The 72,089-nt window shown below is 36.0% G+C and overlaps 1 pseudogene; it reads left to right on the top strand.

Moving 5' to 3' along the window:
* Positions 1-45,627: 45,627 nt before the first annotated feature.
* LOC117063408 lies at positions 45,628-46,628 on the top strand (annotated as a pseudogene).
* Positions 46,629-72,089: the final 25,461 nt, after the last annotated feature.

Genomic DNA, 72,089 nt, shown 5'->3' with positions numbered 1-72,089 from the left:
TTACTCAGACTGATGAAAAAGAGAGAATTTTAAGATATGCATATATAACTTCATGAAATATGACAGACCCTGGAACAATGCAAGTGTTAGGAGCACTGACTGCCCCATGCAGTTGAAACTCTGTGTATAAATTTTGACTCCTTGAAAACTTAACTACTAATAATCTACTGTTGACTGGAAACCTTATTGATAACAAAACAGTCAATTAACACATATTTTTATGTTATATGTTTTAAATACAGTATTCTTACAATAAAAGATCAAGGAAAATATTATTAAGAAAATCATAAAGAAGTAAAAATACATTTACTCTTCATTAAGTGAAAATGTATCATCATAAAGACCTTCACCCTCATTGTCTTCACACTGAGTAGACAAAGAAAAAGGAGAAAGAGGAGAAATGGTCTTGCTGTCTCAGGGGTGGCAGAGATGGCAGAGGTGGAGGTTGTGGAAGGGGAGGCAGGAGGGGTAGGTGCCTAACTTTAATTTTATGGAAATACATTGTAATTCCTGTCTTTTTACTTTTTTCTTTAAAAATGTTTTTATGCAGTATCAATCCTTTTTAACCATTTGCATTAGCCTAAAACATGTGCATCTTAGAAGGGCCCATGTTGTAAAAAAGTCAAAAGCAATCCTGAATAATTGAAATAATTACTCAGTTATTGTTGTAAAAAGTCAAAAGCAATTCTGAATAATTGAACAATGAGATTATCTAATGTCAATTCGTTTACATATTCCTTTTCATTGTCAAGAACTAGGTTGGAAGCACGCCTCTCCATCAGGTCATCTTCTGTTAATTGCTCTGTTGTGCCTACAAGCTCTAGAATGTCTACAAGATCCACATCTTAAAACCCCTCACCTTTTATGCCATATTCATAATGTCTTTCATGTTTTTCTTAATCAGCTCTTTCATAAACTCTGTGAAGTCATGCGCAACATCTGGACATAGTTTTCTAGAGCATAAATCTGTTGCTTCAAGCTTGATGACTCTCACAGTTTTTTTTCTGTAAGAACAATGACCTCTTAAATGGTGTAAACCTTCCAGACTTTTACTCTTACATAGTAAAACAATCATTTCCATAGAATATGTGGGTAATGAGATTCAAAGGTTATTAGGCCATTGATCTGGAGGTAGAATTAGAGACATTGTGTTTGGGGGCAAGTAGACCACTTTGATAACTTCCAGGTTGAACTCCTGAGGTTCTGGAGGGCCAGGGACTTTGTCTACTATCAAAAGAACTTTAAAAGAAAGTCGCTTACTGGGAAAATACTTCCTGATTTCAGCGACAAAGCATATATGGAAGGAAGGAAAGAAGGAAGGAAAGAAGGCAGGAAGGAAAAAAGAAAGAAAGTCTTCATTGTCCAGGCCTTTTTGTTGTACAACTTAAAGACTGACTGCTGGCATTTATGTTTTTCTTTGCAGGCTTTAGAATTAGCAGCTTTATAAATAAGGGCAGCTCTGATTGTAAACTCAATCTCATTTGTTTAAAACAGTGAAATTCACCTACTCTTCATACTTTAAATCCTCATGCTCATGTCCCTTTCTTACTAAAAATGTCCTTTGTGGCTTCTCTGTTTTTTCCAAAATAGAATACTCTTATCTGCATTAAAAATTTATTCAGGCAAATATTCTTTCTTTTAATGACTTTCTTAACGCCATTTGTGAATTTGTCTGCTGCTTCTTGGCCAGGAGAAGCTGCTTCTCCTGTTATTTGGCTACTTTTTAAGCCAAACCTCTTTCTAAAAGTATCAGACTGTCCCGTCCTTTGCTGGCATTAAATTCTCCAGCTTTAGATTTGTCATCTTTCTTTTGCTTTGAGTTGTCATATGATGACTTTACTTTTTCTCAATTCATATTAGTTTGTAGTCATGCCTATCTTATAGCAATTCCATATCCACATAACTTCATTTTCAGTACAAGATAAAAAGGCATTTCACAAAAAGTGCAAGGTTTTCATGCCTGCTGGCATGCATAGCTGCAGTAATGACTTCATTAATGTCCTTTTTCTTATATACCTTAAGTTCTAGGATACATATGCAGAACGAGCAGGTTTGTTATATAGGTATACACGTGCCATGGTGGTTTGTTGCATCCATCAACCCCTCATCTACATTAGATATTTTGCCTAATGCTATGCCTCCCCTAGCCCTCCACCCCCCAACAGGCCGATGTTCTCCTCCCTGTATCCATGTGTTCTCATTATTCAGTTCCCACTTATGAGTGAGAACATGTGATGTTTGGTTTTCTGTTCCTGTGTTAGTTTGCTGAGAATGATGGTTTCCAGCTTCATCCAGGACCCTGCAAAAGACATGCACTCATCCTTTTTTATGGCTGCACAGTATTCCATGGTGTGTATGTATCACATTTTTTTTTTTTACCCAGTCTATGACTGATGGACTTTTGGGTTGTTTCCAAGTCTTTGTGAATGGTGCTGCAACAAACATGTGTGCATGTGTCTTTATAGTAGAATGATTTATAATCCTTTGGGTATATTCCCAGTAATAGGATTGCTGGGTCAAATGGTATTTCTGGATCTAGATCCTTGAGGAATTGCCACAGTGTCTTCAACAATGGTTGAACTAATTTACACTCCCACCAACAGTGTAAAAGTGTTCCTGTTTCTCCACATCATCTCCAGCACCTGTTGTTTCCTGACTTTTTTTTTCTTTTTCTGAGATGGAGTCTCACTCTGTCACTCAGGCTAGACTGCAGGAATGCAGTGACCCGGTCTCAGCTCACTGCAACCTCGGCCTCCCAGGTTCAAGCAATTCTTCTGTCTCAGCCTCCCAAGTAGCTGGGATTACAGGCATGTGCCACCATGCCTGGCTAATTTTGTATTTTTAGTATAGACAGTGTTTTCCCATGTTGGCCAGGCTGGTCTTAAACTCCTAACACCATAAACCTCCCGCCTCAGCCTCCCCAAGTGCTGGGATTACAGGCATGAGCCACAGCACCCTCCCGTTTCCTGACTTTTTAATGATCGCCATTCTAATTGGCATGAGATGGTATCTCATTGTGGTTTTGATTTGCATTTCTCTAACGACCAGTGATGACGAGCTTTTTTTCCATATGTTTGTTGGCCTAATAAGTGTCTTATTTTCAAAAGTGTCTGTTCATATCGTTTGCCCACTTTTTGATGGTGTTGTTTGTCTTTTTTTTCTTGTTAATTTGCTGTAGATTCTGGATTTTAGCCCTTTGTCAGATGGAAAGATTGCAAAAATCTTTTCCCATTCTGTAGGTTGCCTGTTCACTCCAATGATAGTTTCTTTTGCTGTGCAGAAGTTCATTTAAAAATTATAATAATGGCCTTTACACTGGATTTTTTTTTATCTTCAAATGGTGGGAGACTGGAGCTGCAGATCTCAATTAATGATAGAAATAAAGCAATTCAACTTTTCATTTTAATGTTATGACTTCTCTGCTTCTTAGAAGCACTTTCAGCATCATTAGTGGCACTTCATAAGGTCCCATGGTGTTATTTAAGGTTTATGATATTGCACTAAACAGGAAAAGAAATATGAGAGAACTACAACAGATCACCTTTTCCTGCTATACACAATTTACTGGAGAGATGAACAGCTCATGTGGAGATGAATAGTGTCACACAGTGTTTTAAATTGTACTCACAACACTTGAGCTCAATGCAACAGCAACACGTGGTGGCTACAGAAATTCTTACAGTATTCTGGTGTGTACCATAGTTAATTTTATGCAGTTATGATTTAATATTGCATCTTTATATTTGTTTATATTTTTCTCAACTGCAAATGGTAACATATGTACTCTGTATTTGTGTGCATAAGTTTTGATACATTTTAAATTTTTATAATAGGTTTATGCATGTTTTTATTTTATTTTATAGTAGTAAATGAGAAAATAGATTGGTATCTGCATATATTTCATGCATTCATAACATGCTTAACTTTTTTATTTTTTGGTATTTGTAGGCTACATGATTTGTCCATGAGTTTATCAAGTTGTTACAAATCTCAAAAAGATTTCTGTATATGAGTGGTTCTGTATAGTTCAAGTTTGAGTTTTTCAATGGTCAGCTGTACTTAAAACTTTTCTAAGCTTTAATAGTTCTAACTTTATTTTGAATATTAAACTCTAAACACTATGATAAATATTTGTGTTTTAGCTATGATATGTGTGTGATTTTCTACACATGCTTTGGAAGATGACATCTTGAGCATTCAATTTGATGTATATCAAATATAGTTAACTCATTGTAATTACGATGTTATTAAACTAATTTTATGGAGTGTTTACTTATCATTGAAGTCATTTTGTTTTAGATATGTATTTTCTATAGCCAGAAATAGTCATTTGTTTTTGCTTTTCCAAGTTATACATCATGGTGTACAAGCATAAAGAGCAATCTATTATTACAAAGACAAAATTGTGGTTTTTCTTCTCTTAGCAATGCAACTCACAGTGGCACTAAAGTAAATTTAAATAGTTATGAGAAAGAAATTTCAAATGTGAAAAAGTTACTAAAAACATACAGGTAAAAAATAGGGACTGGAGTCAAGCATCCATGGAAATGAATTAGTTTAAGGTAAATTTGGATAACGTAATGAAACACATCTCACATAATAGATTAATGTAATGGTAAATTTTAGAATACATCAAGAATCCATGGGAGCTTAATTTAAAATAATGGTCCTTGGATGCTTCCAATATTTAATGCAGTGCAGGTGTTTTGGGAGTCATGTATCTGCATTTTAAACTGTTACCAAGGTGTTTTCCATTCAGTTTGTCCATTGTCCTCACATTTGAAATGACACTACGTTTTTAAACTTAAAAAGCTATAAGTATGTTTTGGTTAAAAAAAATTTACCCTTGTCTGATTTCAAAACTTTCTGTTGTTTCCCTGTCTATAAACTAGAGTGGTAAAAACAGCATCTATTCTACAGAGTTTCCATAAGAAATAAATATTCATAAATCACTTTAGGATAGTATCTAATACATAGTAAACTCAATAAATGTTAGGTGTATACTGTGTCATGCAAAATGGTGTGTTACCTAATAAGGCAGATGTAAACTCCAGTGGCTTACTTTGGATCACTGTTGAGTATGAGAAGTAGAAAGTCATTATAAAGTGGCATGCACCTGTAGTCCCAGCTACTTGGAGAGGCTAAAGGCAGAAGGATTGCTTGAACTCAGGAGTTTGAGGCCAGCCTGGGCAACATAGCAGGACCATATCTTTGAAAAAAAAGGGAAAAAAAACCTGACAGTGTTTTCTAAATGGTTTTGAAAAAAACATTTTTACCATATACTACATAAAATGTCCTTAAAATTATCTATATGGGATGTAATAATAAAAGATTGAAAACATAGGATTTTGATGTCATGTATTCTCATAGTGAATATTAGACCCTGTTGTAATTGTCTTATCTCAAAGATCCACAATGAATGTGTTACATTAAATATGATGCAGTGTACAACTTTTACTTGTCATATTGTTATACAATCTTAACTACCACAGACTCTAATAGTAAAATAGTTTCAGCATGCATTCAATAATATTTTATATGGTAATTCACTTTCATTACTTTTTTAATAAGAAAATCTCAAATCAGGTTACAAACAAAAAAATTGCCTAATAAATTCTCTGCAGACAGATAGATGAATAGATGATACAGATTAATTGATCAGTCAATCAATAGATAGCGAGATAGGTATTCCACATTCTTATATTCTACTTCTCACAGCTTGCCTTCATACACACTACATTGGGAACAGAAGAAAATAAAAACTTCTTTTTTAAAAAATTATTTCCAAGATTGATTATAACATTGGCTTCTACCCTAATATAACTTATATTTAGAATTTTAAAATTTGGCACAGGCAATTAATTGAACAATGTACAAATGTCACGATAGGACATTTTAAAACTGATTTAAACACCAACATTTCTTTATCAAAAGGTGAAATTATCAGTGTTTGGAAAGAAATATGAGCAATATTTATAAAAAATTGCATCGTATTTAGGAATTATTCCAAAATGAATAGAAGAATATACACTAAAGTATTAAATAATTCAAGTCACTCATACAAAAGAGACATATCATCACTGAAGAGATATATCATCACTGAAGTAGTAACTGCGTCTTGTAGAATATCCTTTAACATATTTTGTGTATCTATAACAATAATTTGGAGAAAATCTTAAGTATAACAATATTTTCTGCTCAAATCTGGAGCCTCTTGATACGATATGGGACTTCCCCAAATCAAACATTTTTGATAATAATAAACTATACCTACAGTATGTTGTTAACCAATTAGCCAATTAAAGTGGTTAAAAATCATATTTTAAAATATATGCATTTAATCCTTCAAGAAAAAAGACAGAATTAAAAATACTTCTGAAAATATTTAACTTCATAAAGAAGCTAGAGGTTAAAAATAATTATCTCAACTGGATTTCATGTATAGTTTGATGTTTGGGAACATTATTCATTGACAAATGTCTTTTCAAATAAACAATTATGCTACACTTTTGTAAGATAAATGCAGATCATCTTTAACTAGAATTTACAGAAGCTTTTCAATCTCAAAATTCCCTATCTGTTCAGCATAATAGGCTTTCAAGTAGAAAATATGTCATCGTTAGTACATTACAAGATCTTTGAAGTTTGTTTTGAAGAGGGTCTATTATTTTGTTCATTTTTCTATGTTGTATATATGTTAATTTATTTTTGTTCTCTGAAAATAAAGAAAACAGGCATAGGAATGATAAAACTCCACCAGACTCACCTATTATGCACTGCAGTGCTCTAACCAGCATGCTATGTATCTTGATCTGTTGATGACTATAAAGACTCTGGTTAAAAACACGTTTAATGAGCACCACCTACAAGTTTTGTTTGAAATTTCTCACTTGGAACTTTCAGAAATAATTAGTGCCATTGAAACATTTGGAATAGAATCAGACCTCTAGTTACATTATGAATAAGAAATCAGTTATTAAGATATTCAAAAAGAGAATAAAACACCTATAAATTCCTAGGGCATTTTTATCGCCAATTACTCATTTTAGAACATTTCTTGATATGGGATACTCAGGTACAAAGAGAACTATTGCCTGTGGCCCTGAAGAGATTGTTCTCAAGCCCCAGGTTCCTACATATCTCTTTATTCCATTAATCATAGTAACCACCTGTTTCTTCTGTTTGTACATATTTTGGACTGTGTTGCCATTTTTGTCTAGTTGGCTACCACTCATGTTATTCTACCTTTGACACTAACAGGAAACTGGTAACATGTCTAATGGTCAACTTTTTAAGATAATATTTAATATAAGAGATATTTTGTTCAAAAATACATTTTTAAAAATTTTGTTTTGTTTTGTCATTTATTCTTGGAGAGTAGGAAAAAGGGAAGAAGTTAAAAGATACTCAGACATACTAAAATAGGTTTATGTATATCCATGTTATTGTGAATTACCACAGTCACTAACCAAGAGATATCATTTTCCATCTATTTCTAGGTCAACTGTGTATTAGTAGGCATCTCCTCAAACTTTTAGGTATCATTAAACCCAAAAGCAAGATCAAAAGTACTTGAGATTTTTAATCCCGAACTGGATGATAGAGAACAAAACTGCATTTTTCTGGTGTAATTTTAACACCTATGTCACAAGAGCTTGTCCTGTCTCATTATATTAAATTGGATCTTAGTCTCCTCAACCTAATATTTAATATTTGTTACAACCTATAAAATTATCATTTTACTGGGTAGGGAAATAATCACATGTCCTGAAGTAAGTGGAATGACAATAATGTCTATGATTACAAATTACCTGAATTGTCCTTCCTATCTGAGCAAATTAAAGCAAAAACTATGTTTTGTAAACCCCAGGCTACTGTTATTTTCTGTGTGTGTGTGTGTGTGTGTGTGCGTGCGTGTGTATGTGCATGTGTGTGAATGTGTATGTGTGTGTGTCATAATAGGAAACGTCTGCTTCTAATGTCTTAGTTAATTGATTATTACAGTATTTGATTGTTTGTTTTAAGGACAATAACATATGGAAAGTAACAAGAACATCAGCCTTTCAGAAGACCACTAAGGAAACCTGTTGACGGACCAAAGCTAAGTTTACTAGGTAACATTTGTATGGGAGACACATCTGAGCATGTACTTAGTGGATGTCAAAATGCTGAGAACTTGGGAAAGATGTATAGAATTTTAGGGTTTGGGATGTTTATTAAATAATAACTTTATAATGGTGAGCAAAGTGAGACTAGTGACCCTTTATGGGAAACCTGTAACTTTTATATGAAAGACATTTAATTAACTCACAGACATTTTCCAGGAGCAAGTATGCTCTATTACAGTTCGCTAAATTTTTATTTCTCACTTTTGGTATTATTTTACATAGGGACATATATAAATTTTTGGTCCAAGACCATGACATATTAACACAAAAGCAGGAAAGCTTGTTTCTTCATCGTATTATTTAACATAGAGACAGAAGAAACAGCCATTTTAAGCAAAAATAAAACAAAATGACCACAACAATGAACAAAACAAAACCACCACAACCATTTTGAAAAGCAAACAAACATAATGTTTTTAGTTTGTGTGTGTGTGTCTGTGTGTGTGTCTGTGTGTGTGTTTAGCTCTTAAAAAGCTTTTAAAAAGTTGCATAGAAAGGTTTTTAATGTAATAAAAATACATAATATAACAGTTTCCATCTTTGTTTTTGTTCTAACCTCTTTTTTGCTCTATAGAATGGTTAAATATTTTACTAAATGTAGGAAAACTGAAATTTTGTATTGTTGCTGAGTCAAAAATTACAATACCTGCCTGCAGTTACTACTGGATCATATGCATCTAGAGAGTAGAGACAAAACTTATCTCAGTCTCCTTTTATGGAACTAATGACTTCACTTCTGATAAATAGAAAGTGACAAAAGTGGCAGGATAACACTTCAGAGATTAGGTTATAAAAGATGGTAACTCTGTCTGGCTGCTTCTCTCTCTTGATTTTTTACTTGCTTTCTCTGATGAAGCAAGCTACTGTTTTCTGGGGCTGCTTACATGTCTCAGTGGCAAGTAATTGAGAGCATCCTCCAGCCGACAACCCACAAGGAACTGAATCATGCCAAGAACCACCCAAGTGAGCTTAAAAGCAGACTCTCCCTCTGTTGAGCCTTTTGAAGACAGCTACAACCACCCAATACCTTAATTGAAGCCTTTATGAGACACTGAGAGACAGATGATTCAGATAAGGCACACCTGCCTTTCTGACCCACGGAAGCTGACATAATATTATTTGTTGCTTCAAGTTGCATAATTTTAAGGTAATTTGTTATTCATCAGGAAAATGAGAAAAGAGATATTTGGGGAACATCAAGAAGTCTCTGCCACAGGCATAGAACACTTAAGACAGAGGGTAAAATATTTTAAAGAATATCTAAATATCATTACTATTTAGGATATGGTAATGTATATATTCAAATTATACCTGATTTTAATTATACTCTATTACAATGAAGAAAGCATATAAATTTTTGAGACTAAAAATATGGCAATTATTTTCTTTGTAAGCATGTGATGGATTTTGTTTCTTAATAATATACTGGTTTTTTTAATTTGGTGCTATTAAATAATAAAACAACAGTTACCTTAGTTACTAAAATCACTTATGTGTTCACCCCTAAATTACATAAATTACCTTTGCTACTTTTCAAATTCATATGAATAAAATTATGCTGAATGGTTCTTGAACCTTCTTTCTTTAGCTAATATTATGTTTGAAAAGTTGGTCCGTTGTTGCAAGTAACCCATTTGTCTTCATAGAATTTTATTATATTATTCTATAAATAGTGTATGTATTCTATTGTTGATATGAACTTAGGGTGTTTCCATTTTTAGATACAATTAATAATCCCTGTTTGAAAATGTTAGTACATATAATAAACATGTGTACAATTCTTTTACCATATATTATATGGAATGGAATACTGAATCCTAGATATTGGTATCTTAAAAACGATTTGATGATGCTGAACTATTTTCCATAGTCATGAGATTACTTTGCATTTTTATCAGTAATTTATGAATTTTATTGTTCTACATCTTCTAAACACTTGTTCTGATTATCTCTTGTACACAACACATTTTCCCAAAACATGGTAGGTAAAACAAAAAGTATTTAACTATTCTGTAAGACAGTTCTAGCAGTTGGTAGGTCTTGGCTAGGCATTTGTCATGTGAGTTATCCCACGCAATTGCAGTCAGGCTGTGATTGAGGAGTTATTTTGAAGGCCAATTCACCCAAATACTTGGGAGTTGATGGTAAATTTCTGATGGGCTCACACCTGGGAATATCAGACAGAACACATACATAAGGATGCTGGAAGTGCTGTGGATTTTCTCATGACATGGTGCTTGGGTCTTAAAAGGGAGTCCCCCATGATGACAAGACACAACACATTTTACCTTTTATGAACTAAGCTTGGAGATCACATAACATACTTTCTGAAATAGTTGGATTCCTACACAGATTCAAGGACAGGAAACATATTCATCCAATTTTCAATGACAGAAATACAGCAGGCTGTAGAAAAAGGATGTGCCATGGAAAATCTTGCTGCAGCCATTTTCTAAGACACAATAATTTATGGTTTGTTGTTGTTGTTGTTGTATAGAATTTTCAGTATGTCTGATGTTTGTGTGGTGATATCTTACTTTGGGTTTAATTTGAATTACACTGATTACTTGAAAAACTTTTGTTAAACAGATATATAAATATTTCAAGTGGAAAACGGTTTTTAGTATCTATTTGCCAAAAACTAAAACTCTCTCAGAATTATGACGATATCTTTCCATATTACCCTTCTTTCTAAAAAAACTTTAAAAATAGCCTTTATGTATTTCACCATAAAGTTCACCACAAAATATGCTTTGCCTATGATCCATTTGTAAGCTATCACATGAAGTAGCACCATTGCTAAATACATAAATAGACATTATTAAGAATGAGGGCATTTCTCTACATAATTTAATATCTCATTATTAAAATAACATTGATAATGATATATATTATTCAAACTCCATGTAAAATTTGCTGTATCCAAATATCTATATCAGCCTGGGCAAAGTGGCTCCTGCCTGTAGTCCCAGTTACTTGGGAGGCTGAGAGTAGAGGACCCCTCAAGCTGAGACGTTTGAGGCTGCAATGAGCTGTGATTATGCCACTGCACTCTAGCCTCAGTGACAGAGCAAGCCCCATCTCTAAAAACAAAAACAAACTGAAAAAATATATCTATGACTTATAACAACCTTGCCAAATTCTGCAAATATAATTCAGGCATTGATCGTGATTGCCCTAATGCATATGGCAATTTTGTTGTAATCGTTAATGTACAATATTTTTTCTCCAGTCCATGATATCTAAGACCTTGTCTTCTGAACCATTAATGTCAATAGAGATACCAATTTTTACAAAAGTATTCTTGTTTTAATGTTCACATTGATATAAATAATGCAGCTGATGTGGTGATTAAGAAATAGTATAGTGTTAGAAACTAGGTGAAGCATCTGGTATTTTTATACAATGCTGTTGTTATGTAATTTGGCACAACACATTTGGACAAAATATTTGGTGGTTTCTACTAGGGCTGAAATATATTACCGAGTGGTTGCACTCCTAGGTACATATTTCCACAAAAACATTTCTATATGCTTACAAAAGACATGTACAATAGTATTAGTAGCATAACTAGTCCTAATAGCCTTCTTAAAGATTGGAAAAAAAAGTGGTTTCTTTCCTACTCTCTACTGTTACACAGTGACCCAATGCTTTTGACACTAGATATATGGGTATCCCCCACTACACTCCAACAAACCAAGCAATTCTCCAGAAGATTTTCCAGTGGACACAAACTGGGTGTCCTTGAATTAAATTCTGAGACAATTTACCTGGAGACAGCATCAGATCCTGCCGGTAAAGGGTTCAGTTTCACAAGACTGCCTCTCCTCTGCAAACACAGGTGGTGACCCATGCTTCCTACTGACTGACTAGACTGATTATAAATCAGAGTTCCCACAACCCTCTCCTTGGATTTGATTAATTTGCTAGCATGGCTCACCAGAGCTCAGGGAAATACTCTCCTTATATTTATCAGTTTATTAGTAAGATATACATAAAGGACACATATAAGCAGCAAGGTGAAGAGACATATAGGACAAGATATATGGGAAAAGACACAGAGTTTCCACGCCTGCTCTGCTACCCTAAGGAACCTCCACATGTTCATCTATTTGGAAGGCCATTTGGACTCTATTCCTTTGCGTTTTTATGGAGGCTTCATTACATAGACATGATTGATTACATCACTGTCCATTGATTATAAACTCAACTTTTAGCCCATTTTTTTTTTTTTTCTCTCTGGAGTTCAGGAGGTGGGGCTAAAAGTTCCAACCCTCTAGTCACATGTTCCCCTGTCAACTGTTCCCAGCCTGAGGCTTTTCAAGAGCCCAGCAAGAGTTGCCTCACTACAAGAGATGTTCCAATCGCCCAGAAAATTCCAAGGAATTTAGAAGTTTTGTATCAGGAATCAGGGTGAAGGAGCACATATTAGAACAAAACATTCTCTGAGCACCTCTACCTACAATGGTATTGGGAGCTCAATACCTGGGGCAGAGACCAAATATTAAAACAGAAGATTCTTCTAGCACTGCTGTAGCTCAGGAAATTACAAAGTTTTAGGAGCTCTGTGTTAACTACTCAGGACAGAGACCAATATGTATATTTCTTGTTATTTCACAAGCCCCAATATGTATATTTCTTATTTCACAATATGTACATTTCTTGTTATTTCACAATATTCACAAAATATTCTCCAATGTTTGAATGATTAAATTGTGTGTTATTATGCAACTTTGAGGATCAACAAAGTAATACTACAAGCAATACCACAGGTCAATTTCAAAAACTTAATATTGAGCCAAAGAATACTGACATGAAAGAGATTATATTGTAGGTTGGTGTGGGGAAAAAAGGACAGAAACAATTGATAACATTAGAAATCAGGATAATAATATTATCTATGAAGGAAATTTCGACTGACCTAAAGTTTGTGGTCTTCCAAAATTCACAGGTTGAAGTCTGAATCCCTAGTGTGTGAAGTATTCTGAGGTGGTAACTTTGAGAGATAATTAGGTCTTGAAGTTGGAGCCCTTGTGAATGAGATTAGAGCTTTTATAAGTGAAGAGAGCAGAGCTTGCTCTTTTTGTGTGTCATGTGAGGATACAAAGAGAATACAGCCATCTATAAAGACAGAGTAAGGCCTTCACTAAGAATCCAACTACACTGACAACCTGATCTCAGATTTCCAGTCACAGGAACTGTGAGAAATAATTTTTGTTTTTTTTAAAGACAGAATCTTGCTCTGTCACCCAGGCTGGAGTGCAATGGTATAGTCTTGGCTAACTGCAACTTCCTCATCCTGGGTTCAAGTGATTCTCCTGCCTCAGCCTCCTGAGTAGCTGGGACTATAGGCACGTGCCACCATGGCCGGCTAATTTTGGTATTTTTAGTAGAGACGGGGTTTCACTATGTTGACTAGGCTGGTCTCGAACTCCTGATCTCATAGTCTGGCCACCTCAGCCTCCCAAAGTGCTAGAGTTACAGGTGTGAGCCACTGCTCCCTGCCGTGAAATAATTTTTGTTGTTGTTGTTGAAGCACCCAATCTATGGTAATCTTAGAAAATGAGAAATGTTTGTGGATTGATATATATGAAAGAAACCAATTTTCCCCAAATTTATCTAAAGGTATATTATATCACTGCAATATTCTACAGAAGTTTTAGTTTGTTTCTAATCTTTATAAACTCAAAAATGACTTCCCTTTTGAGACATAGATCTTGGCTGGCCACTGGGACTTAGAAACTAAATGCTTGACTATGGGCCATCAAGTTACCAGACAGCCTGAGCTGTCCATCATGAATTGGGTGATATCTGACCTACTGAGCCATAATTGGGAATGCACACACACACACACACACACACAAAAACAGAAATAGTATATGTGTAGCCATGTCTAAGTAGGTCCTGAAGGCAAAAATTACATAAAGTGGCTCAAATGCCCGTGGTCCCCACTCCTGCTATACTGTCTTTTCTTTCCCAAAGCAGAAAGGTCTGCGTCAGTAACCTTGTGGAGAGTTCTTTACATTCAATTGACAAACAAAGAGAAGACTAAAGCCTGATTTACAAATGACTGTGCATAATATTCAGGCTGTCCTCAAAGTGGACAGCAACAGCAGGACAACCCCTTTCTGAGCAATCCTTGAAGGACAGTGATGAAAAAACTCCTCCCAGTGGGGATAACTTTGGGCAGTGCACCTGGTGATGCACTATACTTGCAAGGAGATATGGCCAGATATGTGATTATATATTAAATCACAGGTTGTAGTCAGTGTTTTAGCTGGATGATGGAGTAGTTGAAAGGAACACCACTGGAAAATTGATGACAAAGACAAACAAGATAGAGGTATGTGGATAGGCCTTTGTAAATGGGCAAAGAACATGAATATATTTGTGTGTCATGTGAATGTTCACCAAAGTGTGACTTCAGTAGATGGGGATTTTAATAATCAAGTGGATAGGATGATTTGTTCTGCAGATACCAGTCAGCCTCTTTCCCCAAAGACCACTGTTAGCCAATAGGCTCATGAACAAAGTGGCCACGGTGTCATGAATAGAGGTTATCCATCGTCACAGTAGCATGAACTAAATTCTCACAAAGGCCAACGTGGCTATGGCCACCATTAAGCACCCAGAAGCAGAGACCAACACTGAGAGAGAACATCATTTCCTATGTGATCAGTCAAGTTACCTGGTGGTAGCTTGATTACACTGAACTGCATCCATTGTGGAATGGGTAGTGTGATGGTTAATATTAAATGTCTACTTGATTGGATTGAAGGATGCAAAGTATTCTTCCTGGGTGTGTCTGTGAGAGTGTTAACAAAGGATATTAACATTTGAGTCAGTGGGAGAGGCAGAGCCACCCTCAATCTAGTTGAGTACCATCTAATCAGCTGCCATCACAGCTAGAATAAAAGCAGTGAGAAGAATATGGAAGGACTTGACTTGTTGAGTATTCCGGCCTTCATCTTCCTCTCATCCTGGATGCTTCCCACCCTCAAACATCAGACTCCAAGTTCCTCAGCTTTTGGACACTTGGACTTACAACAGTGGTTTGCCAGGGTCTCTCAGATCTTTGGTCACAAACTGAAGACTGCACTGTCGGCTTCCTCACTTTTGAGATTTGGGGACCCACACTGGCTTCCTTGCTCCTGAGCTTGCAGATGGCCTATTGTGGGAATTTGCCTTGTGATAGGGTGAGTCAATATTCCTTAATAGACTCCCCTTCATATGTACATCTATGCTATGAGTTCTGTCACTCTAGAGAACTTTAATATGGATAGTGTTTGCTGTTACTGGAATAGATACACTTTCTCTGGATATGTACTTGCCTTCCCTGTACATATTGCTTCTGCTAAACCTACCATTCATAGACTAAGAGAATACCTTATCCATCATTATGCTATTCCACACAGCATAGCTCCTAGCAATGAACTCACTTCACAGTCAAAGAAGTGCAGCATTGTGCCCATGCTCACCATTGAATTCACTGGGCTCACCATGTTCACCATCCTGAAATATTTGACTTGATTAAATGGTGGAATGTCCTTCAGAAGACTCGGTTACAGCACCAGTTAGGTAGCAATAACTTGCAGAATGGAAACTGGATTCAAAGTTATATATGCCCTGAATTTGTGTCTAATATTTGGTGCTGTTTTTTGATAGCCAGAACTCATGGATCCAAGAAAAATGGGGTGAAAATGGGAGTAGCATCATTTATTGTAACCTCTAGCAACCCACCAGCAATTTTTTTTTTTTTTTTGCCTTCTGTTTCCACTACAGTATGCTCTGCTGGCCTGAAGGGCTTAGTTCCAGAGAGAGAGAAATGATTACTCCAAGAGACACAACAGTTCAGCTTCAGTTGAACTGGATGTTAAGAATTACAATCAGTCATTTTGAGCTCCTGATGATTCTGAATCAACAAGGAAAGAAGAGAGTTTTGATGTTGATTGGGGTGACTGATTCTGACTCTAAGGGGAAATTGGACTATTGGCTATGCTTTGAATACGTTTTCCAAAGTTTATGTGTTAGAAAATTAATCCCCAATGCAGTGGTATTGAAAAGTAGGACCTTTAAAAGGTGATTAGATAATGAGGGCTCTACTCTCATGAACTACGCTAATGTTGTTATCAAGGGAGTGGGTTAGTCAGCATGAAAGTGGTTTCCTGATAAAAGGATGAGTTCAACTCCCTTCTCCCTCCTCTGTCGTTCTTGAACATGTGCTCTCTTGCACTTATACCTTCCACTAGGACATGACTCAGCAAAAGGGCCCTCATCAGATGCTGAGCAGACCCAAGCACCATGCTCTTTTGGACTTCTCAGGCTCCAGAACCATGATCCAAATAAACTTCTATTGTTTATTATCAAATCTGTGGTATTATTATAGCAACACAAAATGGACTAAGATATTATTACTTCACAGTGGAGGTAAGGAACGGTATATCTGACATATAGTATCAGATATATCTTAGAGCATCTCTTAGTATTATCAAGCTAAGTGATTAAAGTTAGTGAAAAACTGCAACAAAGCAATCCAGAAAGGACTATTAATAGCCTGGAGTTTTCAGGAATGAAGGTTTTTTTTTCTTTTTTCTATCACACTGGTAAAGAATCATGACCAGCTGAGGTGCTTAATGAACACAAAATGAATATAGACTAGGTATTAGACAAATGTAGTTATAAATCCTATGTTTCTGCACAGCTACAACTATGTAACTGGCTTCAGAAATAGTTTATCATTAAACGTTCTCCTTATTTTGTTATGAATATGTTTGTGTGTATATGTATTAATACATGTATTAATCAAATATCTTTTTTTGGTCTTATTCACTTACCATGTAACACAACATATTAGCTTTATATCAGTATGTAAGTACAGTAGTGCAATGCTTAACCATGAATATATGTTATGATAAATGTGTCCTTAGGTGATTTCTTTGCTGTATGCACATGATAGAATGTACTTAAAGAAACCTACTACTACACACCAAGGCTTTATGGTATAGCCTATCACTCCTAGGCTATAAGCCTGTGCAACATGTTACTGTACTAAATACTGTAAGCAATTGTAGCACAATGGTATTTGTGTATCTAAATATGTTTAAACATAGAAAAGCAGTAAAAATAGAGTATAAAGGTATAAACTAAAAAGCATCTGAAACAAGTCTCAATCAATTTAGGCTGTTTATTTTGCCTGGGTTAAAGACCTGCCTGTGGCACAGCCTCAGTAGGTCCTGACAACATGTACCCAAAGTTGTCAGGGTACAGCTTGCTTTTTACATTTTAGAGAGCCATAATACATCAATCAATACACATATAATATTTACATTGGTTTGATACAGAAGGGTGAAGCAGCTGAAAGTGGGGGCTTCCAGGTCATAGGTAGATTTAAACATATTCTGATTAGTAATTGATTGAAAGAGTTATTACCAGTAGAAAGAAGTGTCTGGGTTAAAATAAGGGATTTTGGAGACCTTGGTTTTATTAAGCACAAGCAGCCTCCAAGTAGCAGGCTTTAGAGAGAATAGACTGTTAATTAAATCTTTCTTATTAGGTTTAAGGTCTGTGTTGATGTTAATGATGGATGGGGTATAATAAGGCCTGTCTGACCCCTACTTTCTGTCATGGCCTGAACCAGTCTTTCAGGCTAAATTTTAGAGTGCCCTGGCCAAGGAGAGAGACCACATAGAACAGTTTGGTGGTCTTCAAATTTTATTTTTAGTTTACAAAAGATAAAAAATGATACACCTGTATAGGACACTTTTGAATGTAGCTTGCAAGACTGGAAGTTGCTCTGGGTGAGTGACTGAGTAATAAGTGAATGTGAAGGCCTAGAACATTGCTATACATTATCATAGACTTTATAAACACTTACACCAAGGCTAAACTAAACTTATTTAAACATTTTTCTTTCTTCTTTAATAAATTGACCTCCGCTTACCATAACAATTTGATTCCATAAGCTTTTTAATTTTTCAAACTTTTCAACTCTCATAATAACATTTAGCTTAAAACATAAACATATTGTACAGCTATAAAAACCTATTTTTGATATTCTTATTCTATAAGCATTTTTCTATTTTTATAAATTTTTTTCTTCTCTTTTAACATTGTTAGTAAAAACTAAGACAGAAGCACACACAATAGTCTGAGCCTACACACTGTTAGGATTATCAATATTTTCACCTCCACTTTTTGTCCCATGGGAAGGTCTTTATGAGCGATAACATACATGGAGCCGGCATCTCCTATAGTAACAATGCCTTCTTCTAGAATACTTGCTGAAGGAACTGCCTGAGATTGTTTTGCAGTTGTCAAAAGAAAAATTTCAGCCAAATTAAATTTAAAAGAGCTTAACTGAGCAAAGAATGATTCATGAATCAGGCATCCTCCCGAGCCAGATGAGGCTCAGGAACTCCATGCAGTCATAAGGTGGACAAGAATTTATGGACAGAAAAAGGAAAGCAAAGCACAGAAAACGGAAGTGAGGTACCCAAACAGCTGGACTGGCTATAGTTCAGTGTTTGTCTTACTGGAACACCATTTGAACAGTTGGTCACATTGGATTGGCTAACACTCAGCGATTGGCACAAGAGTAGATTACAGTCTATTTACATTCCATTTAGGCTGTACTTCAAGATCTACAGAGAAATCTTTTTTTTTTTTTTTTTTTTTTTTTTTTTTTTTTTTTTTTTGAGACGGAGTCTCGCTCTGTCTCCCGGACTGGAGTGCAGTGGCCGGATCTCAGCTCACTGCAAGCTCCGCCTCCCGGGTTCACACCATTCTCCTGCCTCAGCCTCCCGAGTAGCTGGGACTACAGGCGCCCGCCACCTCGCCCGGCTAGTTTTTTGTATTTTTTAGTAGAGACGGGGTTTCACCGTGTAGAGAAATCTTTAAGCTGAACTTAAAATATATAAGGAGCCAGCTTTAAGCTAAACCTGATTTAACACAGTTAAGTTTTTTCATTAGTAAAAGGCACACAATTTAAAATCATGATATAAAGACTGCTATAGTAAATACATAAACCAGTAACATGGTCGTTTACTATAATTATCAAGTATTAGGCACAGTACATAATCGTACATGTTATACCTTTTACTGCTGGCAAGACAGAAGATTTGTTTATACCAGCATCACTACGAACATGTGGGTAATACATTGTGCTTGAAGTTACTATGGCTACAATGGCACTAGGCAATCAGAAATGTTTAGTTCCATTATGAAGTTATGAGATCATGACTCTACACCTGGTTTGTTGATCAAAACATTATTATATGGTGTAAGACTGCAATAGTATATAAATGATAACAACGTATGTTAAAAAAAAAACCTCTTTTAATGAAGTAAAGATAATATCAAAATACATTTAAAATAATAATGCAGAAAGTTTATGAGTTGTTGGTGGATCAGTGGAAGCATTATGTAAAAGAGGTCAATTTTCTCCAAATTTATTTAAAGAGATGTTATCTCAATAAAATTATCTGTAGGTATTCTTGTTTATATTTTTGTGAATGGTGAAAACTGAAAACCATAAATAAATATACGTAAATTAAAATTCCATATATTAAAATATATGTAAATTAAAATTCCATATATATTAAATATATGTAAATATATGCAAAATTAAATAAAAAGCCAGGGAACTCTTGAAGGACAACTCAAGAGCACTTAGTTGCTCTAGCAGGTATAATAAAGTATAACGAAAACTATAGCAATTAAGCCAAGGCACTGTTATAGACCAGAGGGGTAAATTAAGGTCAGAAACAATCTCACATGTATACTGTTAGGAAAATATATTTAAACTGAAATCTTCTTCTAACCCAGAAACTCTCCATAAAGGTAAAAAAGAAAGAACATAATTTTAATACTAATTAACCATTAAACTATAATGTGATGTACATCATAGGCAATCCACTAAGAGAAGGCAAAGACAGAAATAAAAATCTCATCTTTACATAACCAAACAGACGCAACCCACTTGTGATAAGTAACTTAATGTATCAACTTGACTGAGCCAAAAGGTTCCCAGACATTTGGTAAAACATTATTTTAGCTGTGTCCGTGAGGGAGTCTCCGGATGAGATTAACATTTGAATTAGTAGATTTAGTAAATCAGCTTGCCCTCCCTAATGCATGTAGGTCCCATCAAACCAGTAAGGCTTTAATATAATGAACCAGTAAGGCTTTAATATAACAAACCAGAATATAATGAAAAGGTTGACCCTCACACAAGTAAGAGGAAATTCCTCCTGCTTCACTGCCTTTAACCTGGTGCATAATTTTTGTTTGTTTCTCCCACATTCTGACTGGAACTAAAATATCAGCTCTTCCTGGAGCCTGAGCCTGCCAGCATTCAGACTGGAACTAGATCATCAATTCTCTTGGTTTTCCAGCCTTCAGTCTTAGGCTATAGCTACAACAGCATCTCTCCTGGGTCTTCAACTTGCCCGATACAGATCTTGGGACTTGTTACCTCACATATCACATGAGCCAATTCCTTATAACAAGTCTTTTCATATATTGATTCTATTTCTGTGAGGAACTCTGGCTAATCCACCATGATTTACATATTCTTAAGATAAACAATAACTCTTCTTCAGTAAGATAACTTGACAGCACCATTTGTCACACATAGTTTTTTTCTAAACTCATTTAGTTGTTGGAGTGCCCATCTATGTTAGTTCTTCGGCTTTATGCAGAGGAAAATAAACTTCTCGTATTATTTTATGACAAGTTAGTAGTTTTGCCATGTGGAGTGAGTTGCCAGCTGAAGTTATGCTCTTACCCTCCAACGGAAACTTGGAGATAAGGACACTGTCTTACTTGATGTTTCTATATCAAAGAGATGGTTCCTGGGCCTTTGAGAAAAACAGTCAAGCATCTTAAAGCTGCAATAGGTTTATTTAGCTGTTGAAAAAAATTTACATATACTTCAAACAGACAAGGAAAAAGCTTAAAACTACAAATGTTTACAGGAAATGCTCTAAGAACAGGGATGGGTGAAAGTATCTTCTCTGACTTTGAAGAAGAAAGATTAAGCCTTTATTTTTTATTTGTATTTGCCCTTACAATCTCCTTCCTGTGTCATCACAGAATGATGATGGTACAATTTTCTAACTGTTTCTACCTTTTGGGGTGACAGTTGCAGTAGTCTAGATACACAGTAAGTCCATAGTAAAATAGAAAAGCAATTATCACAATTATGATAGAATAACAGAATTGCTATTTTTTAAGTCAGCACATTATTTACATTAGAGAGAAAACTTTTGAATTTACCATACCAAAAAACCCAACAAATCATAATCTTAGCAATGCATAAAATGTTTTTGTCAAATATTAATTTGTCATGATTGTATTGTTTAAATTTTAAATAATTAGCAATCTAAATCTTATTGCTAGTTTTACATAAATCCTTACTCAATCCAAGCCTAAACAGGATCTGAAATTCTGGAGGCCTATGACCTTTAATAAAGAGTTTTACTTGCAAGGCCTAAAGAACGTCTCCTGAGTGTTAGTCAATCACATATTACATCAGCATGACAATTTAAGCCCTTTAGTAATTGGTCTTTTTAAGTAATTTTGCCCAGCTGTGAAATGCCAGACATCCTGGCAGGCATCCAGTATCAAAGTCTTATAATAAAACACCCATTGAAAGGTACCAATTGAACTTTTGATGTTTAATGCATATAGCTCTAATTGTTTTAAGTCTGGAAGACACATCTGCCTTTGATCTCTATTGTATGATATTGTATGGCATGACATCGTAGTGTAGTGTAGCACAGTGTAGTGTAGTGTTGTGTTGTGCAGTGTGTTTACATTGGGACTAAATATATAATTACACCATTAAAACAGTTAAAAGTTTTGTGAATAACGAGCATCCACCTCTGTTTATCTACCTATACTGAGACAGGAGAGAATTTGGGTCCCAAAGCTCTTTGAACAAGATAAGACCTGTCTTATACTCTATATATTGTAGAGACTACAGGAAAACCTCCCCTTAACTATCTAATGATTCACTGAAAAATCAACTGACAAAAGGCAGATTAATAAAAGGGAAGACATATAAAGACAAGGTGGGGAGGGATCACAGAATGATTACCACAACCCCTCAAAGGGGATGCAGAAATTTACACAATCTTGAGGTTACAGAAAGATGAGAGTTTACCTCATGACAAAACAGATTATGGGAAGGGGAGAAAGATGTGACCTGGCTGGAAAAGTTAGTCTTTTAATGTCAATGAAACCTCTCTGATGGCAGCCCTCAGAGACAATAGATGGTCAATGGTTTTTCAGACCTTTAGAAGTGTGAGACTCTCAGTTAATATTCCTAAATTCAGACAAAGGAATACCTGGCTACATCAATCAGATTTTCACTACAGATGCAAATCTACCCCACAAAATACAGGTTTTTAGCTATTCTTATATTTCCAGCCAATATGAATAACTATCTTAAACTATGTCAAGAAAATAATATATTTCGTGATAAAATATTTTTGTTTCTTTCACTTAATTAGCAGATTTCTACTTGTCTATTACCCATATTTATGTCTTTTTTTTTCCACACAAGTCTTCCAATCAAACCAGTTACCAAATATTTTTGTATCAAATTTAGGGCTTGAGTGCCTAATGCATATCAATTACTTTTACTTTATTATCAAATGTAACAATGGAGATGGTTCCTACTTTTACTCTGTGGATAATCAGAATTTTTAAGTTGTTAAAATATGCCCCTGGCCAGCAGACAAAATGGACTCCCCAAGTGTATCAGCCCATTCTCTCATTGTTATAAAGAAATAACTGAGACTCACAAGTCTACAGACTGCACAGAAAGCATAGCAGCTTCTTCTGGAGAGGCCTCAGGAAACTTATAATCATGGCAGAAGATGAAGAAGAAGCAGGCATGTCTTACATGGGCAGAGCAGAAGAAAGAAAGAGATGGGGGAGGTGCCACACACTTTTAAACAACCAGATCTCATGAGAACTCACTCATTTTGCTGGGGTGGTGGTGCTAAATCATTCATGAAAACTCCACCCCAAGGCAGGGACAAGATGGCTGACTAGAAGCTGTGGTGCTCTGAGGATCCCATGGTAAAGATCCAAAATAGTGTGCCAATCCTACACCAACAACGGAGGTATCCAGGTTCTGTCATCAGGACTGACTAGGTGGCTAGTGTAACCCAGGGAGAGGAAAGAAGATCAGTGTAGTGCAGCAGCCCACCTGAGAGCCATACGGGGCAGGGGAGCCCCAGCCTGCAGCCAAAGGAGGCGGTACGTGAGTGTGCTACCCAGCCTGGGAACCTATGCTTTTCCCAAGGAACTGTGCAACCCATGAATCAGAAGAAGACACTCATGGGCCTATGCCACTGGTGCTTTGGGTTTCCACCATGGAGCTGTGCAGATTCTCATTCAGCTAGAATTGGCCTAAGCGGGCAGAGTTCCCAGAAGGGATGGCCATCACCACTGCAGTAGCTGCCTGCTGTCTAAGCCAGCTGAGTTCCTTGTGGGAAGGGCAGAAGCCAACAGTGCCGCTGCAGGGCCTCCTTGCAGGAATTCCACCTCCAGCCAGGGACTCAGGGACAGAACTCTGATCGTCCTGGGCCTGAGCCCCTATGGGGAAGTGTGGTTGGAGTCTCTGTGAACCAGCAGACTTAGTCTTTCCTTTTGCTAGCTCTGAGGAATGTAGGAAGCCAAGGCAAGTGGGTTCCCCTTAGTGGTGCATACCCCTCCACTGAATACAGCCACAGTGTTTCATTAAATGGGTCCTTCTTCCCATGTCAGCCATCTAGGTGAGACCCTCCAACAGGGCTTGTCAGACATCCTATACAGAAGCTTTCTTACTGGCATCAGGTTTGTGTCCCTTGAGGTAAGAGATCCCAGAGGAAGGAGCAGGCACCTATCTTTGCTGTTCTTGACATCTCCAGGTGCAGGAGGAAACCAGTTGAATAGGACATGAAGGAAACCTCCAGCAAACTGCAGCAGTTCTGCAGAAGAGGGACCTGACTATTCGAAGAAAAATAAACAAACAGGAAGCAACAACAACAACAACAAAATGTCCCCACAAAGACCTCATCCAAGGGTCAGCAGCCTCAAAAATCAAAACTAAGCCTCAAAAATCAAAACTAGACAAACCCATGAAGATGAGACAGAATTAATGAAAAAAATAACACTGAAAATCCAAAAGGCCAGAGTGCTTCTTATTCTCCAAATGATTGTAACATCTCTCCAACAAGAGCACAGACTGGATAGAGGATGAAACGGATAAATTCACAGAAGTAGGTTTTAGGAGGTAGGTAATAACAAACTTCACTGAAGTAAAGGAGCATGTTCTAACCCAATGCAAAGAAGCTAAGAACCTTGATAAAAGGTTAGAGGACCTGCTAACTAGAATAACCAGTTTAGAGAGAAACACAAATGACCTCAGGGAGCTGAAAAACACAGCATAAAACTTCATGAAGCATACACAAGTATCAATATCTGAATCAATCAAGTGGAAGAAAGAATATAAGAGATGGAAGACTATCTTGCTGAAATAAGGCAGGCAGACAAGATTAGAGAAAAAAGAATGGAAAGGAATGAACAAAACCTCTGAGAAATATGGGACTACATAAAAAGACCAAACCTATGACTGATTGGAGTACCTGAAAGAGACAGGGAGAATGGAAACAAGTTAGAAAATGCACTTCAGAATATTATCCAGGAGAACTTCCCAAACCTAGCAGGAGAGAATAACACTAAAATTCAGGAAATTTAGAGAACCCCGCTAAGATATTCCATGAGAAGCTCAAGCCTGAGACTCATAATCATCAGATTCTCCAAGGTCAAAATGGAGGAAAAAAATGTTAGAGGCAGCCAGAGAAAAAGACTGCATCACCTACAAAAGGAAGCCCATCAGACTTAACAGTAGATCTTTCAGAAGAAACCCTACAAGCCAGAAGAGAGTGGAAGCCAATGTTCAACATTCTTAAAGAAAAGACTTTTCAACCCAGAATTTCATATCCAGTCAAACTGAGTCATAAGTGAAGGAGAAATAAAATCCTTTTGAGACAAGTAAATGCTGTGGGAATTCATAACCAACAGGCCTACCTTGCAATAATTCCTGAAGAAAGCACTAAATATGGGAAGGAAAGACCAGTACCAGTCACTGCAAAACACACCAAAATATAAAGACACTATGAAGAAACAGCATCAACTAGTGTGCAAACTAACCAACTAGCATCATGATGACAGGATCAAATTCCCATATAACAATATTAACCTTAAATCTAAATGGGATAAATGCTCCAAATAAAAGACACACACTGGCAAATTAGATAGAGTCAAGACCCACCAGTGTGCTGTTTTCAAGAGACCCATCTCACATGCAAAGACACACAGGCTCAAAATAAAGGGATGGAGGAAATTTTACGAAGCAAATTGAAAGCAGAAAAAAGCAGGCTTTGCAATCCTAGTCTCTGACAAAATGGACTTTAAACCAACAAAGATCAAAAAAGACAAAGAAGAGTATAACATAATGGTAAAGGGATCATTTTAATAAGAAGAGCTAACTATCTTAAATATATATGCACCCAACACTGGAGCATACAGATTCATAAAACAAGTTCTTAGAGACCTACAAGAGATTTAGACTCTCACAAAATAATAGTGGGAGACTTTAACACCCTACTGTCAATATTGGACAGATCAATGAGAGAGAAAATTAACAAGGATATTCAGGACTCGAACTCAGCTCTGGATCACATGGACCTATAGATAGCTACAGAACTCTCCACCTCAAAACAACAGAAAACATATTCTTCTCTGTGTCACATGGCACTTATTCTAAAGTCAACCACATAACTGGAAATAAAACACTCCTCAGCAAATGCAAAGAACTGAAATCATAACAAACAGTCTCACAGACCAGAGAACAATCAAATTAGAACTCAGGACTAAGAAATTAACTCAAAACCACACAACTACATGGAAATTGAACAAGCTGCTCCTGAATTACTTCTGGGTAAATGATAAAATTAAGGCAGAAATCAAGAAGTTCTTTGAAACAAATAAAAACAAAAAGACAATGTACCAAAATCTCTGGGACAGAGCTAAAGCAGTGATAAGAGGGATAAGAGGGAAATTTATAGCACTAATTCCCACATCAGAAAGCTAGAAAGATCTCAAATCAACCCCCTAACATCACAATTAAAAGACCTAGAGAAGTAAGAGCAAACAATTCCAAAAGCATAAGACAAGAAATAACTAAGATCAGACCAGAACTGATGGAGACAGAAACATGAAAAACCTCTCAAAAAAATCAATGAATTCAGGAGCTTTTTTTTTTTTAAGATTAACAAAATTTATAGACCACTAGCTAGATTAAGAAAGAAGAAAAAGGAGAAGATCAAATAGACACCCAATAAAAAATGTTAAAGGGGATATCACCACTGACCCCAAAGAAATGCAAACTATCATCAGATAATGCTGTAAACACCTCTACCCGAATAAACTAGAAAATCTACAAGAAATTGATAAATTCCTAGATACATACACCCTCCCAAGACTAAACCAGGAAGAAGCTGAATTCCTGAATAGATCAATAACAAATTCTAAAATTGAGGCAGGGATAAATAGCATACCAACCAATAAAGCCCCAGACCAGATGTATTCATAGCTGAATTCTACCAGAGGTACAAAAAGGAGATGGTACAATTTCTTCAGAAACTATTCCAAAAAATTGAAAAGGAGGGAGTCCTCCCTAACTCATTTTATGAGGCCAGCATCATCCTGATACCAAAGTGGGCAGACAAACACACACACACACACACACACACTTTAGGCCAATATCCCTGATGAACATTGACAAAAAAAAATCCGCAATAAAATATTCCCAAACCGAATCAAGCAGCACATCAAAAAGCTTATCCATCATATTCAAGTCATCTTCAACCCTGGGATGCAAGGCTTGTTCAACATATGCAAAAAAAAAAAAATGCAATTCATTCCATAAGCAGAACCAATGACAAAAACCAGATGATTATCTCAATAGATGCAGAAAAGACCTTTGATAAAATTCAACCTCACTTAATGTTAAAAACTCTCAATAAACTAAGTATTGATATAACCTATCTAAAAATAATAAGAGCTATTTATAACAAACTCACAGACTGAATGGGCAAAAGCTGGAAGCATTTCCTTTGACAACCAGCACAAGACAAGTATGACCTCTCTCATCACTCCTATTCAGCATACTATTAGAAGTTCTGACCAGGGTAATTAGGCAAGATAAATAAATAAAGAGTATTCAAATAGAAAGATAAGAAGTCAAATTGTCTCTCTTTGCAGTTGTCATGATCCTATATTTAGAAAACTCCATTGTCTCAGACCAAAAACTTTTTAAATTGATAGGCAATTTCAGCAAAGTCTCAGAATACACAATCAATGGGCAAAAATTACAAGCACTCCTATGAACCAATAATAGACAAGCAAGCGGAGAGTCAAATCATGAATGAACTCCCATCCACAATTGCTACAAAGAGAATAAAATTCCTAGGAATACAACCAACAAGGGAAGTGAAGGACCTCTTCAAGAACTGCAAACCACTGTTCAGAGAGGAAACAAATTAATGGAAAACCATTTCATCCTCAGGGATAGGAAGAATCAATATCATGAAAATGGCCAGACTGCCCACAGTAATTTATAGATTCAATGCTTTTTCCATCAAACTGCCATTGGCATTCTTCACAGAATTAGAAAAATATATGTTAAAATTTATATGGAACCAAAAATGAACCCTCATAGTCAAGACACTCCTAAGCAAAAAGAACAAAGCTGGAGTCATCACACTACCTGACTTCAAACTATACTATAAGCCTACAGTAACCAAAACAGCATGGTAGTAGTATGAAAACAGATACATAGACCAATGGAACAGAATAGAGACCTCAGAAATAAGACCACACGTCTACAACCATCTGATCTTCAACAACTCTGACAAAAACAAGCAATGTGGAAAGCATTCCCTATTTAATAAATAGTTCTGGGAAAAGTGGCTAGCCATATGCAGAAAACTAAAATTGGACCCCTTTGTTACACCTTATACAAAAATTAACTCAAGATGGATTAAAGAATTAAATGTAGAACCCCAAACCATAAAAACCCTAGAAGAAACCCCAAGACATAGGCATGGGTCAAGAATTAATAAGGAAATCACCAAAAGCAATTACAACAAAAGCTAAGATTGACAAATATGATCTCATTAAACAAAAGAGCTTCTGCACAGCCATAGAAACTGTCATCAGAGTGAACTGCCAACCGACAGAATGGGCGAAAATGTTTGCAATTTATCCATCTGACCAAAGTCTACTATCCAGAATTTACAAGGAACTTAAACAAATTTACAAAAAACAATCAACACCATCAAGAAACAGGCAAAGGATGTGAACAGACTCTTCTCAAAAGAAGATGTTTATGTGGCCAACAAACATATGAAAAAAAAGCTCATCATCACTGATCATTAGAGAAATGTAAATCAAAACCACAATGAGATACCATCTCATGCCATTCAGAATGGCAATTATGGAAAAGTCAAGCAACAACAGATACTGGAGAGGCTGTGAGAAATAAGAATGCTTTTACACTGTTGGTGGGAATATAAATTAGTTCAACCATTCTGGAAAGTGGTGTGACAATTCCTCAAGAATTTATAACCAGTAATACCATTTGACCCAGCAATCTCATTCCTGGGTATATATCCCCCAAAATATAAATTATTCTATTATAAAGATATATGCACATGCATGTTTATTGCAGCACTCTTCACAATAGCAAAACATGGAGTCATCACAAATGGTCATCAATGATAAACTGGATCAAGGAAATGTGGTATGTATATACACTATGGAATACTATGCAGCCATAAAAATATATGAGATCATGTTATTTGCAGGAACATGGATGAAGCTGGTAGCCATCATCCTGAGCAAACTAACACAAGAACAGAAAACAAAACACTACATGTTCTCATTCATAACTGAATATTGAACAATGAGAACACATGGACACAGGCAAGGGAACAACATACATCAGGGTCTATCGGGGGTGGCAGGGGAGAAAGAGCATCAGAACAAATAGCTAGTGCATATGGGGCTTAAAACTTAGGTGACAGATTGATAGGTGCAGCAAACCACAATGGCACATGTATATCTATGTAACAAACCTGCACATTCTGCACATGTATCCTGGAACTTACAGTAAATAAATAAATAAATAAATAAACAAACAAACCAATAAAAATAACTCCACCCCCATGATCCAAGCACCTTCCTGGAACTTATAGTAAAATAAATAAATAAATAAATAAAAAATAAATAAATTCTACTCCCATGATCCAAGCACCTCCCATCATGACACACCTCCAACAATGGGGATTACAATTAGACAAGATTTGGGTGGGGACACAGATCCAAACTATATCACCAAGGCTACCTGGGGTTTTCAAAGATCAACAGAATTAGGCAGCCATGTTTGATGAGGGAGTGATCATGTGCTCTGTTTTCTCAGAAAGAGGTTAAAACTGTCCCAAAGAAAATTTTTAAAAATGAATTAAGGGTCAATAAAATGAAATTTAAGTGGGTTTGCAGGGTAATCAGCAACAATCCTTAAGCCAACTTTCCCTTTGGCCCACTTGCTTAAGGTTGATCAATAATTAGTACCTGACATGGTTTGGCTATGTCCCCACTCAAATCTCATTTTGAATAGTAAATCTCATAATTCCTACATGTCCTGGGAGGAACACAGTAGGAGGTAATTGAATCATGGGGGTTGGGGCAGGTCTTTCTTGCGCTGTTCTTGCAATAGTGAATAAGTTTCATGAGATTTGATTGTTTTAAAAAGAGGAGGTCACCTGCACAAACTCTCTCTTTGCCTGCCAACATCCACATAAAATGTGACTTGCTCCTCCTTCCTTTCTTCCATGATTGTGAGGCCTCCCCAGCCATGTGAAACTGTAACTCCATTAAACCTGTGTAAAAACTGGCTACGAAAATATTATCTGACCTACCTTGCTTGACTGTAGGTCATAAGATCCTCATTCCAGAGAAGGCCCTGCCCCACACCCAGAAGGGGTAAAATTAGCAGGGTGTAGGCTGGGCGCGGTGGCTCACGCCTGTAATCCCAGCACTTTGGGAGGCCGAGGCGGGTGGATCACGAGGTCAGGAGTTCAAGACCAGCCTGGCCAAGATGGTGAAACCCCATCTCTACAAAAAATACAAAAAAACTAGCCGGATGTGGTGGCACACACCTGTAATCCCAGCTACTCTGGAGGCTGAGGCAGAGAATTGCTTAAACCTGGAGGGGCAGAGGTTGTAGTGAGCCAAGATCATGCCACTGCACTCCAGCCTGGGCAACAGAGCAAGACTCCATCTCAAAAAAAAAAAAAAAATTAGCAGTGTGTGGAAATCACATTCTTCCATGGGTCAGCTTCTTACTAGGCCCTTTAGAACAGCTGGCACCAGTAGTTTTTTCATATACAGAACCTAAAGGAGGAACTCAACTACAATGCTTATCATCTCACAGTGCCTTAGATTTCATCCACATAAAAGAAAAGGAACAAAGAGCCTGTGACAGGGCTATGTTTTCCTGTGTACTGTATTAGTCCATTTTCATGCTGCTGACAAAGACATACCTGAAACTGGGCAATTAGAAAAAAAAAGAGGTTAAGTGGACTTAACAGTTTCACATGACTGGGAAGGCCTCACAATTATGGTGGAAGGCAAGGAAGAGCAAGTCACATCTTACATGGATGGCAGGAGGCAAAGAAAGAGTTTGTGCAGGGTGACTCCTCTTTTTAAAACCATCCGATCTTACATTTACTAAATAAAAGCATAAGACTTAGATACACAATAGTACATTTGCTGAATAAAAAATAAGACTTAGAGTATACAATAGTACATCTGCTGAATAAAAACATAAGACTTAGAGTACACAATAGTACATTCACTAAATAAAAACATGAGACTTAGAGTACACAATACTACATTTACTGAATAAAGCCATCAGATCTCATAAGACTTATTCACTATTGTGAGAAAAGCATAAGAAAGACCCATATCCATGATTCAATTACCCCCTACAACACATGGGAATTGTGGGGGTTACAATTCAGGCTTAGATTTGAGCGGGGACACAGCCAAACTATATTATGCATGTTCAGAGGAGTAAAGACAAGTCTAGATAGACAGGTCTCTCTGGGTTTCTCCACTCAGTCTATTAACATTGGATTAGACACTTTTGTCCAATCATATTTCTCCACATCTATCCATACTTTATTGAACATAAGCATACAGATGGACAATTTCCCCAGTATCTTTGGGCCTACAATCTGAAGGCTCTCATGTATACGTGTTAAATAAAATTGTATGCTTTTTCTCCTATTAATCTGTCTTTTCCAAGCTGAATTTTCAGTGAAATTTCAGAGGGCCAAGAGTTCTCCTTGGCCTCTACATAAGCATAATAATAGTCTGGTAATTTTGAAATTGCTTTTTAATTCAGATAACTTTGTTGATGACACAGCATCAGTAACCAAATAAACTATGATACAATAAAAATTGTGTTAGGTAACTGCCATAGTCCATTCAAATTTCTATTAGCATCCTATATAATCCATTTCTCTATTTCCTGTTGTGAAACATATTTGAAAATGAATACAATTTTTTTTTGTATTTAAAGTGAAGTTTCTAAATTTGGCATCTGTCATGTTTTAATAGCTTTTGCAGTTCTATCAGGAAAATTACACCCTTTAGAAACTTCATCCTTCTGTCCTATGGGAGCTCTACAATGCATTGCTGATATCTGAGTAGGCAGTTGTAAAGTCTTTGACAAAACAGCTATCAATTTTTCTTTAGATATTTTAGTTCTCATGAAAAAATTCTGCACTTAAAAAATTTGCTCTATTGCATGACAGATGCTAAGTATATAAATATGGAGAGAGAGACAGAGAGAGAGTCTAAATCTCTGACCACAAAGAAATCAGAATATACCATCTGCTGCTGCTTCTTGATGTTTCTTGTTTACTACATTTAAGTAATTTTGAAATTTTTACACTCTAAACTAAACATCAGTTCTATTTATTGCTATTATTTTATAGTTGGTTATTATAGTTACATAACAATTCTCAAATATTACTAAATGCCTTTGTTATATATTCAGCAAGTTTATTTGTTGTAAAAGAGAAAATTTAAGCATTTGTTTAACACTAATAACTCAAAATGTAAAAATTGAGTGCCCTTTAAATGCAGGTTACCATAACAGACAAAGGGCACATGGGAAAGTGACACAATACTAAAAAACAAAACAAAACATAACACTGGAGATTGCAATTAAACTGTTCATTAATTTCCTGATTGATTCTCACAGATAAATAATTTTTCAAACTGTGAGTTCTCATCTTCAAAACAAAGGTAGTGGTATCTGTTTATCTAGTCTGAGTTGTAATAAGATAGTAAAGTGGATAGAGGAGAATGCCTAGGGCATGGAAATTAGACCTGTATACCAAAGTGCATGCAACTGCCAGATATGTCAAGCGATGTTATTACTAGAAGTTTTCTTCTTATAAAAACAATAAATTTCTCTTTATTACAAATAACTCAGTCTCAGATACTTTGTTACAGCAGCACAAAACAGAATGAAACAGAATTTTACAACACATTTGTAACACATAAGTGTAATAAATAGTAACAATTCTCCCATTCCATTTATCATTTCTCTTTTATTATTAACATTTTTATCCCTTCTTATTAATCTCATTTCCTTTTAGGCAAGAAATATGACAGAAGTCTCAGTATTCTTTAAACTTAACACAGAGTTTTCTGAACCTGTAGGATTTATTCCAATCAGGTCAAACATATTTTTGGGAGATCTGAATCAATCTTTAATTTGGAGTACATTTCTCATTAAATACTTTGTCATTTTCTTTATTAATCCTTATCTAATTACTATGCCTTGAGAGTTTCCACAGCATGTTTCCACTAAAAATAATAAAATAATATTCTATATGGATACCATAAAAAGACACATATTTTTTAGCTGTTTAATATTCAGCATAATTTGAAATATAGCCATGTAATTATTAAACATAGATAATCAAAGAACATCTTTACATATGTAATTACATCATTCATATATTTTGATTGTGGACAATTATAACAAATCTTTCAACATGCATGATTATATCATACAGTAGTTTATTACAGAAATATTAAAAGAGACTATCATTAAATATTTTAAATTCAGAAAATCTCACATCCTGGGAGAATTTACTATGAGCAGAAATAATGTATGTCAGGTCTCAATTATGATTAAGTTTTAATGTAAGCCATGGAAGCATTTTATGGTGACTAACATTTGGGTAAGATTTTCTACTGCAGTGAATCAACTTGACACACATTTAAGATGAGAGCCTCCCAAAAACAAATAAATGTGTTTATCATGACTGCCACATGTGCATTTCACTTAAAGGAGTAATGGAAAGAAAAAGAAAAAAAATACACAGGTCATTTGTTTCATAATCTTAGATTCATAAAATAAATTCTTGAAAGTCTAAATATTAGCATTTTTCTTGAAAATAAGACATAAATTAAGACATTTTAGTTACTGAGATGATATCTAAAGAAATTTTGTATATTGTATTATTAGCATAAATATATAAATCATATAAGTCCCTTACCATTTCCCTAGCCTATGTATGACAATTCCCTAAATAGCAATAATAGAAATCAGACATTAGATATGTAACTGCTGAGCCATTTTTATCCCAGACACAAGTCCAGTCCTGACTTACTCTAAACTTTACTTTTTTTTTTTTTTTTTTTTTTTTTTTTTTTTTTTTTTTGAGACGGAGTCTTGCTCTGTCGCCCGGTCTGGAGTGCAGTGGCCGGATCTCAGCTCACTGCAAGCTCCGCCTCCCGGGTTTACGCCATTCTCCTGCCTCAGCCTCCCGAGTAGCTGGGACCACAGGCGCCCGCCACCTCGCCCGGCTAGTTTTTTGTATTTTTAGTAGAGACGGGGTTTCACCATGTTAGCCAGGATGGTCTCGATCTCCTGACCTCGTGATCCGCCCGTCTCGGCCTCCCAAAGTGCTGGGATTACAGGCTTGAGCCACCGCGCCCGGCCCTAAACTTTACTTGACAAGACATAATAAAATACACTCTCAGGGTAATAAAAGTATGTCAGTTCCTAGTGATATATACATGTGATTAGAGAAACATTTTTTAATCAGTGTTTATATATGTAGTCTTATTAACAGCTTTAAAAAGTAAAACATGACCTTCATATAAACACAAAATTAATGCATCAAAGGTTTTATTTAACTCATTAATTAAACAGGATGCCAATAATATATTAAAACAGGTTTAAATGAGAATTTGACTTAAAGAGATATATGTTTTCTAAAGTTTCATTCACATTGCTATAGACAGAAATTATTTGCTTTGCAATAATCAACAAACATTTGCATAGGTTTTATTTTCTATTGCTTAAGATATTAATTGTACACCTGTATACAAAATCAGATTATTGCAGACAATCTACTAGACAACATTCAGCACTCTACATACAATATGCTGAATTAAAGAAGTAGCCTGAGTTTAGCAAGTCAAAAACTTTTATAATGGAAAATAAACTTGTCTGTCTCTTGTCCTAGAGTAAACACTATCTTTATTATACTGAAAAGCATAAGAAATCTGTATCTCCCTAGCAGAACCTAATTCAAAACCTGATAGTAAAACATTGTGAGAATGCAATGTAAGGTCTTGATTTTTTTAGGACAGAGTCCCCAACTCACAGGCCATGGACCGCTACTCACAGGCCACACTATATGGCCTGTTAGAAACTGGGCGCACAGCAGGAGGTGAGCCGTGGGCAAGCTAGCCATGAAAACCTCATCTATATTTAGAGCCGCTCCCCATCACTAGCATTACCACTTGAGCTCACTTCCTGTCAGATCAGCAGAGGCATTAGATTCTCATAGGAGCATGAACCCTGATGTGAACTGTGGGGATCCAGGTTGTGCATGCCTTATGAGAACCCAGTGCCTGATGACCTGTCACTGTCTCCCATCACCTCCAGATGGGACCATCTGGTTGCTGAAAAACAAACTCAGGCTTCCACTGATTCTACATTATGATGACCATATAATTACTTCATTATATATTACAATGTAATAATAATAGAAATAAAGTGCGTGATACATGTAATGTGCTTAAATCATCCTGACACCATCACCCCTCCATCCAAGGAAAAATTGTTTCCCACAAAACCAATCTGTGGTGGCAAAAATGTTGAGGACCACTGTTTTAGGGTACAGGGAGGGGAAAAAGGGAGGAAGAATGAAGAGGGGGTTGACAGAGAGTAATCAGCATATACATGTTTTTCAGTTTATTATTTTTCTTTACAGTGATTGAAAATCTATGTGTTTAATTTATTTTCTCTGTAAGCTCTAGATCCCCAGGCAAAATTCATCAGCAAGTGATAACACGAGATGGAAATAATGCCAAGGCTGTCACTCTACTAGATTATGTTCTTGTAGATAATTTTAGAAAAATGCAGGTAACAGAGTTCATTTAAGAGATCTTCAAGTGTTAAACTCTCCATATTTACCTTGACAATGCTCTTTTAAAGAACTGTCTCCCTAAGTATTGAATACCTAATCCTCAGGGGTTGGCACACTGAGAGGCTATCTGAGATCACTAGTAAGTATGCATGCTCGCCAGGCGCGGTGGCTCACGCCTGTAATCCCAGCACTTTGGGAGGCCGAGGCGGGCGGATCACATGGTCAGGAGATCGAGACCATCCTGGCTAACACGGTGAAACCCCATCTCTACTAAAAATACAAAAAAATTAGCCGGGCGTGGTGACGGGCATCTGTAGTCCCAGCTACTCGGGAGGCTGAGGCAGGAGAATGGCCTGAACCCAGGAGGCAGAGCTTGCAGTGAGCCGAGATCGCGTCACTGCACTCCAGCCTGGGCGACAGAGCGAGACTCTGTCTCAAAAAAAAAAAAAAAAAAGTATGCATGCTCAACCCATTTTCTATCAAGATCAATATTAGCTATATTTTCATATAAAATATTCTCTCCAAAAGCTGGACTGGCCTTGCTACCTTCATGATGAAAAGTGTAAAACAGCAAGCCATGGTATAAATTATTTCTAGTAATAAAAAGTGGCAGATATAAAAATCTCTCTTACTGCTTTTATTATCCTACTTTTAGAGTACTCTCTTCTTCTGTTTTTCCTAGCACAGTGGTTCTCTGCAATCCTTTCTTGCTCCAGGAAGACTGGGCATATACTCTAGGGTTAGATGGCAATCTTTTCCTTTTACAGAGCTCATACAAAATAATGAGTTAGAAACGAAATGGCAAACAAAGCTTGGACCGTTGTGCCTCCTCTCCCAGGCCTCTTCTATTGTACTTGTTCTGGAACCCAGGGCACCTTTTGTTACATTTTCCACAAAATAAATGATCAGTATCCCATCTGGCAGAGGCAAAGGGCAATCAATGGTTTTTAACAACCCACCTGCTTTTATCTTCATGCATCATTCCAAATTTATCTAAATTCTGAGACTCTCAAGGGCTATATGAAGTAATTATTTCTATTCTCATTACTATCCTGTTCTGCATGAAAATCAACTCTCCCTTTTCAAATTTGCATCTAAAATAACTCTCTGAAGCTTTCTTCTGGTGAAGTTTCTCCCACCACTGACTTTGTTTTTATTATTACTTAATTTCAGTTGCGTTACAAAATAAGAAAACAAGTTAACATAGACAATACATTATGCTTAAATAGAAATGGCCCCCTCCAAGTCTTAATTCTTTGTCACCAGATCAGAGGTCTTCAGATTCCAATGCTCACCAGATGCAATGCATGTCTTCTACAAATTAAACAACCCATTACAAAGTTTGTTCTGTTAATATAATTACAAAGCTCATATTTTAAATTCTATAATATTTTTCTTTTAGCATAAAGTAATCATACTAAATCTTCTACTAACATGTGCAAGTATCCCTAATTTACTCATTTAAAGAAAACCATGGTCTGAGAAATTTACTTCTAATATATACTGTGCAAAGCAAGGCAAATTAGGAGTTTTTGATTTAAATGTTTTGGATACTAATTATACAATGTATTCTCAATGATATTACCTGAAAATATACACATGCACAATTTCATTTATACATACACAAACACAAAAATTTTTACTTTCATATTACATGGAGCAAATATTTTCTGTTAGATTTTTTCCTTATGAATTTGTTGTCATGAAAAGAATACAGCAAAAGAAGCTTTTAGAAAATAAGAATGCTCTTCAATGTCAAACCAAAGGTCAAGAGAATTTTTCATAAGACCATTAGATAAGATTTTCAAATTCTTTACTTGGTAATTTAGAGTTTCTTTGAAAAGATTTGACTTTTGAAGTGCAGTTTTAATCATAGTTTTAGAAAAAGAGTATTATATCATAAAAGCACTTCAGTTCAGATAATAGGAAGTTCATCCTTTTCATTCTTTTTTAAAATGTCAATGCGAATTTAATATATTTTACATGCTATCAGTATCAAAATAGCATCTCAATGTAACGTCCCAGTTCCAAAGATTATTTCAATAATTCTGCAGTATATTACTTCAGAAGTATCTTGTCTTCAAGAAATGTTTTCTAGTTAGTTCTCTTTTCCAAAGGATTCACCACACACATGAATATTAGTCAATGATATGTTTGTGGTCAGAAAAAATCAATGTAAGACTTTATTGGCCTAAATAATAAGGTACACTATTGTATTTATAAGGAGTAAAATCACATACAATTTGGTTATCACAAGTAGTAAACCGAGCAAATTGTGAATATATATACAGGTAACTTTAATATGTAATCGTTTACCTTTCTGTAAAGTGTTTCCAACATGGCATAATGTTAAATTGTTAGAAAAGTGCTAAAAGTCTTTCAACAAATCTTCAAGAAAATAATTCCTTAGAAGTTAGTAAGATGGTGATAGACTATTTAGCTTCTTTATATGATAAGATTACCATAGGATTTAGTGTCATTTTAGTTTACTCATTCAATTAGGGGCAACTTCTTTAAAGCAGCAATCAGGAAATAACTATATATGACTAAAGATCCACTTAGGCATATCCAGGAAATAAATATATTAATTTTAAATTAAAAGTTAAATCACCATTTTTATAATACATGGCAATAATATGTCTAGATATTTTAACAAAATATCTTCTTTAATTTTGACCAAAAATTTTTAAGCCTTCTAGACATTACTTCTGAAACATTTATGACACATTATGTCTTTATTGTTGGATTGTGGGGAATCCTTGAAGAGACCACAGAAAAACAAATCAGCAAGCATTGTTCAATATTTACTACTATGGTCCAGTCAGTAACACAGAAACATTACATGTTTAAAAAGCAAGTATGTGGTAGAAATAACAGATTACACAGAAGACGGAAAAAGCGAGGGGGCAGAGCAAGATGGCCGAATAGGAACAGCTCCAGTCTCCAACTCCCAGCGCGAGCGACACAGAAGACCGGTGATTTCTGCATTTTCAACTGAGGTACTGGGGTCATCTCACTAGGGAGTGCCGGACAATCGGTGCTGGTCAGCTGCTGCAGCCCGACCAGCAAGAGCTGAAGCAGGGCGAGGCATCGCCTCACCTGGGAAGCCCAAGGGGGAAGGGAATCCCTTTTCCTAGCCAGGGGAACTGAGACACACAACACCTGGAAAATCGGGTAACTCCCACCCCAATACTGCGCTTTAAGCAAACGGGCACACCAGGAGAATATATCCCACACCTGGCCGGGAGGGTCCCACGCCCACGGAGCCTCCCTCATTGCTAACACAGCAGTCTGTGATCTAACCGAAACGGCAGCAGCAAGGCTGGGGGAGGGGCGCCCACCATTGCTGAGGCTTAAGTAGGTAAACAAAGCCGCTGGGAAGCTCGAACTGGGTGGAGCTCACAGCAGCTCAAGGAAACCTGCCTGTCTCTGTAGACTCCACCTCTGGGGACAGGGCACAGATAAAAAAACAACAACAAAAAAGCAGCAGAACCTCTGCAGATGCAAACAACTCTGTCTGACAGCTTTGAAGAGAGCAGTGGATCCTCCAACACGGAGGTTGAGATCTGAGAAGGGACAGACTGCCTGCTCAAGCGGGTCCCTGACCCCTGAGTAGCCTAACTGGGAGACTTCCCCCACCAGGGGCAGTCTGACACCCCACACCTCACAGGATGGAGTACACCCCTGAGAGGAAGCTTCCAAAGTAAGAATCAGACAGGTATACTCGCTGTTCAGCAATATTCTATCTTCCGCAACCTCTGTTGCTGATACCCAGGCAAACAGGGTCTGGAGTGGACCTCAAGCAATCTCCAACAGACCTATAGCTGAGGGTCCTGACTGTCAGAAGGAAAACTATCAAACAGGAAGGACACCTATACCAAAACCCCATCAGTACGTCACCATCATCAAAGACCAGAGACAGATAAAACCACAAAGATGGGGAAAAAGCAGGGCAGAAAAGCTGGAAATTCAAAAAATAAGAGCGCATCTCCCCCTGCAAAGGAGAGCAGCCCATCACCAGCAACGGATCAAAGCTGGTCAGAGAATGACTTTGACGAGATGAGAGAAGAAGGCTTCAGTCCATTAAACTTCTCAGAGCTAAAGGAGGAACTACGTACCCAGCGCAAAGAAACTAAAAATCTTGAAAAAAGAGTGGAAGAATTGACAGCTAGACTAATTAATGCAGAGAAGGTCATAAACGAAATGACAGAGATGAAAACCATGACACGAGAAATACGTGACAAATGCACAAGCTTCAGTAACCGACTCGATCAACTGGAAGAAAGAGTATCAGCGATTGAGGATCAAATGAATGAATGAAGCGAGAAGAGAAACCAAAAGAAAAAAGAAGAAAAAGAAATGAACAAAGCCTGCAAGAAGTATGGGATTATGTAAAAAGACCAAATCTACGTCTGATTGGGGTGCCTGAAAGTGAGGGGGAAAATGGAACCAAGTTGGAAAACACTCTTCAGGATATCATCCAGGAGAACTTCCCCAACCTAGTAGGGCAGGCCAACATTCAAATTCAGGAAATACAGAGAATGCCACAAAGATATTCCTCCAGAAGAGTAACTCCAAGACACATAATTGCCAGATTCATCAAAGTTGAAATGAAGGAAAAAATCTTAAGGGCAGCCAGAGAGAAAGGTCGGGTTACCCACAAAGGGAAGCCCATCAGACTAACAGCAGATCTCTTGGCAGAAACTCTACAAGCCAGAAGAGAGTGGGGGCCAATATTCAACATTCTTAAAAAAAGGATTTTAAACCCAGAATTTCATATCCAGCCAAACTAAGTTTCATAAGTGAAGGAGAAATAAAATCCTTTACAAATAAGCAAATGCTTAGAGATTTTGTCACCACCAGGCCTGCCTTACAAGAGACCCTGAAGGAAGCACTAAACATGGAAAGGAACAACCGGTACCAGCCATTGCAAAAACATGCTAAAATGTAAAGACCATCGAGGCTAGGAAGAAACTACATCAACTAACGAGCAAAATAACCAGTTGATATTATAATGGCAGGATCAAGTTCACACATAACAATATTAACCTTAAATGTAAATGGTCTAAATGCTCCAATTAAAAGACACAGACTGGCAAACTGGATAGAGTCAAGACCCATCTCACATGCAGAGACATACATAGGCTCAAAATAAAGGGATGGAGGAAGATCTACCAAGCAAATGGAGAACAAAAAAAAAGCAGGGGTTGCAATAATAGTCTCTGATAAAACAGACTTTAAACCATCAAAGATCAAAAGAGACAAAGAAGGCCATTACATAATGGTAAAGGGATCAATTCAACAGGAAGAGCTAACTATCCTAAATATATATGCACCCAATACAGGAACACCCAGATTCATAAAGCAAGTCCTTAGAGACTTACAAAGAGACTTAGACTCCCATACAATGATAATGGGAGACTTCAACACTCCACTGTCAACATTAGACAGATCAACGAGACAGAAAGTTAACAAGGATATCCAGGAATTGAAATCATCTCTGCACCAAGCGGACCTAATAGACATCTATAGAACTCTCCATCCCAAATCAACAGAATATACATTCTCAGCACCACATCGCACTTATTCCAAAATTGACCACATAATTGCAAGTAAAGCACTCCTCAGCAAATGCAAAAGAACAGAAATTATAACAAACTGTCTCTCAGACCACAGTGCAATCAAACTAGAACTCAGGACTAAGAAACTCAATCAAAACCGCTCAACTACATGGAAACTGAACAACCTCCTCCTGAATGACTACTGGGTACATAACGAAATGAAAGCAGAAATAAAGATGTTCTTTGAAACCAATGAGAACAAAGATACAACATACCTGCATCTCTGGGACACATTTAAAGCAGTGTGTACAGGGAAATTTATAGCACTAAATGCCCACAAGAGAAAGCAGGAAAGATCTAAAATTGACAATCTAACATCACAATTAAAAGAACTAGAGAGGCAAGAGCAAACACATTCAAAAGCTAGCAGAAGGCAAGAAATAATTAAGATCAGAGCAGAACTAAAGGAGATAGAGACACAAAAATCCCTCCAAAAATTCAATGAATCCAGGAGTTGGTTTTTTGAAAAGATCAACAAAATTGACAGACCGCTAGCAAGACTAATAAAGAAGAAAAGAGAGAGGAATCAAATAGACGCAATAAAAAATGATAAAGGGGATATCACCACCGACCCCACAGAAATACAAACTACCATCAGAGAATACTATAAACACCTCTATGCAAATCAACTAGAAAATCTAGAAGAAATGGATAATTTCCTGGACACTTACACTCTCCCAAGACTAAACCAGGAAGAAGTTGAATCCCTGAATAGACCAATAGCAGGCTCTGAAATTGAGGCAATAATTAATAGCCTACCAACCAAAAAAAGTCCAGGACCACATGGATTCACAGCTGAATTCTACCAGAGGTACAAGGAGGAGCTGGTATCATTCCTTCTGAAACTATTCCAATCAATAGAAAAAGAGGGAATCCTCCCTGACTCTTTTTATGAGGCCAACATCATCCTGATACCAAAGCCTGGCAGAGACCCAACAAAAAAAGAGAATTTTAGACCAATATCCCTGATGAACATCGATGCAAAAATCCTCAATAAAATACTGGCAAACCAGATTCAGCAGCACATCAAAAGCTTATCCACCATGATCAAGTGGGCTTCATCCCTGGGATGCAAGGCTGGTTCAACATTCGCAAATCAATAAACGTAATCCAGCATATAAACAGAACCAAAGACAAGAACCACATGATTATCTCCATAGATGCAGAACAGGCTTTTGACAAAATTCAACAGCCCTTCATGCTAAAAACGCTCAATAAATTCGGTATTGATGGAATGTACCTCAAAATAATAAGAGCTATTTATGACAAACCCACAGCTAATATCATAATGAATGGGCACAAACTGGAAAAATTCCCTTTGAAAACTGGCACAAGACAGGGATGCCCTCTCTCACCACTCCTATTCAACATAGTGTTGGAAGTTCTGGCTAGGGCTATCAGGCAAGAGAAAGAAATCAAGGGTATTCAGTTAGGAAAAGAAGAAGTCAAATTGTCCCTGTTTGCAGATGACATGATTGTATATTTAGAAAACCCCATTGTCTCAGCCCAAAATCTCCTTAAGCTGATAAACAACTTCAGCAAAGTCTCAGGATACAAAATTAACGTGCAAAAATCACAAGCACTCTTATCCACCAGTAACAGACAAACAGAGAGCCAAATCATGAATGAACTTCCATTCACAATTGCTTCAAAGAGAATCAAATACCTAGGAATCCAACTTACAAGGGATGTCAAGGACCTCTTCAAGGAGAACTACAAACCACTGCTCAGTGAAATCAAAGAGGACACAAACAAATGGAAGAACATACCATGCTCATGGATAGGAAGAATCAATATCGTGAAAATGGCCATACTGCCCAAGGTTATTTATAGATTCAATGCCATCCCCATCAAGCTACCAATGACTTTCTTCACAGAATTGGAAAAAACTGCTTTAAAGTTCATATGGAAACAAAAAAGAGCCCGCATTGCCGAGACAATCCTAAGTCAAAAGAACAAAGCTGGAGGCGTCACGCTACCTGACTTCAAACTATACTACAAGGCTACAGTAACCAAAACAGCATGGTACTGGTACCAAAACAGAGATCTAGACCAATGGAACAGAACAGAGTCCTCCGAAATAATACCACACATCTACAGCCATCTGATCTTTGACAAACCTGAGAGAAACAAGAAATGGGGAAAGGATTCCCTATTTAATAAATGGTGCTGGGAAAATTGGCTAGCCGTAAGTAGAAAGCTGAAACTGGATCCTTTCCTTACTCCTTATATGAAGATTAATTCAAGATGGATTAGAGACTTAAATGTTAGACCTAATACCATAAAAATCCTAGAAGAAAATCTAGGTAGTACCATTCAGGAAATAGGCATGGGCAAGGACTTCATGTCTAAAACACCAAAAGCAATGGCAACAAAAGCCAAAATTGACAAATGGGATCTAATTAAACTAAAGAGCTTCTGCACAGCAAAAGAAACTACCATCAGAGTGAACAGGTAACCTACAGAATGGGAGAAAATTTTTGCAATCTACTCATCTGACAAAGAGCTAATTTCCAGAATCTACAAAGAACTCAAACAAATATACAAGAAAAAAACAAACAACCCCATCAAAAAGTGGGGAAAGGATATAAACAGACATTTCTCAAAAGAAGACATTGATACAGCCAACAGACACATGAAAAAATGCTCATCATCACTCACCATCAGAGAAATGCAAATCAAAACCACAATGAGATACCATCTCACACCAGTTAGAACGGCAATCATTAAAAAGTCAGGAAACAACAGTTGTTGGAGAGGATGTGGAGGAATAGGAACACTTTTACACTGTTGGTGGGACTGTAAACTAGTTCAACCATTATGGAAAACAGTATGGCAATTCCTCAAGGATCTAGAACTAGATGTACCATATGACCCAGCCATCCCACTACTGGATATATACCCAAAGATTATAAATTATTCTACTACAAAGACACATGCACACGTATGTTTATTGCGGCACTATTCACAATAGCAAAGACTTGGAATCAACCCAAATGTCCATCTGTGACAGACTGGATTAAGAAAATGTGGCACATATACACCATGGAATACTATGCAGCCATAAAAAAGGATGAGTTTGCGTCCTTTGTAGGGACATGGATGCAGCTGGAAACCATCATTCTTAGCAAACTGTCACAAGAACTGAAAACCAAACACCACATGTTCTCACTCATAGGTGGACTCGGGAAGGGGAACTTGGACTCGGGAAGGGGAACATCACACACTGGGGCCTATCATGGGGAGGGGGGAGGGGGGAGGGATTGCACTGGGAGTTATACCTGATATAAATGATGAATTGATGGGTGCTGACGAGTTGATGGGTGCAGCACACCAACATGGCACAAGTATACATATGTAACAAACCTGCATGTTATGCACATGTACCCTAGAATATAAGTATAATAAAAAAAAGAAAAGAAAAGTAAATTTGGTACTTATGCACAATAGAGCATTATTCAGCCACAAAAAAATGAGATTCAGTCATTTGCAACAACATAGATAGAACTGGAGGTCATTATTCTAAGTGAAATAAGCCAGGCACAGAAAGACAAACATTGCATGTTCTCACTTATTTGTGGGATTTAAAAATCAAAACAATGGAACTCATGGAGATATAGAGTAGAAAGATGATTACTATAGGCTGGAGAGGGTACTAGGGGGATGTGAGGAGGCGGGTATAGTTAATGGGTACAAAAAATAGGAAGAATGAGTAAGCCATACTATTTGATTGCACAACAGGATGACTATAGTCAATAACAATTTATTTGTACATTTTAAAGTAACTAAAAGTAAAATTTGATTGTTCATAATACAAGGGGTAAACACTTGAGGGGATAGATACCCATTTTCCATGATGTGATTATCAAACATTGCATGCCTGTATCTAAACATCTCATGTACCCCATAAACATATACACCTACTATGTACCCACAAAAATTAAAAATATTTTTAAAAGAGAGTGATCTTAATGAACTGAATAATTATAAGGTCGTGTATGTTAAATATATATTTCAGATTGTTCACCAAAAAAAAAAAAACAAAAAAAAAGAAGACGGAAAAAGCAAAAAGAAAGGAAATAGGAGTGACCAAGAAATTACTACAAGAAGCAGTGAGTACCCCTAAGGTTGATGGAATAGATTCACGGACCAGCGGATTCACGCCCCCTCGCTGGTCCTGCTACCTCCAGGCACAGGCTTCTCTGAGCCACCGACTTGCAGCTGCCCCGGCCACCTGCACCCCTGGGCAGCACCATGACAGATCAGGCCTTTGTAACACTGACCACAAACTATGCCTACACCAAAGGGCTGCCCTGGTCCGGGGCTCACCTCTAAAACAGCACAGGACCACAGAAGACTGGTCGTGTTCGCCACCCCGCAAGTCTCAAACTCCATGAAAAAAGTTTTAGAGAAAGTCTTTAATGAAGTAATCATGGTAAATGTCTTGGACAGCAGCGATTCTGCTCATTTAACCATAATGAAGAGGCCAGAGTTGGGTGTCATGCTGGCAAAGCTCCATGCCTAGTCACTTACACAGTATTCAAAATGTGTATTCATGGATGCTGATACTCTGATCCTAGCAAATATTGATGATCTTTTTGAGCAAGAAGAATTGTCAGCAGCACCCAACCAAGGGTGGCCTAACTGCTTCAATTCCGGAATCTTTGTTTATCAGCCTTTGGTTGAAACATATAATCAACTGTTGCATCTTGCTTCTGAGCAAGATAGTTTTGACAGTGGAGGCCAGGCTTACTGAGCACATTTTTTAAGCATCTGGGCAACAACAGACATCAGAAAACACCTGCTGTTCATTTATAACCCAAGCGACATCTCTATATACTCCTACCTCCCAGCATTTAAAGTGTTTGGTGCAAGTGCCAAAGTTGTGCATTTCCTAGAATGAGCCAAATCATAGAATTATAGTTATGATACCAAAACAAAAAAATGTCAAAAGTGAGTCCCATGATCCCAATGTGACTCATTCAGCATTTCTCATCCTGTGGTGGAGCATCTTTACCATGAATGTTTTACCTCTGCTTCAACAATTTGACCTTGTCAAAGACACCTGCTCATATGTAAATGTGGAAGATATCTCAGGAGGCATATCATATCTGTCCCTTGGGGAGATTCCAGCTATGGCACAGCTTTTTGTATCCTTGGAAGAACAGAAGGAGTGGTGGGAATAGGGCCAGGATGATTATATGGGACAAGATTCCTTTGACATCAAGAGGACACGTGACACTTACCTCCAGTAGAAACACTGCCATTTCCTGTGGACACGTGTTCCTAATACTTAGTACCTAGAGCTAGGTTGAGAAAAGTCTGTTATGGCTTCAAGAGACTTTCACTAAAACTCATTAGATGAGAGGTTTTCACAGGACAACAGGTGAGAACTGGGCAAAAGTTGTGAAGTGGCAATTCCGTTATATGGACAGTGTTCTACTTTTTAATTCTCTTTAGCACATTTTAGAAATTCTCACTTTTGCTGATTGTCAACATACATAGTAAAGGCAACTCATTATTAAACTGTTAAAGTGACTATATCAATTTTTAAAATCTGCAGACCCTGGTTCCAAATCAGTCACTCCCTTCAGAAGAGGACATGGCATCTGTCCCTTGCTCGCTTGCTGGTTGTATGTACCTTTCACTAGACCTGTATTTTAGAATTGCCCTGTGCTGCCAGAGTGAGTGATTATAATTCTGCTTTCAGGTAAAGCAGAATTATGCTTTACCTTATGCATATGCTTTAATTATGCTGAGTGATCCATAAATGTATCAACAAATAGCATTAACCCATTTTATTTCCTGGTCTTAGTGTCTGAAGATGTCCATCAGTTTTCTATATGCAATAAGTTTTATACAAGACAAATTTTCTCACTCAAAAAGATCATCAATATTTGCTAGAATCAGAGTATCTGCATCCATGAATACACATTTTGAATACTGTGTAAGTCACTAGGCATGCAGCTTTGCCAGCGTGGCACCCAACTCTGGCCTCTTCATTGCAGTTAGATGAGCAGAATGCTAAATGCTAAATGCTAAATGCTAAAATGTTGCAGTGGCACCCTGTATGAAAAATGTAGGCTTACTACCATAAAAAAAGATTCAGAAATGGTGATTGAAAAGATCTGGAACATCTTAAGAAGAAAAACATGCAGATAGAATTTAGGTTTTGAGAAGTAGGTATGGCCCATCCACCGTGTGCACCTCAGAAAGTGTACATGAAGGCTGGTTTTAGGAGTAATGGAAGTAGCTGGAGGTGGGAACCACTGCTAGTGTGAAGTTCTGAGGCTGAAGAGATGCTGACAGGATCTCTTCAGTTTTGTGCTTTGGCAAGTAATTTAGTGTGTTTTTTTAATTTAAACCAACATGCCAACATAACTTTGCAGAAGGAACACATCTCCCTAAAATGTTCAAATTAATATATGAACTCAAATAAATAGTAAAAGATGTTGCCCCAATATCCTCAGTCATTTGAATTTATTCTTTGATCTAAACTTTTAAATAAATGATATTTTTGAAAATATTTGATTTATAGTGTGAAATAAATAGCTACTTCCAATTTTGAGGATGAAATATGTGGTCAAATAATTTAAGATAAATATATTTGTATCTCTAAAATAATATTAATACCTTGTGATTTTAATAAAATTGGATTTTATTTTCTCAGTTGTAGTTTATCTTCCCCAAACTTACCAAATCACCTGAAGACATTAAAAATATTTGAAACTATTAACACATTATTATTTTTTTGAAATGCTCTTTCTCTATCATGTTGATGACTCTGTTCAGTACTGACTGGTTCTCTTTCTGTCACTCTGGCACCTGTGCTATTCATTCTTTCCATCTCTTCTCATTAAATTAATTTTCTGAGTAGCAAATCACAGTGGTCAGGAAAAACATAGGCTTTGGACTTAAATATCCAAGTTGGAATTCATGTACAATCTCTTAGCCTGTCTCAATTCTGTTTCTTATTCATTAAAAAATAACAATAACACTTACTTCATGTGATTACTGTAAGAGCACACACGACCAAAATTGTAAAGCAATTAGACACTGACTGGAACATAGTAAATAACAATGCCAATACATGTTTGCTATCACTCTTAGCCTTTAAATGTCAGTGTGTCACAGGACTGTTCACAGACTTGGTTTTCTTCCACTTTTATGTACTACTATAAATCCATCTCTTAAGCACCTATGATTTCAATTGCTCTCTGTATATTGAAAATTCCTCACATCTATATTTCCAGTTTTATCTTGTCTTATGACTTCCAAAGTATTCCATTTCTTACTCAAAATCTCTACTTAAAACCAAGGATGTACATCACTGACTCACAATTTTTCCTTTAAATATACTCCTCTTTTGCTTTCTCACCAAGTTGGTTAAGCCAGAAATATGTTAACCATTTAGATTCTTTTTTCTGCCTAACTCCTTATGACTAATTAATCACACCCCCTTCCCATTTTAAGTGCTAAAAGTATGTTCTGTTTTATTTCTCAGTGCTCTGATTTTGTACTAACTTACACAAGTTTTTCAAATAAGCAACTGCAATACTCTGCATATTTAGACTTGCTCCCTTTTAACAAAGTAATCACATGAAGAGATCTTTGTAACACACGAATCTGCTGAAGTCATTTTCCTACATGAAAACCCATCAACATCTTGCCAGACTCCTTCGAATAAAACTATGTTTCCCCATATCTTGTAAATCACTGAATTCCCTCCCTCTTTCACACCATGCTTTAGTAATTCTAAACATTTTGAACTACTCAGGTGGACTATGGAAAACTGCATTTTCCAAAGAATACTGTTACATATACGACTGGCTTTCCTGTGGTTGAGATGGACAGTTTCTGTTACCTCTATTTGCATCTGAGTGACAACCTGCACTTTCTGTAACCAGTAGAGTATGTTAGAAATGATCCTAGATTTCTTCCAAGGCTTAGTCATAAAAAGAAATAGTTTCCACATCTCGCTCTCTGTCTCTTTATGTCTTTCCCTCTCTCTCTCTCTCTCTCATCTCAGTCTTTCTGTCTCTCCCTCTCCCCATCACTGTTTCCTCTATGTCTCTTTCTCTCTTTCTCCTCATCTCTAGCTCTAGTTCTGTCAATATGTTCATCTGTAGAAGGTAGCACCATGCTGTGAGGAAGCCCAAAAGAGTCCATGTAAAAAGAAAATAGAGTTTCCCACATAGAGAGAAACTGAAGTACAAAGTCACCAGCCAGCATCAATTGCCACACATGTAAGCCAAATATTTTTCTGATCCACAAAATCTGAGTGTAGCAAATGGCTATCTATGCCATAAATGTTGTAATTTGTATGCAGGCATAACTGGAATAGGTGTCATTTCCTTTAGGAATTGGATCCCTGTCCCAGGAACATACTCCAATTTTTTAACCTCTCATATCATATCATTTTCTAATGTCATCAGTACCAGCATTTTTTATCAACATCTATTCATCTTCTTAATTTCAGTTTAAATAGTATCTGTTCCATATTTTTTCATCCCATAGATTATAGTGTTTTTATTTACTATTGCTTATTCTAATGTACTCTGTTCTTCCTTTGTCAAAGTGTGCTTCAAATTTAATTCATTGTCTAACTTCATTAGAATTTAAGCTCAGGGATGGTAGAATATTCATCTGTCTTGCCATAATTATCCCATCCTGTGCACAGTAGATTATGCAAACTTGTGATAGGTGCTGAATCAGTATTTTCTGCATGAATACATGAATAACACATAGCAAAACTAATAATAATTATTATTAAACTTAAATAGCTTAATCAAATTGATAATTTCTGCCAACTCAATAGATCTGTAAATCTGACAGACAATAAAAACACTTTGAAATGTAAAATACTTGTAGTTCCTGCAGTTTAATCTTTCAAGTGAAGATGGATTCTTAGATTTTGCTAAATTGAAAGAATATGTAGAGCTAAAATTGTGGACATCGAAAATGTGTTCAATCGTTTTGTATAAGAAATTGCCTAAAACAAGATCTATGGTTTCAAAGAAAGTAAACAAGCAAATGCTAGTGAGGGTAGAGATATTGTAGAAGTATTGTTGGTATTAATGATATTATTTTTAGCAATAGTTTTGGATAATTTGCAACATGCTTCCTACATTCATTTTTTCTACAAATAAAGTTTCCAGTCCCCTTGGTCATTTGAACTAGATTTCTGTTTCCTGGTATTATTTGTATTACTGATTGATGTGATGTAATGATATTTGAGAAGAATTGCATAATATATGTAGACGGATATCAGAGTCACCTCCAAGATGCTTTGATAAACTTGGTTTAATATCTCTAATGTATCTCAAGGTATTCTTGCATGTTGTTGGTAGGCTTATAAAATTATTACACAGGCTGATATAAGCCATAAAGTCAAGGAAAAAATGTGCTTGTCACCATTTATGCTGTTTTCTAGATAAAATAATGCATGTTAAATATAATTGGCTATAAATCTACATGAAAGACTGGTAATACTAAAGTCAGAGTCAAGAATTAGAAAAATTATTTAGACTAGAAATAAACAAAACCTAGATATTATGTTTATGCCTACCTCTAAATACCTATATGTGCAGAGAATTGTTGAATAAATGATCTGGTCTTTAGGTTATATTAAGGAAGATGCATTAACACATATTTCAGGTTACTGTGACATAAAATGTTATTAAGATATTTATTATTTAAAAAAATTTTTTGGAGGACTGTTTAGGCAAATTTCTGACTTTGATCTATGCTGCCCTTTTACCCAGATTTAATAGTTTAACTGCTCAGTTGTCAGTCATCCTTATTTATCTAGGAGCATCTGATTTGAACATTATATGTAATTACGGAATTCAAAGCATCAGCAAAACATCAGGAAACTATTTGACATACGGAGGAGACGTAATTATCTCTTCCACCACTAGAATTATATATGTTCTAACTATCCTGACACAATCTCAGGGTGTCATCTGAACTAAAACTTAAATTTTCAACAATCAATAAAATAAACAAAAAGCTAGATATTGTAGGTATGGATACAAATTTGGATGAAGATGGAGATGGAGATAGAGAGAGATATGAACTAGATCATGCATGTGATGTAGGATTTTTCTTTACCCCTTCACTGGACTCACGGCAGGAGTGTCCCCCGACTCAGCCTGCTATGCTCGACTCCTTGTGGGAGGGAGCACATGAGTGAGAGGGTGTGGTATTGAGCTGGCTGCTTTGGGCATCAACGAAGGAGCAGACTCCATGCAGGGCCCATGGACAGACCAGATGAGTTACCTCCTGGGGAATGCAGCAGTGCCCTGGTGAGGGTGCCTGTGACCCCAAACCCCAGAGTGGGTGTTACGTGCTCTTTTAGTTTCACCATCTATTGATGGTGGTGTGTTAGCAGCTCAGTTGGCCCCTTGCCTTGTAGCATGGAGTGGCTGCCCTACACCAGAGAGGGCAAAGGGTCAGTGTGATAGCCTTTCTGAGTACCTGCATTCGGTGGGTCCAGAGCTCTTGTCCAGCATCTGAGAGTGAGTTCACACGGACTGTTGAAGCATGGTGAAGGTGGAGAATTTCATTGAGCAACGAAAACAGCTCTCAGCAGAGCAGGGAGCTGGAGAGAGGATGGGAAGAGCAGTTTCTCTTCGCTCTCTTCGCTGAAGTCAGGTTGTCTCTTCCCTGAAGTCAGGCTGTCTCTCTTCCCTGAAGTCAGACCATCTCCTTCCCAAAGTCAGGCCATCCCTTCTTCTACTGACTGAGTCTGAGGTCTTCACAGGCACAGGAAGGGGAGTGCATGCTGATTGGTTTGTAAGTATGCAAAAAAGGTTAAAGTGAAGACACCACTCAAAGTTGGGCATGAAAGTGTAGAAAACCAAATAGTAAAGGGTAGGTATCTGTAAAATAAGTGAAGGGTGAGGAATGCATGCCAAATAGGAAGACAAGTTCTCAGCCCAGTCTAAAAATTTAACTTGTAGTTTGGCTTTCAGGCATTACATGGTCTTTGGCTTAAAGGTGAGGTTTCATTGGGAACCCGTCGCTACCTTCCTAGGCATTTGGCTGCCACCTGTTACTGTCATGTACATATGCAATTTCCTGTAAATTCTACTAGAAATAACCACCATAACATAAATTAAACATTTCTAAAAATAAATTTATTTTTTATTCTTTACAAGTCTGTTTCACCTCAAATCAGTTTCTCAATCAATGATATCACAGCATCATGAGAATCCTCTTGCCCAAATACAAAATCCGGAAATAACCTAATTTTACCTTTCTTACTTTTTCTTCATTATCTATTAGTCAGAAAATACAGATAGCTGTAGATCAGAATTATATGTCAAACCTGGCTGTTTCATGCTATTCAAAAAGACATTATTATAGTTCCAATTCCCATGATTTTGTTTTCCAAACTATTATAAAATGTTCTTACTAGAATCCTTGCATGCAGTCAGAGCATCAGTATGAAGGCTACCCTTGTTTTCTCTAGGAGGACTGAATACGTTTCAAGATAACTCCTTGACCCATGGCAAATCACATATCATTACTAAACTCTTTGTGTGCTGGGCTACCAAAGGTCCTCTCAGCCAAAATCCTCAAATCTAGCCTTCAGAATTCCTATGGTAGAAAGCAAGCATTCACACTCCATGTTTACCACTCCCAAATTCTTAGAGACGGTGCTTTGGATGCGCCCTCAAGTAAAATGTGAGATTTTTTTCTTTCTTGCACTGATAGCAAACCTCTTCTTAATCACAGACCTTGTTTAAAGTTAATCAAATGTTCTGTATTAAAGACTTTTGTTAAATAGATTTTTAGCTGCTCCTGTCACACACACACAAAAGTAAGTATGTGAGATGATAGATATGTTAATATGCTTCACTATAGTAATCATTTTTTTTTTTTCTTTTAGAGACACAAGGTCTTGCTCTGTTGCCCAGGTGGATTACAGTGGCAATCGCAGTTTACTGCAGCCTCAAACTCCTGGACTCAGATCTTTTCACCTCATTTTTTTTTCCTCCATAGAGATGAGGTCTTGTTATGTTGCCCAGGCTGGTTGCAAATCCCTGGCCTCAGGTGATCCTCCCACCTTGGCCTCCCAAAATGCTGAGATTACAGGCATGAGCCACTGCATCTGGACACTATAGTAATGATTTTACCACATATAGGTACTCCATAACTTCAGGTTGTAAATATCAAATATACACAAGAAAATTTATTTAAATAAGAAACCTGACCAAATTGCTCAGGAGGGGAAGGGTCATTTTACAACATTCCTTGTTGTTGTGAACTGTGTATTATTTTTCCGTTGTCTAAGTAAACTAGTTTGCATGGTGCCCCTCTCTGCAAGTCTGACATACAAGACTCTGAAAGATTTTTGCCTCTTCTTTTAACAATTGAAGTACAGGTTTGAATTACTGAAGTCAGGTTTGAAGCTCAAAATCATGAGATTATAGAAAATTTTAGTAGGCACTATTATATAGATTATACTCAATATTGATATATTCTGTTGTTGCAAAATTAGCTGCAATTCTTGCCATTACTTTTAATGGTAAAATATCTAACTTTATTTGAAATCAACAGTTATAGTTAAACTTTAATTAATATTTATGGATATTCACAGATTTTGTAAAAGACTTATTTAAATGCATGTTCTTTTTTTATGAATTTCTATATAATGCCTTATAAATTGTGTAAATAAGCATTAAGTACACATTTACATATTTTCCCAATTTTCTATTATCTGTACATATGATTTAAAAATTATCAACTTATATTAAAATCAAACTTGATTTACTGTCTATGGTTCAAGTTTCCTAAAAAATCACTTGAATTGTTTTTATGTCAATATGTTTGAATATATGTCCAAAGACACCTGGCCACTATAGTAGTAATTTTACCACATATATGTACTCCATAACTTCATGTTGTAAACCTCAAATATACACAATAACATTTATTTAAATAAGAAACCTGGCCAAATTGCTGAGGAAGGGAAGCGTAATTCTGCAACATTCCTGGTTGTTTTGAACCGTGTATCAGTTTTCCTTTGTCTAAAGAAAGAAAACCTAAAGATAGAATACACACACAGAGACATTCACAGCCACACATATGTGTTTGTCTGTACGTGTTTACGCATATACTAATCTATGGGTATTTAAGATGTCAAATGCATAACTGAGATTATTGGAAAGTAAACGGTGTGATCAAGACATTATGACTTTAGGTTATAAAGCAAGTAATTTATTCATCTCTGTTAAGTAACAGGAGATAAACATGAATATCTTGCCAGGTCATTTCTATATAAAAGATTTATGTGTAAACTAGTATCAAGTGATTTAATTTTAAAAAGTAGGTTTGTAGTTTTAGCCTAATCATAACACTTCAATATATGAACAAAAATTGACAAAATATAGAGGTGAAATATAATTATAGTTTGAGATACTTAAGCACTCTTTAGAGAATTGAAAGAAAAACAGACTCAAACTTAGTAAAAGCATTGAAACATTAGACAATACCATTAACACCTATGAGCTAATAGGCATGTGTAGAATCCCACTCCTAACCACTGAATGAATGATATACAGTCACTCCTCCTTATCTGCACGGGATTAGTTCATGGATATCTGAGAATATTGAAATCTGCAATTGCTCAATTTCTACATATAAAATGGCCTAGCACTTGCATACAATCTACAAAATCCTCCTGTATGCTTTAAATCAACTCTTTATTTCTTATGATACCTAATAAAATGTAAGTGATATTTAAATACTAGGCATTTCTACTTGTGTTACTTTTTATGGTTTTGTAGCTTTTTATTTTTATTTTTTTCAAGTATTTTCAATCTGTGGCTGGTTGAATCAGCAGATATGAAATGTCTATCGTACTTTCCTTTTAAGTATATGAAAAGGTTACACTATACTAAGCCAGAAAGCATACATCAACAACAAAAACAAAAGATTGAAATTTTTAAGAGCGTGTTATTTAAACATATTTAAATTAAGCTAGATGTTGTAAGCAAACAAAATTTTCCTTGTGTTTGGAAATTCGGTAGCATACTTCTAAATATACTATAGGTAAAAGTAAAAATAGAAACCAGCTAGATAAATAACAGGAGAAAAAAGGAAAGTAAAAGAACAAAATAAAAATAGAGAAAATGAAGAAAGAAAACAAATACAAAATTTGTAAAAAGACAAGACAGCATATTATTAATAAATAAGTTGTAATCCCTGGGAAACTGCAGGATTCTTTGAGATAAAGGTGTATGGAAATAAGAGCTATGGATTGGGACTGGAAAAAATAATAAAAAAATTCTTACCATACATGAAATTGTCTGACAAAGTATTCTTACCAAGAGAGAAAGAATGCTGTCTGTCAAATCTCATCCTGGATATTGGTGCACAAATGCAGAAATCAAAGCATGTGTTGAGGAGGAAGAAAGGCTAACATGAGTGCTGAGAGGACACAAACAATCCGGAGTATTTGGCAAAGAAAGAATTTGTTAAAAGTTTTGGAAACAGTAAGCAGATGTTCAGCTGGGGATAGGCGTAGAATCGAAGACACTTCAAGAGTTGGATAAGTACTGATCATAAAGTCTAAATTTAACAAGCAGGTGTAGCAAGTTATATCTGGAGTATTAATGTGTGATGTGCAGATTACTTGAGAAATCAAGCTATTTATGCATATTTTCCCCATGGCCACCCTTATCTCTCATCTGTATATTAGATTATGGGCCCTCCATTTATCCTTGGGACATGTCTATAACCATATTTTTCTGTACTAAATTCAGACAACGTGCAATTCAGTGTGAGATAGTATAGCATATTAAAAAATCGGTGAAAACTGGTAAGAGATCTGTAATAATGACCATTTGTCTAACTGCCTCCTTCTACTCACACATGGAAAGTAAAACAATCCTTTCAAGATAAAAGTAAGGAGTTTGAGTGAAAATGATTACGAGATAAGGAGCTAAAACTGTGAAGTTGCCCCTGACTCTTAAGCAAAGTCTCAAAGAAGAAAAGCTTGGGAAGCAGCGAATTCAGGAGATGGTCCTACATGAAGTTCTGGAGTATCTAAGAGACGGAGAGACTGTCTTATCACTTTCCAGCTGCAGTGTAACTGAGGCAATCCCCTACAAATATCTTATACCATTAGACTTGATGTACAGTGGTAAATTCAGTCAAAAAGTCTGAGACTTCAACACCTAACTTGTGCAAAGAGCCAAGAGTGACATGGAAGTGAACTCAGCATGTGATAATGAAAACATACATAAGCCCAACAAACTATGTATCAGAAAGAGGGGATATAAATTAAGAAGATGGAGGTTGGTGGAAACAAGCTATTTCTCAATGAATATAGCTATGAGAATGAGCTGTCTTGAGAATGATGTCACTTGTGAGAATCAGTGCCAAACATGTTTTAAAGAAGCAAATGTTTGTGAAAGTGGATTATACAAACTGGGTCAGTCTTGTCATACTCAACTAAATCAAGTCAAGAGGCCAGGGAGAAAAGCATTCAGGGCACATAGCTCCAACTGGAAGAATTAAATTTTCTACAAACCCTACTGCTGAAAAGGCCAGACATAATCCTAAGACCAATCTTACCTAGTTGTTGCTAAAATCACCTGACCTGACTGGTTTTACCTAAAGCTTCTCTACTACCAGTACGTTTTTCTTTGAAACAATACTTAACATTTGCTTTCTTTAAAAAAACTCCCAACCTTCTTTGTTTTTCAGGCGTCCTGAGCACCACCCAGTCTGCGTGTATGGCCCAAACTTCAATTCTGGCTTCCTAAACAAAATGTTTTGAAATTAGAGATGTGTCTCTATATTGTATTTGATTTTGACATGTTCAAGAAAGAGGAAAAGCCATTCTAACACTAAAATGGTTGGACTCTCATTAACAATATTTTCTCCAGTAGGCAGTATTCGAAGTTCCAAAGTATAAACTCATCAGAATAAGTAATAGAAGAAAGTCTAAAATAATTCTGAATCTGACTGTAACTGATTTAATAAATCTAAATCATTGAAAGCTTTTATTGGAACAGACAGAGAAAAAAATGAGTGAATTAGATAAACTCACCTGCACTGGAGAAGGGGCTCACAGTTAGTAGATAAATTGGAGAACTACATTGCAGAACTAAAATGTCACTGCTTTTATCTCCAACAACTGAGCCTTAAACAATATAAAGAAAAACACCTGAGCCTTATACAGTATTTTTGTTTAATACAAATAAGCATATTTCAAGTACTTATTCCCAAGAAAGACACTGCCTTCTAGTGATAATGGATCACCTCCTGGCTTGTAGAATTCCTTAAAATTGGGAACAGAATTATTTTTCCACATTTATTGTCAATTTACTGTCCAATCGAGAGCTCAAAAAAAATAGCCAGAAGAGAGTGAAGTGGAACGGTTAGTTCTGAAAACGAGTGAGAGCTGGGGCAGTTGGGGGTTGTGGGAGAAGGAAGGGAGGTGGGAAGAGGAAGGAATAGAATAGGAAGAAGAAATTTTAGCTGAATTAATAAAAAAAGTTTCAGCAGATATAAAGACTTCAGCAAGCATAGTAAATTAAAAACAATTCTAAAGTGATCTGGGAACTTCAATAAAGGAGTAAATGGAGACAGGATTTTTAATATAATAATATTTTTCGAAGCATGCATATTGGGCTGTGAAATACAGACTTTGTGATGTCCTTAAAATCATAACCTAAGAAATACTTTAAAGTATCACTCCATAATTGACACCCCAATTTCAATAAAAAGAAGAGTTTGAGGTTTTTCAGTATTTAGAAAAAAAGTTGTTTCTAAAACATATTGAATCATGGTATTGGATCAACAGTCACTCCTTGATACATAATCTGCACTGATATGAAATATAATGAGTTTCTATGATAAGAGGAGGAAAGAGGGCATAGTAAAATACTTGGTATATCGATTCAGTCAACACTTATTTAGAGAACTAGATATTTGCCAGGCATTGTGTTAGATACTACACATGAAATGGTGACTATGACAGAAATTTAAATATGATCAATGTTGGCTTAGTAGATCCCAGTGCTTATTTATTTAATGAGTGAATGAGTTCAAAGTATCTAATTTTGATTCATGTCTGCAACACTAAAGTATTATGCTAGTTTTGCTAGCATCATCATTTATGTGAAGCTCAGTTGCTTCAGCTATGGATGAATACTATTTACCTCACAGAGTGGACAAGAAGAGGATAGATAATGACACTGTATATGAAATGAAAGAGTACTTTATAAGTGTAATTAAGCACTCAGAAGTGATTTTTCCATTGTTGTTTCTTGGAGTATTGGAAAATTGTTGCTAACTAATGGCCTTTTGTGAATCCATCCCACAGTAAAGTTGCTTGATGAAGTTTCATTCCAATTTTAATTTATTGTCATGCAAGCTACTCGATTGTCTTATTTATTAATGATCATGCAACCTATTATGTCTGAATATTCAGAGTTAGAATTGTGAAAAAATGATAAACTAGAAATTTGAATTATTCTACATTGATGGAATGTAATTTATATCTCTTAATAAAATGTATTACTTTATTTGTCAATAGAGGTAAGTTCAATGTAATGATAGTATCTATGTTAACTAATTTTGTGTGCAAATGTTGCTACAAACTCAGTGCAGAATATATAATATTATACTTAAAAATCATTAGTACATCAAGGCCAGATGTTTTTAAATGTGAAACAAATGCAGAATTATCTTTATATTCTAGCTATTTTCCAGTTTCTACATTATACTTCACACAGCTATAACTCATTTAGTCTATTTTGCAGATTTATTTTCACCTTTATCTCTAGAAAACATTTTTATGCTGGCCATGGCGAAACTTAAGGATATTTAATTTCTTATTATCTGTTACTTACCACTATGTAATTGTGTTAGTCCACTCATTTGGTTTTTGTGCCCCAGTTTGGATAACTAATTTGCTACTTACCCCCCATGTGTGTAAGACTTTGCCTTGGTAACTTGCCTCTTGTATTATTTTGACTAAGATAATGGCTCTACATTGCTCCAGATAAACTCTTTTCTAGTATTTTGTTGAACTCCTTTATAGTATTTTGTTGTCTGCTCTCAAACCTTAAGGTGGCAATAGCTTGATGATAACCATTTCCTCACCTGCTTTACCAGCCGAATTACTTCACAATATTACCTTATGCAAAATATACTGCAGCAGTTGCTCTCTTAGGTTTTCTGCAAACTACAGTTCTTTGTGGTCTTTTAAAATCTACTATCATATTAGTCCATTTTGACACTGCTGATAAAGACATACCAGAGCCTGGGCAATTTATAAAAGAAAGAGGTTCAATTGGACTTACAATTCCACATGGTTGGGGAAGCCTCACACTTATGGTGGAAGGCAAGGAGGAGCAAGTGACATGTTACAGGGATGGCAGCAGGCAAAGAGAGAGCTTGTGCAGGGAGACTCCCATTTTTCAAAACCATCAGATCTCTTGAGACTTATTCACTATCACGAGAACAGCATGGGAAAGACCAGCCCTATCATTCAATTACCTCTCCACTGGGTCCCTCCCACAACATGTGGGAATTCAAGATGAGATTTGGGTGGGGACACAGCCAAATTACATAAACCATCATCTCATGTTCTGTATGAAAACTAGATCCAACCACACACAATTGCTGATTTAAAATGCTGACAACAAACTAGTTCCTGGTATTTCTTCCCATACAAATTATGTTTCTAGCCTGACAGATAACTTTTCCTCTGATTCTCTGAAATTCTTCTTGTATATGCTTCTCTTCTCCTGTTATTTTTCTTCAGCCTTTCTAGACTTTGAATTTTATTGATGTTAACTTGCCTGCCTTTTTGGATACTTCAGGCAAAAATTCACAAATCCATTTAGGACTCTCAAAACACAACCCCTTAAAATTTATCTGTTGACTTGCTGCATCCTCGTCAACACCAGAACCATTTAAATTTGACAACTCAGACATCTACCAGAACCAATTTTTCTCAACTTTATCTGCTTTATTTTGCGTAGTTAATTAGTCTAATTGGTTCAATTTATCTAAGTTACCAAATTTGTTGACATAGAGTTTCTTGTAGTATTCTTTTTTTTATCCATTTAATTACCATGAAATTATTAGTCATGATCTTTCTTTCAATTTTGATACTGGTAACATTTTTCTCCCTTTATTTATTGGTTATTCTAGATAGAGTTTTATAAGTTTTACTGAACTTTTCAGAGAACAAATTTTAGATTTCATTGATTTTCTCTCTGGTTTTCTGATTTTAAATTCATTGATTTTTGCTCTAATATTTATCTTTTCTTCTTCTTGCTTTAGACTCAAATTGTTCCTTTTTTCTAGTTTCCTAAGGTAAAATCTTAGGTTATTGAATTTACAGATATCATCTTTTACGACATATGCACTTAATGCAATAAATTTCAGTCTCGACAATGCTGCCATTGGATCTCATCAATTTGAATGTTTATATTCATTGCATGTTTTTTTTCTTGAAATGGAGTCTCGCTCTGTTGCCCAGGCTGGAGTGCAGTGATGTCATCTCAGTTCACTGCAACCTCTGGCTCCCAGGTTCAAGTGATTCTCCTGCCTCACCCTTCCAAGTATCTGGTGCTACAGGTGTCTGCCACCACACCTAGCTAATTTTTTTTTTGTAATTTTAGTAGAGACAGGGTTTCGCCATGTTGGTCAGGCAGGTCTCAAACTCCTGACCTCAGGTGATCTACCTGCCTTGGTCTCCCAAAGTGCTGGGATTATAGGCATGAACCACCACATATGGCCCTTATATTACTATGTATGTAGTTAAAATATTTTTAATTTTCATTGGGCTTCTTTTTTGACTAATGTGTTATTTAGAAGTCTGTTAATTGTGAAATATTTGGTAATTTTCTGGCTACCTTTTTGGCATTTCTTTCTGGTTTAATTCCATTTGTGATCTGTGAATATATTTGTATTATCTCTATTCTTTTAAATTTATGTTGGATTTTACATCTTAGGATATGGTTTCATTTGGTGAATGTTCCATGTGACCGCAAGAAGAAGATGCATTTTTCTGACTGTTGGTTGCTGCATTTCTTATATGTCAAATAGCTCAAGTTCATTGACAGTGTTGTTCAGGTCAACTATATCTTTATTGATTTTCTGCCTGCTTGATTTGTCAATTACTGGAAGAGGAGTATTGAAGTCCCTTACTATCATAGTAGACTTGTTTGTTTCCTCCTTTTAGTTCGATCAGTCTTTAGCTTGACCTTATTGATGCTGTCTTGTTAGGTGCATACAAGTTGAGAATTTTTATTTTGAAAATTGATATATTTATCTTTATATAATATAGCTCTTTGTTCCTAATAATTTTCCTTGTTCTGAAGTGAGATTTTTCTGAAATAAATTAGGTAATTTTGCTTTCTTTTGATGAGTATGAGCATGGTATATATTTCTTCATCCCTTTATGTTTAATCTACCCATGCCTTTAAATTTAAAGTGTGTTTACAGTAGACGGTATAGTTAGATTTATTATCATTATTCTTTCTTACAACTTGTGTCTTTAATTTGGTATATTTACTTCATTCTCATTTAATACATTTACTTATGTAATTGGATTAATCTGTGTCACATTTATAGTTGTTTTCTATAGACTTCCTCCATCTCCTGCCCCAACTCTTTTCTTGCCTTCTCTGGATGTAGGTGAACATGTTTTTTATTCCTATCCCCTTTTTTTTGTCAGTCAATTATATTACCCTGAAAAAAATAATGATTGGTCTAGAGTTTCCAATATACGATTTAAAGTAGTCTATGACTCCCTTCAAATAACACTATACTGCTTCAGGTATAATGCAGGTACATTATCACAGAGTATTTAAAGTCCCTCCCTTTCATCTCTATGATACTTTGATCATTCAATTCAATTACACATGTATGATAATCACCTATGACATGTTTCTATTATTGATTTAAATAGTTGTATTTTAGACTAGTTAATAATGAGGATAATAAAATATTTTATTTCACCTTCACTTATTCCTGTTATATTGCTTTCCCTTGTTTATGTAGATGCATGTTTCTGACCTAAATCTCCTTCCACTGGCTGAAGAATTTCTTTTTCTAGTGGACATCTACATTCCTTGACTCATGACCCCTTTCTTCTGTTTTCTTTGCCAGAAAAGGTGACTCTCTTTGACTCTCCTTCCGTAGTCACATCTCATTCTCTGACTCTTACCTCAGCAGGTGAACGTTCTCTGCTTTCAGGAACTCATGTGTTTAAGTAGGCCCACATAGATAGTTTCAATGCTTGTGGATATCTTTGAGTGTCTTTGCTATGATATTTTATACAGAAATGAAAATAAAAATATAATGACATTGTAGTGATAACTTCTTGTTGCTTAAAAGTTTTATCACAGAAAAAAATGCAACATTTCTTTCTTTCCTTTTTATTTTTATTTTTATTTTTATTTGAGACGGAGTCTCGCTCTGTCACCCAGGATGGAGTGCAGTAGCGCGATCTCGGCTCACTGCAAGCTCCACCTCCCGGGTTCATGCCATTCCCTTGCCTCAGCCTCCAGAGATGCTGGGACTACAGGTGCCCGCCACCACGCCCGGCTAATTTTTTTTGTATTTTTAGTAGAGAAGGGGGTTTCACCGTGTTCGCCAGGATGGTCTCGATCTCCTGACCTCGTGATCCGCCCACCTCGGCCTGCCAAAGTACTGGGATTACAGGCGTGAGTCACCGCGCCCAGCCAAAATGCAACATTTCTTAGAGGATATACAAAGAAGTGAAAAAAATATGTTCACAAAATATAAGATTATGCTTATCTAAGGTAACTTTAAGATCATTTGCCCATACACGCAAAAATTAAAAAGTGTTCTATAAATGATTTCTATACTTTTTCAATTTGAGTATAGGAGAAAAGGACTATAGTTATCCATGAAGCATGCCAGTTTAAGGAGGCAAGAGTGCCTCACAGAAATAATTTGGCTATTAAATATATACTTAGAAGCCAGATGATCTAATTTAGTGTGAGAAGTCAGACATAAATAGTAGTTTGAGAGTGGTCTGAGAGTGTTGGGGGGTGAAAAAAAAAGAAAGATGTCTGTGGCATAGGAAACAGAAAGTATGAATGGTTTGAGTTAGAAACAAAAACTTGGTAAACTATTAGAAAGAAGACCCATATGGCGTGTGCAAGAGTGTCATAAAATAAGTCTAGATTATTCAACATTTAAGATTTTAAGATAAATATAATGCAAAACCATTAAACATTTTAAATAATATTAAAACAGTTGTTAATTAATTGAAATTTCACTGAAAAATATAGAAGGATATAAAACAGCTTGTTATTTAAAAAATCATATATAGAGTTGTATGGAGAATGAATTGTAGAAATACAAAGAAAATGTGACTAGAAGAATTAGAAAGACATTTCAATTGTCCAGATGAGAGATTATATTAGAAAATAATGATGTGGGGCAAATGGAAATACATATTATGTTAAATATCTTAGAGTTAGAATTAACAGAATTTATTGCTTAGAGGGGCTGAGTAAGGAAAAAGAGGTACCAATGCCTCTAGATTCTGACATAAGCAATTGTGTGATTTGTTATACCAATTAATAATTTAAGGCTTGCATTGCAATCATTTCTTTATTAATAAATATTTATGGGCTGGGTGCAGTCAGTCATGCTTATAATCTCACCACTCTAGGAGTCTGAGATGAGAGAATGATCACTTGAGGCCAGGACTTTGAGACAAGCCTGGGAAATTTAGTGAGACCCTGTCTATAAAAAATATCCATAACTAAATTAAATAAAAAGAGCTGGACGTAGTGGCACACACCTGTAGTCTTAGGTACTCGCAATGCTGAGGTAGGAAAATTGCTTGAGCCCAGGAGTTATAGTGAGCTACTAGCATTTCTGCACTCCAGCTTGGCCAACAGAGTGAGATACTGTCTTTTGAAAAATAAATAAATAAAAAGTAAAAACAAACAAACAAAAAAACGCTTACAAATATTTACAGGCTGGGCACAGTGACTGCCACCTGTAATCCAAGCCCTTTGGGAGCCTGAAGTCAGAGGATCGCTTGAGGCCAGGAGTTTGAAACCAGCCTGGGCAACATAGTGAGACATCGTCTCCAAGAAAATTGAAAATAAATAAAAAATAAATTTAAAAAATTATAAAGGGACTATTACGAATGAAACATTGTGCTAATAATTAGTGTAACTTAGAGTTATCAGGTGGGCAAATAAATGTGAATTTGCTCAGCTTATATTAGATTTTCTGGACTATTCCATGTACTATTAAAGTGACTATTTAGGAAACTGAACATACTACATTCTAAGTTCATTGGGGTAAAACTATGCTACATAGAAATATGAAAAGTTTAATTTCAAATTATAATTTATTTTTAGTACTTTGGGAGTTAACATACCTAGAAAAGTATTCCTTGCTTTAATTCTCATGCATTAAAATATGTGTAAAACTAATAGTATTAAAGATGAACGTACCCCACATCATTTAAGCACATTATTATAGAATTCACAAAAAATCTTGCTATTATACTATAGAATCGCTTTGTGAAAAGAAATAATGTGGGAAAATTATTTTCTTTGAGTTTGTATTCATGAGCTAACCTTATTTCAAGTTAATTTCATATGAGCTATTATTAAAATATTTAAATGCAAAACAACTAGAAATTGTATTCAGAATGTTTACAATGTTTATTTTATGTTAATATGTTTCATAGAAAATGAGAGTCCGGTGGTATCTAGAATTAAAAAGGAAAAGATAGAAGGGCAATGATAACACGGTGAATATAAAAATATTCTTCTGTAAGACCCATTTCTAAATCTACCTCTGCCATCATTTCTAACAATATGCTTTAACACCACATTTTCAGATCTGTCTCACTTACTGACTGTCCTTAAAAATTGTACCACCTTGTACATTAAGATTCTTTGAGTTTTTAGTACAAAGAAATCCAATCATATTGATTGGAATTAATTTAAATAGAAATTTTTTAGTTTGCATGATCAAAACATCCAGAAATATTACTAAATTTAGGTAAAGCTAAGTGGGTGGCTAAAAAATAAAATTCTCACCAAGATCCTACTTTCTCAAAGCCTCAGTTTCCTGGTGGGTAAAAGAAAAGGAGAACCATAACAGTAGAATCCACCTATACAATCATAATAAGGCTTACATAAATAATATGTTTCGGAAGTTGTCAGGAACATAAAAGTTCTGTATAATTACTTGCTATTTAATAGTTACTTTAAATATATTACTTCATAATTTTAATTTATCTACATAAATTTACCAAATGTTATCATTTGATATAGCATCAAAAACATGAAATACTTCAGAATACATTTAAAGAGCTAGGAATTCATAATCCAAACTTTAATTTTTGACTGATTAAAATATTGAAAAGCCCAATTAATGAAGCACCATGTTCATGAATTTGAAGACTAAGTATTTTTAAAATGTGTTGCTCCTTAAATTTATTTTCAGATTTACTCAGTTAAAATCCATCAGATTTGTGTAAAAGAGTGAACTGAGTCTGACATCTGACCAACACAATTTTGTTAAGTAGATTAAATTGAATGTTTACACTAATTAATTTCCAGACATACTCTAAATCTACAAAATCAAACCAATGAGTTCTGGCATAAAGTATGCATGCTTAAACATGGAAAAGAATAGACTGTACAGAAATTGATCCATCAGTTTATATATGGGAAACAAGCATATCATTCATGTGTATGGGAAAGGATAGTCTTAAGAAAGCATACAGAAAAGAAAAATCATTACAACTGTTAGATTACACAACATGTAAAATATAATATTAAAATGAATTACAGGTCTAAATCTAAAAACTAAAACAACATTTCCGGAAGAAAATAAAAGAAAATATTCATTTCCTTAGGGTATTCTAAAGGCTTTTAGATAGAACACTAAAAAAAACCAAACCAAAACAAAACAAAACAAAAACACACCAAAAAGAAGAAATAAGAAATCTGTCAGCTACTTGGGAGGCTGAGGCAGGAGAATGGCGTGAATTCAGGAGGTGGAGCTTGCAGTGAGCCTAGATTGTGCCACTGCACTGCAGCCTGGGTGACAGAGCGAGACTTCGTCTCAAAAAAAAAGTCTGATTTAAGTAACATTAAAATCCGGCCTTCAAAAGACTTTGTTAAGAAATAAGATAAATCACAGGGAGGGAAATACATGTATAATACGAATATATGACACATTTATAATACCCAGGCAATATTAAGAAATTTAAACTCAATCATAGAAGACAACACAATTAGAAGAAGAAACTTCAAAAAAAGAGCAAACATGAATTGACAGTAAACTCATGGAAAGATTCTCAGAATCATTACATATAAAGGCCATGAAAAATACAACTATAATTGTATACTACTGTACACCCATTAGAATGAGTAAAACAGAAAGGACAAAACCCCTTATGAAAATAGATTGGCATTTTGTTACAAAATTAATTACCTACTTACCATACAAAATAACAAATCCTAGTATTTTACCTAATCTATTTCCTTATAAAGTCTATATATAAATAGTTACAGTGGCTTTATTCATAATTGCCAGAAACTGAAAACAAACCAATAGTCCAAAACAAAAATTGTGGCCGGGCGCGGTGGCTCAAGCCTGTAATCCCAGCACTTTGGGAAGCCGAAACAAAACCAAAGCAAAAACATTTGAATAAATATTGTAATATAATTGTATAGCAAAATGTTACTCAACAATAAAAAGAATGAAGCCCTTCTACCTTCTGCAAAATGAATGAATATTTGTTTAAATCCCTAGTGGAAGAATTCAGACACAAAGAGTGCATACTATATGATTCAATTTGTATGTAAGGTCTAGAACAGACAAACCTACTTTATGGAGATATAAACCATATTAATGGTTGCCATGATCACAGAGGAAAGCAGATTTATAAATAAATAAATGGTGTCAAGGGTATTATCTGAGGTTATGCTTATGTACTACCTTTGAATATGGTGCTGGTTATACATGGTATATTTTGTCAAAATTCAATGAACTACTAAAGCATTTATATTTTATCATACAAAATTTATAGCTCAAAAGAGATGACTAAAATATTAAGTTCTAAGAAAACAAGTCAATTGAAAGTATCCACAATTTCATGCTCATTAACCATCAAATGTAACATGAAATAAGAAGGCTGACAATTTTATAAAAAAGAAAAAATATACAAAAGAACAAGTTATAAAAAAATACACTCTTCAGAAAGACAGCACACATAATGCTCATAAAATGCACATAATAAAAACCATAATAAGATATCAGACCAGACATGGTGTCTCACACTTATAATCCCAGCTATGTGGGAGGCTGAGGCATAAGAATCATTTGAACTCCAGGAGGCAGAGACTATGCCAGTGCACTCCAGTCTGGGCTACAGGAGTGAAACACTGCCTCAAAAAAAAAAAAAAAAAAAGAAAGAAGAAAGAAAGAAGAAAAAGAGGGAGAGAGAGAAGGAGAGAAGGAAGGAAGGGAGGGAGGGAGGGCGGGAGGAAAGAAAGGAAGGCAAGGAGGAAGGAAGGAAGGAAGGAAGGAGGAAGGAAGGAAGGAAGTAAAGAAAGGAGGGAGGGAGGGAGGGAGGAAGGAAGGAAGGAAGGAAGGCAAAGAAGGGAGGGAAGAAAGAAATGAAGCGAGGGAAGAAAGGAAGGAAGGGAGGGAGGGAGGAAAGGAAGGAAGGGAGTGAAGAGAGAAAGGAAGGGAGGGAGGAAAGGAAGGGAGGGAAGAAGGGAGGGAGGGAGAGAGGAAGGAAAAAAGGAAGGAAGGAAGGGATGGAGGAAAGGAAAGGAGGGAAGAAGGGAGGGAGGAAGGAAGGAAGGAATTGAGGAAATTATGTGCATGTGTTTCAAGAATTACTATTTGTTCACCTGTTAATGTTCGGGTAATCAATATAAGTATTTGTTGCTGGTGTTTTTTAATAACGTGTACACTTTTTAGAAGATTTTTGTTTATGCAGAAAGGATGATTTTACATGTTCATCAATATGATAAAACTGTTGCATGTAATTTTAAGTATTTTAGCACTTCTTGTCATTCTAGAAGTACTGAGGCTTGTGCAGAGGTTGCAGTGAGCTGAGATCGTGCCAGTGTACTCCAGCCTGGGGGACAGGAGTGAAACCCTGTCTCAAAAAATTAAGAAAGAAACAAAGAAATAAAGAAAAAAGAAAGAGAGACAGAGATGATGCTGTCAAAACAGAACGATGCTGTCATTCTGTTTCTGAGTAGAGATTATTAAATCATCCTCAAAATCGATCCTGCCATTCACTTTTTCCAAACCTTTCTTCTCTTCAAAATCCCCTTAGAGGGTATGTGACATCATAATATCCACATTTATAGTCAGAGGCTTGAACAATCTCAATCTTACATCACTTAACATTTTGAATTGGTATCAACATGCACAAAAATTCATTTAGTTACATCACATATATTACTTTCTCTTTTTTGAAAAAAGTGCAGCGCTTTATTTTTCCTTACACAATGACCTGTTGCTGGGGTCTAATGTTCTCACATAATGGTAGAAAACAAAAATCGTGGCCGGGCGCGGTGGCTCAAGCCTGTAATCCCAGCATTTTGGGAGGCCGAGACGGGTGGATCACGAGGTCAGGAGTTCGAGACCATCCTGGCTAACACGGTGAAACCCTGTCTCTACTAAAAAATACAAAAAGCTAGCCGGGCGAAGTGGCTGGCGCCTGTAGTCCCAGCTACTTGGGAGGCTGAGGCAGGAGAATGTCGTAAATCCGGGAGGCGGAGCTTGCAGTGAGCTGAGATCCGGCCACTGCACTCCAGCCTGGGCGACAGAGCGAGACTCTGTCTCAAAAAAAAAAGAAAAAGAAAACAAAAATTGTCATCTCTTAAAGAGTAAAGATTGCTTATAAAAGCCTTACATAAATTAAAAGGATGAGTAAATTTTTGGGTGTAAATTCAAACAACTTCCAACTCAAGGCAACATAGAACCCACAATGTTCTGTCAGGAAAACTTCAGATATTGTCATAGCAAAGATCTACATCATCTCTCATCTGGATAATTTAAATAGAGTCTTTGCAAGTTTACCTTCCCCTTGTTATTCACTTTTACTGTTAGAAAACTTTGATTTGTTCCTCCTCATTCTAAAAATAATTCCTAACAACTTTTTCATAACTTATAAAAACTTTATTAGAGAAGAGTTATAGCATAATGATGCAGAAGTTTAGCAATAATGCAGACATTTTGGGACATTGATTTAATTTTATTTGATTTTAGAAAAGCTTCTAAATCCTTTTTATATTTAGGAATGTGAAAGTTATTGCTAAGGACAGCTTTCATAGAGTGCTTGGGGTAAAAGCCTTGGTGGCCCTTATGGGAATTTTTATGTACTTATGCTCAATATCAGGCACTTTGAATATTACTGGAAATGCAAAAATTAGTAAGCAAAGGATAAAATCAAAGTTGAATAAGTAGCCTAATAAAAGTAAAAAATTGTAATAACTGTTTCCAAAATGTACTAGTATTAAGCTTGTGTGTGTAAAGATCACAGAGTAAAAACATTGATATATTTGCATTCATATACATCATATAACTTAACAATATGTAATGCATTATTTGTTCTCCTTTAAAGGTTTTGGGATTTGTTGTTGTTGTTGTTTTTATTTGTTTTATTGTGTTTGTTTTTCTTTTTGAGACAGGGTCTTGCTTTGTTGCCCAGGCCGGAGTGCAGTGACGTGATAATAACTCACTGTAACCTCTTACTTCTGGGCTTAAGCAATCCTCATACCTCAGCCTCCCAAGTAGTTGGGACAACAGGCACACACCATCACTCCTGGCTAATTTTTATTTTTTTAATTTAATTTAATTAAACTAGTTTTTTGTTTTTTGGTACAGATAATGTCTTACTACATTGCCTAAACTGGTCTCAAACTTGTGGCCTCAAACAATCCTCCCACCTCAGCCTCTCCAAGTGCTAGAATTATAGAGTTTTACAACAATATCCTGCCCTCTTCTAGAGATTCTTTAGAAACAACAACAACAACAACAAAAATTGTATAAGAACCTGATGCAATACCCCCAAATCTCAGCAATTAAATATGAATATTCTCTAAATTCAATGTCTAGCAGAGCATTCTTTCTACTTACAAGTCTTCTTGTAGATATGCAATATCCCCAGAAAGGAGAGTTGCATTTCCATGATGCTAATATGGATATCATAGCATAGATATGAAATTATCAGCCAAGCTCATACAATACCAGTGCAAGAATAAAGACTGATATTGAATGCATGATTCAGGGCAAGTGACTGCCCCCATCAGCAATATTTATGTTTATCTCTGGATATGGAGTTATAGAAAAATTAAAATAGTTTTAAGGAAAGCCCTAAAGGTAGTCAATGTAACCTTTTGATCTTTGTTTTGTTTGTTATTAATATTTTGTCAAACTATTTAAATAACATTCCCTATTGGGTAAACACAGTAACCTTAAAGATTTTTAAAGATCTGTATTCATTTAATGGAAAACAAGCATATTACTAGACTCCTGGCAGAGTGTGGAATCTCCATGTAGTTAATATCAATATATACTTACTTTAATGACATTATTTTAATGTAATCCCATTTGTCTATTTTAATTTTTTGTTGTCTATGCTTCTGGCATCAAATTTAAAAAACCACTGCCTAGACCAATGTCATGCATTTCCCCCCCCATGTGTCCTTTAAGTTTCTACAGTTTCAAGTATTATGTGTCAACCTTTAATCCATTTTAAATTGATTTTTGTATATGGTGTGAGATGACAGTCCAATTTCATTTATGCATATGGATAGTGACATGGTTTGGCTATGTCCCCACCCAAATCTCATCTTAAATTCCCACTTGTTGTGGGAGGAATCTGGTGGGAGTAACTGAATCACGGGGGTGGGTCTTTCCCGTGCTGTTCTCATGATGGTGAGTAAGTCTCATGAGATCTGATGGTTTGAAAAAGTGGAGTTTCCCTGCACAAGCTCTCTCTTTACCTGCTGCCATCCAGGTAAGACATGACATGCTCTTCTTTGCCTTCTACCATGACGGGAAAGCATCCCCAGTCATGTGGAACTATAAGTCCATTAAACCTCTTTCTTTTGTAAATTGCCCAGCCTTGGTTATGTCTTTATCAGCAGTGTGCAAACAGACTAATACAGATAGTTATATGGATATTCAATTACCTTAATATTTTTTATTGAAGATACTGTTTCTTTTCTTATTTTATATTCTTGACAATTTTGTTCAAGATGAACTCACTGTAGGTGTGAGGGGTATTTTTCTGAGCCTTCTTTTCTGTTCCATTGGTGAATGTATACTTTTATGCCAGTATTATGCTGTTCTAATTACTATTGCATTGTTGTATGGTTTCATATCTGGTAGTGTGATGTCTCCAGCTCCAGCTTAGTGTTTTTTTTTCTTTCTCATTATTGCCTTGTGCTATTCACAGTAGTCAACTTACGAAATCACATTAGTTGTCCATCCAGGGATTAATGGATTAAGGAAATGTGTTATATATACAAAATGGAATACTATTTATCTTTAAAAAGTGAAGACATTCTGTCATTTATGACAACATGGATAAAACTGGAGAACATTATGCCAAACAAAATAAGCCAAAAGTAGAAAGACAACTACTGCATGTTCTCACTTATATGTAGAATCTAAAACAATTGAACTCCTAGAATCAG

This window comes from Trachypithecus francoisi, unplaced genomic scaffold, assembly GCF_009764315.1.
Source record: "Trachypithecus francoisi isolate TF-2019V2 unplaced genomic scaffold, Tfra_2.0 Lachesis_group18, whole genome shotgun sequence".
NCBI lineage: Eukaryota > Metazoa > Chordata > Mammalia > Primates > Cercopithecidae > Trachypithecus > Trachypithecus francoisi.
Note: the sequence above shows the minus strand (reverse complement) of the source record. Positions and strands in the feature narration are given on the sequence as shown.